The sequence below is a fragment of the Dermacentor variabilis genome, chromosome 4 (genome assembly GCF_050947875.1).
Source record: "Dermacentor variabilis isolate Ectoservices chromosome 4, ASM5094787v1, whole genome shotgun sequence".
NCBI classification, from domain to species: Eukaryota; Metazoa; Arthropoda; class Arachnida; order Ixodida; family Ixodidae; genus Dermacentor; species Dermacentor variabilis.
In genome coordinates this window covers 145,384,482-145,456,570 of record NC_134571.1, presented here as the reverse complement: position 1 = coordinate 145,456,570, position 72,089 = coordinate 145,384,482, and the positions used below count along the sequence as shown (strand labels likewise).

General features: G+C 47.7%; 1 protein-coding gene across 1 annotated transcript; it reads left to right on the top strand.

The window, feature by feature from the left end:
* The first annotated feature begins 25,112 nt into the window (after nt 1-25,112).
* LOC142579879 (uncharacterized) lies at nt 25,113-46,140 on the top strand. Its single transcript, XM_075690516.1, has 2 exons — nt 25,113-25,651; nt 44,409-46,140. The coding sequence occupies exons 1-2, from the start codon at nt 25,119-25,121 to the stop codon at nt 44,614-44,616; spliced, it is 741 nt and encodes a 246-aa protein (XP_075546631.1). The 5' UTR covers nt 25,113-25,118; the 3' UTR covers nt 44,617-46,140.
* Nucleotides 46,141-72,089: the final 25,949 nt, after the last annotated feature.

Below are 72,089 nucleotides of genomic sequence, written 5' to 3'. Positions count from 1 at the left end.
ACGGTTGTGCTAATCGATCGCAAATGATTGCGGAAACATAGTATACGAGTTTGGAGCAGGTTTGCTTTTGTGTAACTAGCTTGAAACCAGGCCATCAATATTGTTGCGTCATCTGGAATGAACTAATTAATATGTATCGTGATTAGCAAGACATATGTCTTGTACACTCGGCTGGAATGGCTCAGGGAGGCAGCGAGTGTCAACCTGTCGCCGGCTGGCGGCGGGACCACTTAGTGTGTCTGCTTGCGATTAGCGAAGTGTAAGCTGCATACTCAAAGATATGACTATTATGAATTGCTCGATTAAGACCGTCTACAAAATCGTTAAAGAAAAAACAGAACCCTGTGGTATTTTCGCACGACTGTCGGTTAAAGGTCTCTTTCGTTTCACGTCATTTATTCATACTGTCAGCCTTTTACTGGCTATTAGAGGACTGCATAGCGTCCGCAAACAAAAGAAGTGCATTTGCAACAAGATAAGAAGAAATTAAGTCGTTCCCTATACGTCGCAAGTGAGGGAATACGCGCAAAGCAACACGCGGAGGAACAAACGAAGGAAGAAAGCAAACAAGCAAGCAATCCACACTCAACATGATGACACTTTTATGATAGATCGCCGTAAGATGATTTAGTGTACACGCAGAATTTGATGTGACAACTGAGTCCGGCAAAAAAATTGCAATGTTTAGTGGCCCTACACTGTTGCAAAACCCAGTATCCAGTGTAAAGTGTCATGCCGGATTACGGGCCCACTGTCGCAGGCTTCATGCTGGAGCGCTGGACAGGAGCAGCATACCGGAAGGCACTGGTTACTGGTGCAAAAAGTAGCTCTAGAGCGAGGAATACGCGTTGCCAGGCTACTATACATACTTTTTTTAAATACAGAAAGCAACAGACAGTGTTCTAGAGCAACAAAAGAAAACGATAAAATAATAAAGATACCTCCACCAGGATTCGATCACCTGCCCTGCAGATCTGAAGCTGAGTACTTTACCACTACGGCACGCCGTTCATTTTTGCCTTTTTATGATTGCATGGGAACACACTATTCAACAAAAGAAAAACAAAGTGCTACAGAAATTTATGGCGGCTGAAAACGCATTCAAATGTAAGGCAAACACGTGCAAGTGTCCAATAAAGGCATCTAGTCCAGCGCTGTTTCTTGTGCAGCACAAACACTATGAACGTAGCCAACAGATTCCTGAATAGACGGCCGAGTGCTTCGCGGTGATTCAGCGTGTCTGTCACACATTCCACTACACCAGAGGCTAACTAGGCCAAGTACCGTGAATATGTCATAAAGGGATCTTTAAAAGGTCGGAAAAGAATTGTGCATGGTGGGAGAACTAAATCCTGTTTCAATGTTCTTTGATGAATGTCCTAGAGTAACGCAGCACCCCCTACAATCTACAACACATTGATCAAGCGTTTCAGCATGTGGACACGAGCGACAGTTAGCCGACCATGTCACGAAACAGCCCCTTTCAGAGCGCAGCACTTGGGGTCCCGTTTCCGCGTTTCGTGTCGCCGTCGGCCTCGCCGTAACCGAGGTCATCCGCGCGCTCCTGCTGCCATCTCTCGCTTACGGTGCGAGTCTTGCTCTCCCCTTATCCTCACGTGTTCTCACCTGTCTTCTCGCCCCCTTCCTCAGCGCAGCGCCGTTGCGGTGACTCTCTCCGCTACCGTCTACTCCGCCCTCACCGTCCCTTCTTCCGCTGTCGCGGCACCCCCGCGTTGCCGGCGGCGGGCACTCATTGCCGCCTCGCGCGTGATCCATGGCTCTCCACTCCTCCGTTTCCGCGTCGCGTGGCTGTACGGCTCTCAGCCGTGTCTCTCGCCTCCCCCTTTGCCGGCGCGTTCTTGAGTAGCATTTGTCGCCTCTAGCAGTGCTTGCGCCTGGCTGTCCTTCTCCCGCCTCCACTCTTGCCCTCTACATCCCCTTACCTGGCACAGTGCCGTTGCGGTGACTCGAAAGACAGTTATAGCGTTTCGTCCCCTTACTTCTACTTCCCACCTCAACCTTCTGCGGCCACATTAAGGCATGGCTGTGCGTGCATGAGTGTGGGACCTATACTTAATACCCCTCTTCTCCCCCCGTTTGCTCATCCCACCTCGGAAGAAACACTAAATAATAATTGCTAATCTCCAATCCCCCTTTCCGCTGCGGTGACCCACAATAATATGGCGCGATGGTGCGTCGCCAGAGCGCCGGCTCGACAGCGCCCCATCGTGGTGTGTGCTACCCAATTTAAAATACAGAACCGCCTCCGTTCGGCACTGTGTGTTCTGTATGCGGCTGTCTGTTGTTGAAATAAGGCGGCAGCTGCGCTCAGAGATCGCATCGCCAAGAAGCGCAATCGTCGGCCAATTTCTTTTTCTAACCAGGTTTTGCCAGGAAGGGTTTCCCAATGTCGGCACATGACCAGTTGTGAATAACTTGCCGTGCCAATACCCAGGCGCATCTTCAGTTTCCGGTATACATGTCTCGCGCAGGCATGGTAGAAGCGCTACCACTCCGAAACTATATACAAACTAGCGGGAAAACGCGCACGTCCCGCCGCCGACCACAAAACCCAGCTGCGACAGAGCGGCCACACCAACTGGCGGTGAGTCGCTGCGGCAGTCACGTGACAGGTCTAAACTCTCGCCTCCTCTCTTTTGCTCTTGCGTGTAGGTGCGAGATGTCACGTGCTTTCTTCCTTCGTCAGCTGTCAGATCGGCGCGTTGTTTACTTTCTTCGTCCATTGTTTTGAACGCGAGCTACGTATGTCTTATGAAGATGACGATGCCATTTCCAATGTTCATAATCATGCTGGTGTGCGCCCTTCTGTTGCGGCGTCGCCGCGTTCAAAAGTCAAGGAGAATGAAGTATTGAGTGCCGCCTTCTATTCAAGGCCAGTCTCGTCGTGCAGAATCGGATATCGCGCACTGTTTCCAAAAACATTTCTATCGGGACGTTTGACTCAGACTCATCGTTGTAAACCAAGTAGAGCCAAACCAAACCAAACCAAGTAGAGCAAAACAACCGCGATCGAGAGCTGACGCGAGCAGGGAGGGGATAGTACGAGACCAGCGGTCCGGCTGATACCACATACGAGTATGAATCGAGTGGTCGGGCAGGTCCACGTAGCACCAGTTTCCCCCGCACGCTTCACTGCAGGGGCCGCTCTCACTGGGCTCCGGGTCGCGGCTCGTTTGCTACGTGGAAAGCCGCGAAAAATCGGTCCAGGACCGATCCCCCTCGCGGCACGAAAAATATGCCGCGAGGCAGCTTTCGCGGCGTGCATTTTGCGGCCGGCGGCGCGCCGCGTGTTTTCCGCTAGTGTGGGCGCACCTTCAGAAAGAACATTGCCTGTGGTTTAGCTTTGGTTAACCCTAGTTAAATTGCGAAAGCAAGAGCTGCAAAAGCGGTCTCTTCCGCAGTTGAAGAGTCACTCCGGGACGTGGCACGACTTCTTCTAGCCGCATCTTCGTTACAACACTTCTCGAGTCGTGCGGCGCGTTCTTCTGGCGACTATTGAGCGCGTTGTCTCTTCCTCGCTTCGTTCTGTCGTTGTTGCGCCTCTTTCGCGCTCTACATAACGACTAAGTACACTGAGGCGAAGCGCATATATATATATATATATATATACCCCCGCGAGGCGACACCTCTTCTCCCTGTACCCCAGCGGAGCACATCTGGTGGAGCGAGCGGCGACGGCAGCGGCGCCATCTGTTGGAGCGTGGCTGCGGCGTTGCTAGGCAACGGCGGCTGAAGGTCGTTCGTCAGCCACGGCATATGGCATACGGCTGCCTGCATACGGCATACGGCGCGACGAGCCAAAATGACTCGCTGGCTGGCGTAGTAAAGCTCTCACTTTAAAAAAAAATATCCGTATTCTATAGTATGCCTGGAAGTGCCACAACACAGATTTTCCTTTCTGATCAGTATTTTAGCTTCGCAGAAAGTGTTAAATAAACCGCCGACTCTTGACATTGTTACCGCCGATTTTGATAACAGTTTCTTATTCTTCGCGCAAGGGAAATGCAACATTTTCTTAGTTCAGCAATGCGCTTCAATCGACGCTTCTGTGTAGTCACATGTCTCCGTCAGAGAAGCGTCGGTTAGTGTGGCTCGCAGCGTTCGGCGACAGCACGTATAATAACGCGTCCTAGCATGTCACTTCGGTGCCCATCGCTTCTTGTGCTGCCATTGTAGATACGGATTCATCTAAGAACACCTTTGCGAGAGCTGAAATAGAGATTTATCCCTTTTAGACTTGCTGATTTCAGAGTCCAGACGGGCCGATAGCGTGTAGACGGACTCGGCGGGCACATTAGGCCTTACCTTCGGTGGAACGGAACGATCTCAGTGCGGTTGCCAGGCGAATGCTAAAATCTACGCATTTGATCATCAGAACCTTTCAACCATTATTTTTTAAAGCGAAAGCTTTACTACGCCAGCCAGCGAGCCATTTCGGCTCGTCGCACCGTATGCGTATGCAGTATGCCATATGCCGTAGTCGACGAACGACCTTGAGCCGCCGTTGCCTAGGAACGCCACAGCCGCGCTCCAACGGATGGCGCCGCCGTCGACGCCGTCGACGCCGCGGCCGTCCACCAGATGTGCTCCGCTGGGGTAGAGGGAGAGGAGGTGTCGCCTCGTCGCGGGGGTCTGTATATATATATATATATATATATATATATATATATATATATATATATATATATGCGCTTCGCCTCAGTGTATTTAGTCATTATGGAGAGCGCGAAAGAGACGCAACAACGACAGAACGAAGCGAGGAAGGGACAACGCGCTCAAGACAGGCCAGAAGAACGCGCCGCACGACTTGAGAAGCGTCGTAACGAAGGTGCGGCTAGAAGTCGTGCCACGTCCCGGAGTGACTCTTCAACTGCGGAAGAGACCGCTTTTGTAGCTCTTGCTTTCGCAGTTCAACTAGGGTTCACCAGAGCTAAACCACAGGCAATTTTTTAGTACGCAAAGTAATATGGAGGCGCACGAATTGCCTCAGTTTTGTTATCGGTGCAGTAATATCTATCAGCGACAGGCTTCGTGGGGGTCGGTTCAAATGCGTCTCAACGACTCCTGGGTGATTTCGTGTCGACTCCCCAACACTGGGACAACGACGACAACTCGCCGTCATTGGTTGAGCACAAACTACTAAAAAATGAGGTATTATCTGCGTTTGCGTAATTTCGTTCACGAATACAACTATCCGCCCAGTCGAAAGGGAAATGCAAAGAACGAAAGTGATCTTCAATGTCGCATATGCATGCGTAAACGAAGCAGCTCACGCACCTTTATTCCATGCTGCGACACAAAATAGACGTTTATGATCCCAATATACGGCGTCATTTAGGACAGGAGACTAGTACCTGCCGATAAGATTGTATCAAGCATCTAATAATCAACAGCACCTACACTCCTTGCGTACTTGAACCAATGCGCCACAAACGCAACCAGTGCAGCTTCCAGTACGAGCAAGCGAACTCCAGCGAGAGCCAGCGTGTTTAAAGCGTGTTCCAGTGGGTCCTAGCGTCAAAGCAGTGAAACCGGCGTCTCGTCCAGTGTGACCCAGTTCTTTTCCAGCGATCTCGCCGGCATACCCAGTGATTATCGCCGAACGCCAGCGTCCCCACTGCGATCCAGTGTCAAAATACGATGAATTCACACTGTAAGGCACTGGAAGGCTATGGTTCTTGCAGTAAGGTGGGAAAAAAGTATCTTTAAAGCAGTGATTACGCGCTGTGGGAGGGGTAGGTGTGTAATGTGTCGGTGCCTGGACGTTTCATCAGTCTTTATCGGCAAATATTTATCATAGGTTATTTTTATTTGATTCAGGATCATTAAGAAGGGACAGTTTAGTCTCTCATATTCGGTTCGTTCATCTAGCTCTGGCTGCTGAGCGAGTTAACATAGTTCAGTCGATGAGTAACACTGACGATATTTATTAAATATAAAAGTGGAAGCAAGACGCTGCATTTTCTCAACATTTACAGGGTCTGACAATTGGCCGGAATGTATTGCGAGGTGCTGATGGAAATGAAATGACCATGATTTCTAGTACTAGAATCCAGCCCGCTGTTCAGGATTTACGCTGAAATTTTACATTGACGAGCAAAGTCTCAAAAACCAGTAAGTAGTGCGGCCTGGCGGTGAAATCCTGGTACTCCTGGCGTAGCATGCGACAATATTTTACGTAAGTCGGCTTTTATTAAGTACAGCGTATGACTGCTTAAGATTGCCGTTTGTGCATTATTAGAGAGACAGAGAGAGAGAGAGTAAACTTTATAGACGCTTGCGCTTTATGATATGCGTTTTTCGAAGTAAAGAAAGTCCACCCTAACGAAGGTCACACAACACAAAGTCGCCCACGTGCACCCACAGTGCGTGGCGGCGCACATGGTGTTGTACGGGCGCGAGTTAGGGCCTAAACATGGGCAATCCACCCGTCCGTTTCGCCCTTGTCCGCCCGTGTGAGCATGACTCTGTAGTGGAGAGGGACGAGTGGTCGCAACTTTCCCGACCGCACGCCTGCTCGTCTCATTGACTGGTCCGAGGCGGACCGTGTCGGGTGTCGTCACAGCAAACATGGCGCTTGCTCGAAGCGAAGCGAAGCGGGGACGCGAGGCCTAAACTACAGCCGCGTCAGAAACAGTCTATTTTTCTCCTACTAATAATTTTTACTAGAGTTATCTGGCACCCACGGATATAGTCACCGAAGGCAGCAAGCCGGTGCACCCTTCCAGGCCTCGTCAGTGCGTGCGATCGCCGAACGAAACAGACGGAGCGCAAGAAGTGTGTTGTGTTTACGAGAGCGTCGGAAGAAAGATTTGAACCCGTTGACTTCGTGTTTTTTTGTAACATGCTAAGCGTGCGCGTCGCAAACGAGAAGTCCGTCACATAAACGTGCATTCTGAGCAGGACACAAGTATACTGCCCGATTGTCGCAGCCAGCGAACACGATTGGTATCTGTTCTGTGTATGCGGTTCGCCCGCGAAGTGCTGAACGCCAGCCCTAAGCAACTTTCTGAAGTAATCATACGATGAATAGAGATAAGTTTTTATTGCCTCTTTATCGCTGCCATTCAGCGTGTGAGCCGTTTTGCAGGCTGCGATGCGCCTAGGTAACCGCGACGTTCGAGCTATGTTCTTGCTGTTACGAGATGTGTTCGCAAGCTACAAACAGTGATATATATGTGCGGTGTGTCGCAGGGTTGCTGGGTGCAGAAGTACTCGTTTTACGCGATGTGCGTGCGCTCAGAAGTGAACTGTCCATTCTGTGCAGAAGTGTTGCTGATCGTGTTTTCATATTTAGTACCCTTACATATAAGCCCTATCACACCGACTTTTTCTGCTTCGTGCATGTATCGTTTGTTTCAGAAGTTGTTACTGCACTTTTGAAGCTGGTTCTATTGTGGGGGAGTTTAGGGAACATCGTGATATTTACTTTGCGTCAAGGCACAGCCTTGTCCTGAAATGTGGACACGCCTGACAGCTGTAATGTCATGAATGAAAATTTCGGGCAGCCTTGCTTTTTATCATGTGGACATTAGTGTGAATAGCAAGAATTTCTACATTTCACGAAGTAAATTGCTTTATATTTTGTGATGCAAGCGGCTTACATATACCCAAAAATCCTAACTGCTTGTGTTTGGCCGGTGAAATAAGCACACAGTCTGTTTTGATGACACCATTGGCTTGGTAGATGAATACGTTATAGGTAAGAACTGGGTACTTCCTTCTTATTAAGTACAAATTTTACATTTGCTGACAAAAAGCAATATGAATGTAAAAATGAACACGTAAGACAAGTAATAACAAGTAACAAGTAAGTAAGTGTCACAGGTACAGTGATATATGATATTCAGCTAGCAGCCAGCAGAAGTGCGTGAATGAAATTTTGCTTAGAGTTCTTCCTCCACTGGCTAGCTATGGTCACATTAATAATGTAGTCAGAAGTGGTTAGGTGAAAGTTTGGCGTTACTTTGTATATCTACCATATTTGATTATCTGGTTCGTGTCACCTGTTTCTGCATGAGCCTTCAGTTTAAAGCAAACAGTAGCCCAAGTACCAGCATTATGAGCCTGATAACTGCTTTACTTTCTATCTTCGTGTTCATTCTGCTAACAGTCATTAGCAAATGTGCATTAAACTGACTTGAGCCTGCAAAGTATGCCCATTAAATGTTTTTCCGGTGCACTTTCATCTATCTGTAAGCCTACTGCTACCTATCATTCGTGGGTGGAGGATGTTGGATGCTACAAGTGGCTATCTCACTGATCTTTATTTTGCACAGGCCACGTTTCCACTCATTAAATGAACCATTTTCAGCTGCTCTGCCAGACTATGGAAAGAGGTGCCTCGCCTCTTGTCATTCTTTGGCATGTTCATGGCCACAGTGCATTGCCCCTGAGAAGTCAGCTGATATCACAATGGGAAACGTGCCTATTTGCTGTCATGAGTATATCCTGAACACAAATTTTCACAATTATGTCAACATTAGTTATGTGATCGCAGCCAGCCAAGGAGGATGATCTGCTGGGAAAATTTTCAAGCGACTCTTGGCAGAGTGTCTGCACCCTATATTATGTTAGCCGCACTGTTTTGTCAGTGTGCTGCATTTATATTTTTTGAGACACATTTAATACCTAGCCAGATAAGATATTGCCAAACCATCAATTTTAGGCCCATACACATGGTCACTTGCTTATTTTATCATATTCTGGAAATGACACCCATGTCTGGCTTAAGTTAGCGACATCAGCTTAACTTATGCACAGAGTTCAGTTGCTCCTTGTGAGAAAAAAAATCAGTGCGTAGCTAATAGGAACTACACTGGTACGAAAAAATTACTTGTGTTTGTCTTGTTGTATAAGTTGTGCTGTTAATTTAATGCAGCCAGTAACACATAAACACAAATGTATGTGTACCTTGCATTTACGTGCATGTGCCTGTAAATAAAACAGCACAACTTCTAATATCAAGGCACATTGCAGCAACTGTACCCCATGAAAGATGATGTATGTGGTATTCAGCTGATCTTATTTGAATTTTATCACATGGTACACTTACAACATTTCATACCTGTATGTAAACCAATTTATGGACTGTATTCGCTGCATCTGAGAGTGCATATTTTAGACCAATGCAGTACCTGAGGCAGCCGCTTTTTATTTACCTTTTGCCATCGCTTATTAGAGGGTCACATAGTCTTGTTGATTATGCCATCCAAACAAATCATATAGAGGTTTGTGTTTAGTATACCAGCAGTGAAATACTGATTAGAGGGTCACATAATCTTGTTGATTATGCCATCCAAACAAATCATATAGAGGTTTGTCTTTAGTATACCAGCAGTGAAATACTGAATGCAGCTGCATTTTTTTGTATACTAGTGAGATGCATTCCACTGCTCATCGTTCTGGCCCGTGTTGTTCTTCAGTCATACACGGTGACTGTATTTGCGTCATGAGTTCTAGGCTCATTTTCACTTGGACCTTTCGATGAAGTGAAATCTGCCTCTTCAACAGTCAGTTTAGTGGAAAGCTACCACTGAACCAATTACTCAAAGAACAATTTCTGCATGCTTTTCGCCAATCAGGTAGTGTGCGGAAACTATGTCTGATACATCGCTTCAGACACACCAATAATCATACAGCAGAACCTGCTACATGCAGTTAAGTCATTGATATAGGCAGAGGAAGATGGCTCAAGTGGGAACACTTGTGCTATCACAAGTGAAAACAAGTAGAATAATGCCACCATCTCAGCTGGTTTGTCGTGATTACCTTGCCTGCAAGTTGCTTGTTTATTTTGGATAAGCTTCCTACCGTATGAATTAACAGCTTTCACAACATTTACTGCGCCAATGAAGGTACAGCACAGATACCAGTACTGAAGGAAGTATATACAAGTAGGGCAGATAACTTATGGGTAAGTTCAAAAATATACAGGTAAAACTACGTCGAACCAACTATTTTCACATTAGAAGGTATACCACCGGCGTTGAATGCACATTCAGAACATGCAACAAGTGTCCTCTATGGAAGATTGAGACCTGTGATGCCAAAAACACGTTTGCCTTTTCAATATTGACATAAAGAAAAATTCCACTCTGTACTTCTGTGTTGGAGGGTAGAATATCAAAGGAGAGGTGCAAAACAGATTTTGTATGTAGTAGTCCACTATGAATGTGCTACACATGTTGTGCCAAACAGAGCTATCTTTGTGCAAACGTTAGACAAGGTACTATATGTATGTCTGACACATTAAAAATGTTTTCCATTGGACATTCTGAGCTCTAAATGTGAAAGGCATGCTGTTTTCAGCTAAATATAGTGCGTATACATGTTTGACCTGCACCACAAGAGCTGATCTTGCACAAAAATATGTATACCTTAGTATACATATTTCCATGGTGTCTTTCCATGGTGTCTCAGTTTACTTTAAGCAGTTTTGAATTTACAGATTGCTTCACATGTTTATAGCTAAAATCCACAGAGAACTACTTGCATTATGACTGCGAGGTCACAACACGAAGATTTGTGTGGTATCCTTCCTGTCCATCAATGTGTCCTTGCGCTATAGATGTAAAATGTCACACCTGCACAGCTGAGCATCCACCCTTACATTTCAAACGCGTTTTTGAATGCTCGGCAGTTATGCTTATAAGCACATTGTTACAGCAAATGTACACCAGCTTAATTTAAGTGCGATGTAAAGGGTTGTTTGTGCATAGCCACGCTGTTCTAGCGTGCCTGCAGGAATACAGCATTGTCCAGTGGCACCGTATTGTCCAGGCGTAACAGTGAAGAACTAGTAAACCAAGTGGCTGATAATACTAAGCTGACCCATATGTAGGAGCATTATGTTATCGAACCCAGACACAAAGTTGCTTTCTGTGTACTGAAAAACCACAGCTTTCATTTACCAAGTTATATTACTGCACACACACACAGCGCTGAAACAAAGTCTGTACAATGGGGAACAATGCGCCAAGGAATGAAAGATTACTTATTATGTGTGGGTTCGAATAGTAGATGCTAATGCATAATTAATTCACCAGTATGCGTGTTTTCTTCTGGAACAATGTTATATTTGGCACAGAGGCTTGACTGACTTTCTTGACTGCAAATTCTTCTTGACTTTCTTGACGTCCTGACTGCAAATTTCTGGGCTCTCACGGTGCTAATGGGAGTATCATTCATTTGGCTACCCGAATAGTGAATAGATAATGGAGCACAATAATCTTTCAGTTTTACGCAGAAAACCTTGTGCAATATTCACAAAACTTAATCTAAGCAACTATTTGCTGGTTTGTTATGCAAATAAAAAAAAATGGCAATGAGTGTTTCCTCACTTCTTGTGCGACCCTGTCTTCCGCCATATGAGCCTTCATTTCATGGTCATGTGCGTGTTAAAGCAGCTACTAAAAAAGAAATACAAACATGAAACCACTAACTACATCCACCTTTTCACACCACAAAAGGTCACTGAACTCACTACTAAGTCAAGTCATTTGATAATCTCGGTTTGCTTTGAAATAAAATACAGGTACTGGCCAGCTGTTTATGTTATAGTATGTATTTCTTGTTTTCCTAAAATATGGCACTGTGCATCAGCAAGCTAGGTTGTCACTGCATAAATACATAAACAACATGCAGCCCATGCCCAACTAACTCAAATAACCTAAGTAGAGCTTAAAATAGTTCATGTATCATGTGCATCTTGTGTGAGCTTATATTTTATATGTAGAGCAATCCAAATAGAACACGTATGCATGATGCTGACAGTGTCAAACAGTCTCAAGTCGATCATCCATGTTTGCGGCCAAGGGTGAGAAAGGGAGCATGTCCATCATGGTATCGCTTAATTTTGTGCACTTTGGTCATGTCTTGTACATTGTTGAAAGGTTAAATTTGGTATGTCTAAGTAGTAAGGTGGCAACAGATTGGCCACCCAGGCAGGCAAGAAAGAATGCAATTGTTTGATTCCACTCAAAATAAGTTGTCTTATCAGCAATATAAATTATTTACTTTCAAATAAGTACTCTCCTTGGAAACGTCTGATCAGTATATATCTGCATAAGGTCTCCGCATTACATACATACTGCTTTTATGCCAGTCATAATGAATTGTACACTCACTGCTTAACCTTCAATTCCTTGCTGAATGAAGTTAGCCGCTTAACACAACATTTTCGCACACAGTGAGAATTTCATTCATCGCTGAGCACATCATTTCAGGTCATATTTTGTTGGGAATGTTTACAAGCCGCAAGTATTAAATTTCAAATATGCATGTTTGATGCCTCGTCTTTGGTGGCTTTATATATGTAAAAAAGGAAAAGGCATTTCATGCATCCAAGTGCTTTAATCACTCTCTTAAAATTAGCAGAGTGAAAAAGAAAGCATGAGCAAGCAAATGCAAGCATATCAGCAAGCTGTACTCGGAGCCTCACACGCGTGCACAGTGGTAAAAAGGTGTGTGTTGGCGACCTACAGAGCTGTATTCCGCGACAGATATGCGTGTATTCCGTATTCTTGCAAGCTGCCACTAGCACTACATAAACCGCGCCACCGCGCCGAACACGGGTATTTCGGACGAATCGCTTTCGGTGACACTATCGCTTTCGCCTGACGTAGAACGCAACACGTTGGATAACTTGAGAGGTTTTCTTCAACCAGACAAGGCAGCGCGCACTGAAAGTAGTCGTCCGCGAATACGTCGCATGCTGCGACCTGATGCGATTGCAATGAATCTGTAAAAGGAGGCGCAGATAAGACGACTATGCAGTGTTTCGAAGAAGGATGTCGGTGGGGATGAAACACATGCGGCGACAAAAACAGAATGTGGCAGCCTAGAGTCGTATTTTCACCGGGACGCGCAAACTTGAAGTCACCTCTGCAAAAATATGCCAGTGTCGTCTGCTGCAGCGCCTCCTCTACGTAAAGGAGGCGATGTCTGCTGTCAAAAGTAGTTGCCAACCTTGAACACCTTTGCTCCGCCGAATGGTTGCCAACTTAATTTGGGCTCTCTAAAAAAATACTTTGTAACTCTTATTAGTATAGGCTCATTCCAAAAATAGACCACATTATTTATTTTGATTTTCTCAAAAATTTCACCTTTGCCCTCTTTTTTCTCTCTCAATACTAGACTCCCACAGGTGCTTGCGGGGCTCAACAATTCGTTTTGAATATGCTCATTGATTGTGATTTCTTTAGCGCGGAGCTTAAAGCAGTTTTTCAGGATTTTCATTTTATCTCGGAAATCTGCAACCCTGATGGGGTGATGTTTGCCCTCTTGCCGCTTTCATAAGCAACGGATCCGTTTCATTGAATCATTGTTCAGCTGCAGCAGAGCATTAAAATATCGTCGTTGACCTTCTTTCGCAGTACCTATTCTGTTTCGTGCGCGTCTTGCTTTATCCCTCTGGTAATGTCATTGTTGCATCGAGATCAGTTTTCTAGATCATCAGTTGATTGAGGAGAGAACTCCTTTCCAATTTTTACTGTCCAAGATTGTTTATTTGTCCTAAACCATTTGCGAATGATTATATCCATAGTTACGTAATTATAGTGATGTAACAGAATTAGACGCTTTTCATAGGTCTAAAAAAAGGGCAGGAGAAGGAGGAGGAGAAAAATTTATTTAGGTCCTGTACAAGGTGTTGCCACCTGCCTGGCTAGTCCCATGTCGCCACCGAGAGGTCAAGCCCCCTAGCCATACCACGGGCGTACTGGACCACGGAGTACTGGACCGCCAGGACTTGAGGGATATCATCGTGGGATTTAATAATTCCTGAATATCGGTTCCGGGAAACGCCAGGGCCGAGCGACCCACACTCCCAGAGCATAAGCTCAAGTTTGCACACCTCCTTTTTGCATGCTTTGCATATATAATATTCATGTCTGGAATGCCATACCATTCCTTCATTTGTGCAGGTGAATAATAGAACTGGGGTTGTAAGTGCCTAAGCATAACTACTTGTCCTCTGTTTAGCCTATAGTGAAGGGGTGCAAACTCCTTCTTTCCCATGTAGTAATGTTCTTTTTAAATTTCATTGTATGCCATGAGCGTATCTCTCTTTAGGTTCGCCAATCCAGCAGAATCAAAGCCACATGTAAAATCGGTCCGGTCTGTAAGTTCGCGGGTGGCGCTGTTGGCCAATTCATTCGGATTGATGGTAATGTCATCAAGTGAGCCAAGGTGCTCCTGGAACCAATAAATGTAATGTGTGACATTTGTTTGTCTTGTGTTAATTATCCTTGCAGCCTGTGGGGCAATCTCCCCCCTATTGAAAGCTCTAATAGCCGTTTCCGAGTCACTATATATTTCTGTGTATCTGTCCTCTATTAGTGCCAATGCAATGGCAACTTGTTCAGCTGCTTCAGGTTTGCTAGTGTAAACCTTGGCGCAGTTGGTGCTATACTCTGGTGATCCACTACCGCCACCATGAACTTAGTTTGATCCTTGTAAGCAGCCAAATCAACAAAGGAGGCTCCTCTGCTCCCTTTATCCATTTTATTTATTAAAACCCTGGCCCGTGCAACTCTCCTGTTGATGTTATAAGAGTTGGGTGCATAATCCTGGGGTAGCGGTGCGACAATTATGTTGTCTGCGAATTCTTGATGAACTTTGGTGTACTGTGCTGGATCCACAATTCGTAGGATTGATGTTCTCGTGCTGGTTGTAGATACTCTCGCTATTTCCAATATTTCTTGAGCCTCCGCGATCTCCATGGTCGTGTCGTGTATTCCTAACTTGAGCAATTTTTCAGTGCTGGTTCAAATTGGGAGCCCCAATGCACTTTTAACAATCTTCTTGATAGCTGCGTCAAGCTTCTTGAGTTGAACCTGCGTACAGTTGTACATGTCAGTGGTGTATGAAATATTACAGAACACGAAAGAGTTCATTAACCTGATGAGGTTATCTTCTTTCATGCCCTTGTGTCTTGCTGCCAGGCGTCTGATCACGTCTGCATGCGTACAGGATGCGTTTTAAGGGTGATTTTCTTGAGCTCCTTATGGTTTCCACCGTTTGCAGCACCGAAAAAGCCTAGTACGCTGATCACATTGACTCTGGGTATATTGACATCATTTTCTGTAAGTAGGTGCATATCGCTCTCCATAGAGGTTTCCACCCCTTAGATAGAGTCCTTAGGCCTGCCCCCTTTTTCACGTCTGTAAAGTAGCAACTCCGATTTATGTAGGGAGCACCTGATTCCAGTGGGTCTCAGGAATTTCTCCACCGTCCTGATCGCTTCAGTCAACGCGCCCTGTATGTGCCTTTCAGCGCCACCAGCACACCATATAGCGAGATCATCAGCATACATGATAAGGTCAATGTCATTAATGTCGCCCAGCTTTCTGGACAGATCAATCATGTACAGACTGAAAAGGACGGGAGAGATCACCGATCTTTCGGGGGTTCCTCGATCTCTGAGCTGAACCACTTCCGAGTTTGTGTCTCCGACCTCTGTCCTCGCATTGCGTCCATCGAGAAAGGATTTGATGTATAGTTAAACATCCTCAACCCAAGTCCTATGTCTTCTACCGTTTTGAGGATGTACTCATGCTTGATGTTGTCGAACGCTTTTTCCAAGTCTAATCCGAGTATGGCCATGATATCACTAGAATAGCCGTCGAGTATGTGGTGTTTGATTTGCTTCATTGCATCCAACGCGGAAAGTGCAGACCGAAAACCCAGCATGTTGTGAGTGTATATATTATTGCCCTCTAAGTGGTCTTTTAGCCTATAAAGGATTGCGTGTTCAGCGATCTTTCCCGCGCATGATGTAAGGGATATTGGCCGTAAGTAGTCCAAGCTTGGGGTTTTTCCCGGTTTCGGTATTAGTATAAGTCGTGAGATTTTCCATTCTTTTGGGACTTCGCCTGAGCTCCATGCTCCCTTGATGAAATAAGTTCAATTGACATTTCTTCAAGATTCCTGAGTGATCTGTTTGTTACTCCATCAGGATTTAGTTCACTTAACACCCTCTGGATTTCAGATGTGGTGAAGGCTTGGTAGACTTCAGGTTATGAAGGAAGTGGTTGGTCCTGGTCATGTCTAACTGGTAGGTGTTTGCCAATTAGTTGCTTGCTGACTGTTTCGATGAGCTAATCCTTAAGGGCTATGTGTATAGCTCGGTCAAGGTTGTGTCTCTGGTTGACTTTAGTGCCTTCTTCATCCTGCAGATGCTTGACGAGTTTCCACGCCATGCCGTTCCTTATTTGCCCATCGACTGACGCACAAAACTCATCCCACTGTTTCTTACACAGGGTGTTACAGTGTTGTTCGATTTGTTAAGTTCCGCGATTCTTTATTTCAGCCTACGATTTAGCCTTTGGGCCCACCACCTTCGGGTTAAGGCTTCCTTGGCCTCTATTAAGTGGGCAAGTGTCGTACCCATTGCCTCCGCATTAGTGTCTGTAACAATCGTTTCGGACGCTGTTTTGATGTCCCTTTTGATGCCCTCGCACCAGTCTATGAGGTTGAGTTCTGTGGTTTCTTTGGCGCGTTGGGTTCTTAACTTACGAAAAACGTCCCAATCTATGACCTCGAATTCTCGAGTTCGGTCTTCTCAACTTCCAGTTTGATTCTATTACGTAATGATCGCTGAAAAAATTCATGTTTGTTTTAGTCCATGAAACATGTTCTGTGCTCTTAATGAGCATAAGGTCAGGCGTGGTGTCTCTATAGACAGAATGGCTGACCCTCATAGGATGTGTCTTATCCGTGATTAAGACCAGGTCTAGCTCATCCGCCTAGTTCCACAGATTCCTGCCCTTGGCATTCGTGGTAACGTGCCCTCATACTCGTGGGCGGCATTGAAGTCTCCTAATATAATCAGAGGTCTAGTTCCAGCTGGATTAGTAGCCGTTTCGAATATTTTCTTGAATTGTTGTTTCCGGTGTTTCGGATTGCAGTAGATGTTGAGTATGAATAAGGTATTGTCCCTTTGAATTTTATGTGAAGTTGGTACTACAGCCTCAACCATGAGGTGCTCTAGGTTTTTGTCCATGATGCCTAAGTCATGTGGGATGTGCGTAAGCTGCTTATTTACAAGCATGTATAGGCCCCTACCGTACGTCTGACACTCTATGGCCCTGTGTCCAGTGAGTGTGACATATCCATATCCTGCCTCCTGAAGCGTGATAATATCCGATTTAGACTGGAGGAACCTAAGGTATGCGTGTAAGGTAACGTATGCTGGAGGATGGTGCGTTTGTTGTTGTATTCCCTGCTGTTCCACTGCTATATTCGGTAATTTCCTTTAGTTCTGCATTCTCATTCTTAAGTCTTTCTATTTCACTCTCTCTACTATGCTCTGGGAGTAGGTCACAAAGCATGGCACTTACCGGAACGGTACGCGCGTCGTCGGCCCAAGCAAGTCTTGCTTCATTGGTGTCCCTGTGAGGCGGCGTCTCGTCCGTTATTGCCGGTCCCTTGACTTGGTCGGCCCACGTGGAACCGTTGATTCCTTCCCCGGGTTTCGATACAGCCGGTTGACTGCAATCTCTTGATCCGGATCGCGCCCTGGATTGGGATCTGTATAAGGGTCGGGATCTGGACACGCTTCTTCCCCTGAAGCGTGAGCGACTGCGGGACCTGGACCTGCCGCGGGACCTTGATCTTGGCTGCGGGTCGTTCTAGTCCTTGTTATCGTTGGTTGCTATTGCTCTCTTGTTTCTCTGTTTTCGGACCACGTATGGAGTCGCATAGCGCTATTCACACATTTTGTCCGCCGTTGGGTGTGGGTGACCGCAATGTTCACACCTGTGTTGGCACTTACGTTCCTCACTCGGATTAAGTGCACCACAGCCTCTGCATATTGTCTCTTCAGGAGACGGGCACACGTCAGCTCTGTGACCGAGCCGACCGCAAGCGTAGCATACGTCGACTTGTTCCTTGTATAGCGAGCATCTTACAAGGTTCGGGCTGTATCTGACGAAATTCGGAACCTTGTGTCCATCAAAGGCGATGATCACCATGGATAATGGCATTCTTGATTCTTTTACCGGCGAGCGCCAAAGGGTTTCTCGGATTCACTATGTTCTTCTCCAGCTCCGCCGGACCATCTGCTACGTCAATGTTCCTTATCACTCTTTTGCACGTGTTGTGTGGTGCAGCCTCATATGCATTGATCTCGAAGCTGCATCCGTCCAGGTTAATTGACCTTATTCTTACATATTTCCCAGCATTCTCTCGTTCTGGCATACTCGCCACAATTATGTTTTGGTTGACGTTCGGTCATATGATGTCCGACGCAATGTGGTCCGAAATCAGGCAGGCTGCTTCAACGATGGCTTTACATACCTTGGTGGAGCCAATCTTGCTAATACTGAGTCCGCCACGTGGTCGGAGTATGATTTCAAAGTGATCTTTGGGCATGTAGGGCATGCAGAAGGGCCTCGCGGCCCTGTTCGTGACTAAACTGCCGTTCTCAAATGTTCTAGGCGACGTAACCATACGCGGCCTAGCTCCGGCTGAATTCGCGCCAACGCGAGATCTGATCGAAAGTCGCCTATAGAAACTGCTGCCTGCCATCCGTACTCTTCGGTGCCCTCGTCAGAAGGTAGTTCCTCTTTAATAATGACTTGCATGTCTGGCTCACCTCCAATCGCCAGACTCAAGCACCACCTGGCCTATCGCGTCGGTGGCGTGGTCAGCTCGAAAAAGTCTCTTAAAATGGTGAAAAGTCCACCTACCGTATAACCCTGGTGTCGCCGTGATACCCTCGATGTTATGTATCGATTGACGTTCTCCAATCAAGGGTACACTCCGATTAACTGGTCGAAACCGATGTGGAGAGCCAATGTCGAAAGCCGTGCCTCGGCCGAAACGTTAAAACATTAAAAATACAATTTTCGTAAGTGTGCGCCTTCGGTTCTTCATATACCTACGTACCGGACCTACAGAACTTTTCCTTGAATTATATATATATATATATATATATATATATATATATATATATATATATATATATATATATATATATATATATATATATATATATATATATATATATATATATGTAATTCAAGGAAACGTTCTGTATATATATATATATATATATATTTATATATATATATATGTCACTATTGTGTTTTGTGCTTCTTCCATAATACGATACCGTAAGCTTTAAAATGACGCGAAGCTGAAACTGGTGATGTTGCAGCTCCAGGTCAATTTACTATACGGGGCGGTCATTTTTAAGTTATAAGGAATTTTTTTTAAATATCATGTTTAAGATGTAATCGCGTTTTATGACGGAGCGACGGCGCATGCGCTCTCCCCTAGTGGATTAGTCGGGGAGCGTTTTGGAAGGCACGCGCGGCCTGACATCGAGAGAAAGCCCCTGAAAAAAAAAAAAAAACGCGCACGGACGCGCATCGCAGCAAACACTCGCGCCGTCTGCCCCGTTGGAACTCGCGGTGCGGTGCCCGATACGTGCGTAAACTCCACTTAAAAACTGAAAGCGGCCAGGCGTGCGTCCGGACTACACCGTGAACCACGTGGTTGCCGCCTTGCAATGATGGCTAGCAAATTTATCGACAAACCCCTGCGTTACACTTGGGCTAAACTTCAAGAAAATATCACGTTGCTGACGAAATCTTCTTGCAGCGTCGGCCCTCTCTTGCTGGTGGTGGCAGCGCGTGCCTGACTTTGCATACTCGTTTAATTCGCGGTAACCCTGCAGGGGCGGTACGAGACCCACAAGACGCTGACGCCAACTGTTCTGCACAGTGTGTCGCTGAGACCATTTTATCCTAATTAGGGCGACAACGGCGCAACTGATGGGTATGAGTTGTCGTAGCAAAACGGGATTTCTTGTCGACGACGGCGCCAACAAAATCAGCGTGCCGACAAAATCAGCGTGCCGACCATGATCGCTCGACCGAACTCCACGCGATCGGCCATCGAATAGACAACGCGATAGCCGTGGAGCCTTCGCTTGTATATATATTTAAGCGGGCTCAATATGAGTCGAAACTTGACTTCGAAGTTGAAATGCACAAGCTTCAGTTCTCTCAAGCCGTGCACCTGAAATTTGAGCCAATGTTGATCCTGTTTAGCGAAACTTGGGTTAGGCCTGGCCCCGTCGAGTTCGTGCACCCGCTACCGATGGACTTGAACTTAAAATCAAGCAGTTACGACGAAATAAACTGATCTTATAGTTCAGTTGTGGCAATATAGCGACTTGATTTCAACTACTGCTCACTTCGCACAGCGCGTACACAATAAGCGGCAAGCGGTGACACCGGCGACACAACGCTGTGCCAACATCCGTAAGTCACCGTTCCCAAAAGCCTGCCGGTCGCATTCGCTACGTAGATGGATTGGTATGTAGGTGTTACGCTGGCACATTTCTTAATTCCAGAGAAGCACTGTTTACCTCTGCGTATACATTCAGTACAGCAGCGTAAACAACCGGCTTGCTCGGTTACCAACGGTGTCAGCGATTTCATGCGCTTTTTCGCGAGAGAACAACACGTCGTATAAGTGAGCGCTCCCCATGCCAAGCACAGTTTTCTCCAATGATAATTTGTGGAACGCCCAAACTGTAAGTATGATGAAGTTAAAGAAAAGCGAGAATCGGTAATTACAGCCCGTAATATATGTGTTTGGATGACCGGTGCCGTTGACAGGTGTGGATGACAGGTGTGGATACAGTGGCTCGGCCGGTCATACTGAGTCCTATCGGGGAAGAACAACGCGGCTCAAATGCGCAGATATCTATGTTTTGCAACGTTTTGACATTATTTCATATCAGCGATGCGCCGTTTCCACAACAGCCGAAGCTACAACAACGATCTGTGGCTGCATAGATGTCGATGTAAACAAACGTGCTGCTTTGGCAAATACGACTCGCAAGGCTGCGTTCAAAGGCTTCTTGAATATGCGAAACGTCTAATGATCGTGCAAAAGGAATATAAAAAGCGACGTGCAGACGCAGACATCAGCGACAAGAAACTCCCAAGTCAGCCGCGTCGGCAGACGGAACTCAGCGCGATTTTATGTTTGGACAACTGCGCATTCAGCCCTGCTCACCCAGTAGTCAGTGAGTGCTACATGACTTCCAGGAACGGCATGGAGGTTCGGAGAAGCCATTAATGATTAATCGCGATCCACAAAACGAACAACCGACCCGCAATCAACATGGGCGCAGGTACACGAATCAACCGGCGAAAGCCCCGGCACCCTTCCAAAACGTTTTCAGCGGCGTGCGGCAGAGGGCAGCACAGGAACATGAAAAAAAAGGCGTATTGTAGATCTTGCGCTCGATTATTCAGACAGGCGGGCATTGCTTGCCAGGGAAATCAAAACATATATTCGAGTAATGAACACAACTTCACTAATCAGCTACCTAATTAATTCATTTAAGGGTACACATTGCAAAATACGAATTGTAGCCGGTGAGCTTTCAAGGCGCAACCACTTGGAATAAATTTCCAGAATTAAATCAGTTTGGAGGTATGTGCTATCAGATTCGCCCTGCAGAAGCACTGTTCTTTTTAATTTTGTTGCCGGAAAGGCTTTTATGTATTGAACCACAAAAGTAACTGGAACGCTCAGGTATTTCGTCCCATAGTTTGGAAATAAAATCTCGAAACTGGTTTCATCCTGTAAATTTATTTCCAGTGGAGACGTCTTGCAGATTCATCAGCTGCAATTGGTAACTTACAAGATCTGCCGTAAAGTAAATGATTAACCTAATTAGTAATTTCTTAATAATTTGTTGAATATGTGTATCCATTTCGTGTGCTAGTAATGTCCACCTCTTCGAATAAACCAGATTAAAGACAAGAACTGTCTGCCACAAGCGATATCTATAAATTCCGTTAAACTTTAAAAAATACGACCACCATTGCGTTCTGTGACGATGGAATGGCAGCGAAAGCTGACAAAACTCTCAAATGAAAAGGATAATGCTTTCGCTGCAATTACATCTTCACAGAGTTAAATGGTTGTCATTTGTTTGTTCAGCATCGCGGGAACTTTCTTCGATGGTGGTCGTTTCGCGCTGGTGCTGTTTACATTCTCGATGCAGTTCTCTCCGCTGCTTCTCGTACGCATGTTGTTCTTCGGGTGTACGAACTATACGTGTCCGCCCCATCCACAACACAGCTTTCTTTAGCGCCGATACCTCTCCTGCTTATATACTGCGGTAACCTTGACGTAACGCTATTTTTCACGGCGAGCGTTCTAATCTGTTCCGCATTTTGACATCAGCGCCTCCGCACTGCACCCATACGTGATCACACACAAAGGAAACAATTAAACCCATTGTGTATGGGTTTGTTAGAAATAGCTAAGTCCGTTTCTGTTGCCGGACGCCGAAAAAATTTACTTTTGCTGTAAATTGATCACCCGTGTATTTACTAATGTTATATGGCGACACATTCTGCATTGCATTCGGTGGTCTGGTTCCGTATGATACTTCTCGGGGCAACCCACGGAGGTAACTCAGTTCCGCATACGCTAAGCTCAAGTTCGCTGGTTGGATCCCCACCGTACAGGTGCACTTGAATGAGAGCGAAATGCAATAGTGCTCGTGTACTGAGATTTCGGTGCACGTTCAAGAATTACGTTTTCCGTTTTAAGTCCTCAAACAAAGAATTGAAGACCTTAAGCGAGAAAGTGTAAGGGTGGGGTTCAATATAAATGTGCAGAAGACAAATCTGATTTTCAATAGCTTGGCAAGAGAACAAGAATTCAGGATTGCAAGTCAGTCTCTAGGTGCTGTACATGAGTACGTTTATCTAGGCATATTACTGCACAGGGGACCTTGTTCACGAGAAGGAAATGTACAGGAGCATAACAATGGGTTCAAGTGCATATGGTAGGCATTGCCAAGTCCTGGCTGGGAACTTACATCTATCATTGAAAAGAAAAGTATACAATCATTGCGCTCAATCTGTGGTAACATATGGGCCGACACTTGGAGGTTCTAATTGACATTGAGGGAAAAAGAATTAAACTGGACAGGCTATGTAATGCGTAGCGTAGATAACCGATGGGCCATTAGTGTTACAGAAGGGGTGCCAAAGGAAAGGAGGCGCAGTCGAAGACTGCGGAAAACTAGGAGGGGTGAGAAAATGAGGAGACTTGCAGCCGCAAGTTCGAATCAGTGGGCACACGACAGTAACTGGAGATCGCAGGGAGATGCAAAGATAATGCAGTCCAACAGTGGACATAAAAATAGGCTGACGGTGGTGATGATGACAATGAAAGAATTCCAGCTGGTCAAAATTATTCCGGAGTCTCCCCGCTGCGACGCGTCTCATAATCAGATGATGGCCTGTGCGCGTAAAACCACATAATTTGTTACTTGGCATAGTTTTTGGAAGTTGATTGCTATGAGCTTTTGAGAGCCACTGCTTGTGGGGATAACCACGGGATGTTTACGCGCTCAATATCTATGCCGGTTGGAATACTAAACCGCAAAGCATTTCGTCGTAAACAACTTGTATCCCTGATTCTGTTTAGCTAGATACAGAGAAATCATCTTTATTATCCTAATCACTTCCTGTACGTGTTTCATTTTTTCGTTTTCGTCTTTACCATTCGAAAAGGTAGGACATGCAGGGGTGTACGATTGCTCAAATGTCTGATTAGGAATCGAATAGTGAACGTTTTTAGAATTAAACTCGAGATTCTAGTGTTGAATACTAGCTATTCTGTTTTTAAAAGTTCTCGTGCTCTAGATTAAGACGCGTCAATGTTCCATGCTGTTTCTGGCGCGATTTGGAGGATACTAACTACACTATTTACTGCAAAAGTCCTATTTGACGCATCTGGAGGCTTATTGAGTTCAAAACCATTCAGCCCTTTCGGAACATTTCAGTTCAACCTCATAAAAGCTTTTCAAGAAGATGCATAATTCGTCTCACGCAGTTCCGGCTACTAGCTTGTTTCTACATCCATGTTCTCAAGTTACGCGACATGTGCAATGATTTGTTTCGATTATCGATGCGTAGGATCGGCGTCCGATGAGAACTGAGAACGATGAGAACGATGAGATTTGTTGAGGCAGAATGTTGTCCGAGGAAACGGCGCACGGACTAAAGGATTGCCGCCGGGCAAGCTGCGCTCAATGACCGCTTCCGAGAGAGGCGCCGCCATATTGGCAGCGCGTGAATCAGTGAACAGCAGCGGCCAGGTTGCGCCTCCCGGCGAGCCGACCGGCCAGCCGCGCCGACCGGGCAAGATCCGGCGGAAGCCGTCGAGATGGAAAGCGACTTTCGCCGCGGCGTGCTTTTTCACAGCCCCTCAATCCCCCTATCGAGGGGGGGGGGGCAGACGCAAGAGGAGGGGGGAAGTAACAACGCAGCTACAGCTTGGGCTAAGCTGCAGCGTTGGGCAACTGGGTCAGGCGAGGGCTCCTCGCCACGGCTTTTCTGGAGCCAACCAGCGGACACCGCGCTTCCAGGAATTGGGACCGCTGTCGCGGCTGTGCGCTGCTGGCGCGTACGGCCAAAAATATTTTCACCGGCGCGAACCCCCCCTCACCTCGGGCTTCCCCCCTCGTGGCGGCTGACCCGTGTGCGCATGCGCCGAGGGGCCTAGGTGGGCGAGCGAGGGGGCCCAACCCCCTTCTCCGTGCGCAGGGGGCCCCTCGCCCGTGGCTGCCCTATCGGGATTAGAGCAGTGATCCCGATGTAGGTCAGCGCCGAGTGGCCGCGCGCGGAGGGGGGACTACTTAAGGCAAAGGCTCGGCCAGCGCACTCACGTCTTGGCTCGCCGACCGCGCACTACAGCAGCACGCGCGCGCCACACAAAAACAGTCAGTTTCGACAGCCGGCCACGCAGACGACGGTGAGTGGCCCCTTCCGCAGCAGCGACCGTCTCGGAATTCAGCGCCCCTCTGGATATACACGTCGGGACGACGACGCAGCGAAAGTGATTGCCAGCGGGAGGGGGTCGGGTGGGCGGGGGATCAGCCAGGGGTGCGAGCCCGTGGCTCGAACCTCGCGCGGGCCCCCACCACGGGTCCGCGCGGTGTCTCGGCCGCGGGGTTTTGGCGAGCAGGATATAGAGCTGATGGTGCCACGACGTTCTGTTGCTGAGCCGTGCTGGGTGCCGTGTCTCGTGCAGGAGGAGCTGAGAAGATGAGGAGCGCAGCCGCGTGTCTGGGCGTGCTGGCCTGCCTGCTGGGCGCGGCCACAGCCGGCTACCACCAGCCCTGGAAGCCGGACGAGATCGTGAAGCTGGTCCACAAGGTGGTCCCGTACCCGCACCCTGTACCGGTGCCCAAACCCTTTCCGGTGCCTAAGGTGATCCACGTGCCGCATGTGGTTCACGTGCCGCACCCGGTGCCCGTACCGGTCAAGGTGCCCGTCATCAAGAGGATCCCCAAGCTGGTCCCCGTGGCCAAGACCATCCCAATCCCGAAGCCCGTGCCCGTGCCGCACTACGTGAGCGTAGGCGTGCCAGTGCCGGTCATCAAGCACGTGCCGGTGCCCATCTACAAGCACGTGCCGGTACCGCGCGTCGTGCCGGTACCGGTGCCCGTCAAGGTGCCTAAGCTGGTGCCTGTCCCCGTGCACAAGATCATCCACATTCCCAGGCCTGTCGCTGTGCCTGTCAAGGTGCCCGTCTTCAAGGAGATCATCGTCAAGAAGCCCGTCGAAGTGCCCGTCCCGTGAGTAACCGCTCTACCTTTGACCCGCTGCGAGTATTTATGGGAGATCCTGGTGATCTTATCAACGACCGATCCGTTGTTTCAAGTACGGAAGTGACTACCCGGAAATTTAGCACCAAAATAATGGGCAATCCTATGGTCTTGAGCACTTCCTTGATAACTCGTATCTAATGCGCGCGTGTGAAAAGATTATCATTATAGCTTTCTGATCGAGCACTTGTTCCGTTTTATTAACTTGAGGTGGACTGTTTATTAACATGCCAATTGAGATTGCACTCGAAATTGGATAGAAGTCTAATGTTGAAGTGCCAGGTATACTTGTAGCCTGTAGCATTCTGTTTCCTTATTTGTCTAAAGGTTTCGAGCGTGATTGTACCTTGCGTGGGCGTTGCGTTGCTGTAGAACGGAGCAAGTTGTCACACACTCTCCGAGATGAACACGGATTGTAGCGGCTGTGTTAGCAGCTGAGGCATGGAGTAATACATCTGAATCGACTGCTGATAACATCTGCCCTGGCTTGTGCTCATTAAGCTTATTTTGGCCCTCATTTTGATCAATCGCACTCTCATTCAGGCTCTGGGCCGTTCATATAAACTCGCGCTTTTTTGTATCCTCATCGCGCCTAGATAGGTATGCAGGTAACATGCAAGCTGCAACGTATCGATAACTACGGCTACCAGTTACCAATTGACGGTTCCCATAATTTCGCTGCCGGGAATTTTCCTGTTGCTCAATTTGACTTTATTCAATTATTTTCTTAGAAACTCGAACACTGAAGCGACATAAACTATTATAAAGCCTGTTGTGCCTCATCTATCACGACCCTATGTTTATTTGTTTGTTCTTATAATATTGCTCGGTACCATTCACAATGCATTTGTGTAGTAAACAGTGCGAATTCGAGCCACTTCTAGAAGCTTTGCGCACCTCCACACTAATATAACCAGGCGATTATCATCTAGCTTTGTCAAGAAGTATGATGTGAAAATTCGTAGCCGTCCATAGCTATATTCGCGGATAACTTTCTGTGCCAACCGAGAGAAAGCTACGGAGCTAAAGCACGCGGAAATAGGAGCGCTCTTGAAAAGAAAATTCCCAAATTGTGATCGACTTTAGTCTGAAGTTGCCGAAATGAAAGCATTGCCGTCTTATTTAGAACAGCAAAAACAAGGTAAAGTGCGCTACTGAGTGTTTGATTTGACTTACTTTTCTGCTTCTTGCCCATGTTTTCACCAATTCTAAATTGTAGCACGTGGAAGCTGCGCTTGATTTGTTAGCTCCTCCAAGAAACCAAAAACGCTGTGAAGCTCTGCTGGACTAGTTGAGGCAGTAACGCTTGTGCAGAAGCTCCGCCCCTCTAGTTCTCCCTTCATTGCCACAAAAAGTTGGTCCGCGAGTGTAGAAATACTTCACCAATAAATCAAATGCCTTCAAAATGCCTTTAAATACTTTTAAATTCCTTTCATATTTTTTACCTCGCAGCGTTTGCTGGCACCTTTGTGGATAAGAAACTGACAGACAGCGTAGGTTGAATCTACGCACTGATCAGAAATATCCTCAGTGTTAGAATCGCTTAGGCTTGTGTGCCTTCTTTTTATTAAATAAAATTTCTTCACTCGCAAAGTGGGCCCTTATTTAAAAGAAAGAAGAAGCTGTTGCGTTGGACTTGTACGTAACAAAATATTTCAAGCAATCCTGATTAAAGACATATTATTAGCGGTGCAAGCCAGCCAATGCGAAAGAACGCTTACGAACAGAAATCTTTGTGAATTCGGCCCCTGATGAACCTGTAGTCAGTCCTATGCTCAGAAGAGGAACAAAAAAACGGATGTTTTTGTTGCTTGTTGACAACAGTGTTGCTGAAGACTCTGCCGCGAATAGCCGTCCGCGGAGTGATTGATATTTTCCTCGTACAAATGTTGAAGTCCTATAGTTGAACAATTTTTCGGTGTTAAGGATAGGGCACACGTTTTAGGGGTGATAGTATTATGACCGTTTTAATGTATTAACAATCTTAGGGTACCCCACGCAGTTTCCGCGGGCCAAGTACACATCTATGTATGTTTCTATTTATGTTTTGTTTGTATCTAATAATTTTCCTGCCTACCTGGGTCACTGCGTAGTTCGTGCTCAAATTGGTAGCGCATCGGGCTGCTGTGCTTAGAAAACAGGGTTCGAAACTGACCATCGGAACAACTTGTATCTCATAGTATGTGACAGTGTGTATTAGCTGCTCTTCAACGAGCCTCTTGCATGCCGACATAGGCCACAGTAGAGGCGGGACTGGGCATGTGCCGCTTTTCAATGAACGCCTTTCACGCCAGCGCTTTAACGAGCGGCGCCATGAATGCGCTGGGTATACCCTCTTCCATGAGCCTCTTGCCAACTTGGCTCACTGATTAAGTGCAACTGGATGCGAGACAAGTGAGGGAACAATTCGCAGCGTTCCCAGGCACGGCGCGCCGGGCTTCTCGTCTCGCAGAAACGCCACCAGATGGTACACCGTGTCCACAATGAAGCACGAGGGAGGAGCGCGGTTGCTGCATAACAACGCGTCCCTAAAATGCTCGCGCGCATCGGCGGGCCACGCATTTCGGAGGCCACGCGCGGGCTTCGTGGCGGCGGTGCTAGATGGCGCCTAGTGTCTTTAGCGAAGCGCGAAAGAAGAGTCCCGCTGCAGTAGACGCATAATACATAACGCGTTTCGACGGTGTCAGTAGGCTGCGTCGCTATATTGATTCAAACGTATTACCGTCGACTGTCATCGTGAGATGGGTTCTGCCGATTTTTTTTCGTTCATTTAATTTAAGAACCTCTAAAGTAACTTGTGGCGCACCCACACCTACAGACGAACGCTTGACCAGACCGCACTCACAATTTCTCGGACTCTGTGCGTAATTTTGCTGCAGAAATTAACCGTTATTTATGGTGCGCCAGCGCATCTCGAGATGTTCTCACCTGTCGCTTCAACGTCGCGAGTATAGCGTTTAAGCGTTCGATAAAGAAAGGCTAGGATCACAGTTAGACGAGACATGTGGTCACGTCGAAAAGCACGAGAGGTCCTTGACGCGCTGTTCACCCCAATTGCAAATACGGCTCGTGACCACTGGCGCGTGACTTAGCCGTCCGATTCGTTTCTTCTGCCTGGACGACAGCAACACGTGCGCCGCGATACGCGAAGTGCGGCTTTTTCTATTCTTTTTTTCTTCTTTATTTGGTCCTACACGCCGGTTCTCCCTCCTCCCGACTGGGCAGCATCTCTGAGGCAACAGAAAGAGAGATCGCTGCCCGAGCGGCACTTCTGGCCTTTCTGGCGGCTCTCAATGATTGCCTGACCCCGTGACTCCCCTTCTGTGACGCGGCCGGCCGCGCTCGCATTTATGACGGCCTGCCGCTGCTCTCGAGAAAGCAACAACGGAGGATTCCTCCGCAAGGCAACAAACAGAAAACGTGCAAAGCGCGATCAGGGCTCTTCTCCCGTCCTGCGGCTGGAATCTTCCTTCTTGGTGGCCTTTAATGACGGTCATTGAAAGGAGCAAACGACCGCCCTTCAGGGGAGCCGCCGGCGAGGGTACAGCAGACAGCCGTCGCTCCACCGAGCTTGTATCGGGTGCTGCGGTCCTTTCTTTCTGTCATCCTCACTCCTTTCCTTTCGTTATTTCTTTCTTTTTCCTTTTTGTCCTTTGATTAGTAGTGTTGAGAACGCGAGGCCATTACCCACGATCACTTCAGTCTGGTGGCAATGACGAGGAAACCGCGAACGCTTTCACTGACTGTCGCTTCGGGGCTCTTCCCTTCGCTCTGTATTGGGACTTAGCTTTGGAGCCGATGTGTTTGATTCCCGTACCCATGACTCGAGCCCAAGAACTATCCCCATTCTCGGTCGGTAGGGAGGATAATGCCTGTACATAACGGTATTTTAGCAAGCCCTCGTCCTGGTCCTCAGAGGTAGGCAGACTACCGTGTTTAAACAGAGACGTCACTGTTACCTACGCTGCTGAACGGTGATGACCGGTGCACTTTTCTATGATTATGAAGAAGTTGAGCGTTTGACGGAACAATATTTTGTCAGGTGACGAGCAAAATTGATGTAACCACTGACCAACTGAAAAGAAGAACTTCCTGGAAGCAGGCGTCATTGTTTCGGTTTCCGTATGACGCTCGAAAGGTCAAGACGCATTTTTGTTTTGACTTGGTCAGTGACCCTACTTATTATCTTTTTTTATTTTGATGTATAGATGTCTCTTATGAAGTGACAGACTGCCAATAGGCGAAAGTGCGACGGTGCATTAAAATAGTGGAAAGACACCGAAAAGCGAAAGACTTCGTTACAACTGCCGAATTGACATATAGTTTTACTCATCCACAGTGGCGCGGCAATCGTATTGGAGGGAAAACAGCGCTCAAGCTATAACCGTACCAGGGAGCTTGCTTGATGGCTCTCTGATATCCTTCTGTAAACGATCGCATATGGCAATATTCATTAAGCACCACATCCGCATCGATGGCTTGCGTATACGGGTCCCTGTCCTTGATGGAGATTACGGAAAGTTTGTGACCATGCGCTGTGGTTCGTGACGTGTCGTACGCGTCGCATTACTGCTGTTTCGTATTGACCACAGGTACGTAGTTCAAGTTTAATGCAATTCTAAAGCATAAATGGGGAGAAAACGCTTATGTTAGGTGTTTGCGTACGCTTGCAAAATGTATCACCAGGAGAGCAACGAAAAAACAACAACAGAAGCGCACAGTGACGACATACGTAATGCCTACAAAGCTGTCTAGTGAAATGACTTCCACCTTCACCCACATACGCGGCACTCTACCGTCTAGGTCATGTTTTGCTCCGGCTTGCGCGCACTCGCGCAAACCTCGTATGAGGGGTAAAAATATAAACTAAAGCAGGAAGCGAGCAACAGATAGGGGCGTTGTGCTGTTCGACTTAGCAGTGAAAACGAAAGAACCCGTTCCTAGGGGCGGCCGTGCCCCGCATGAGCTTGGCCGCTCCCCCCCTTCCATCTTACGCAGCAGCCACCACTACGGCGACGCAAACACCGGCCTTTTCAGTGGCGCTTTGCTTCCGCGTCCTGTATATATATACGCGTGACGTCGGAGAGCGACAACACGAAAGGGGGGTGGGGGGAAGCAAGCAGGCCTAGAAAGTCATGCGGACGCGCTTGGAATGATCACTGCGAATAGATCGGCTAAGAACCAGTTTATCTGTTTTTCCTACAACGGGAGAAAAAAAAAGAAAGAAAGCATGTCTGCGATCTCTTCTGAAAAGCAGATCTGTAATGGCTGCAGCACATGTTCGATCCTGTCACCTCCTACGTCACTCACATGTCTCCGTCACATACAGCAAATGGGCGCCTGGATGAAATGAGTTTGCGGCTTCTACACTGCGCTCAGCCGGGGATGAAGAAGAACTTCACGCCAGCGATTGTGACCTGTCATGCAGTTCGGTTCTGTAACGTCTCTCCTTTCGCTTCACATGTCCCCCTGCCTCGTCAATGTTATTCTTTCTTTTTGTCGAGGAAGTCCCATTGCACTGCCGAACTTGAAGCACCGCTTCTTCGCACACCGCCCTTTCCGTGAGGACTTGGCATGCGCACCCTTCGGCGTCGCCTTTCTATGGGTCAATGACTGCAGAAGCTCGTTGACTCAAGCGCCACCTCTGGAGTGGCACCACGTGGCAGCAATAATGCGTGACGTGCCCGTTCCTTTTTACTCAGGACACACGCACTCTCTTTCTGACTTCTTTTTTTTCCCTTAGAATGCTTTTCTCCTCTAAGCTGAGAGTTAAAAGAAGCCAGTATACCACCTCAGGAGGTAGAGTCGAAAGGCGAAACACGGACAGATATATGAAACGCGACGCGAAATGAATTTTTATGTGTCCTCCTAGGTCTTCCCTTTCAGGTCAGTGCTTCGTAGTGCTTCTGCTTGCGGTTTCGCGCACGTTCTCGGTCGATGTACCGGTGCAAACGGTTTCACTCGTTCGCTGTTTCTTTATTGTTTCTTTTTCTCTCACATTGCACCGTATTTAAGGCATGCACGTACGCCTAAAAATAGATAGAAAGACGGTTGTCAAAGATAGAAAGACTGAGCCATCACGTGCGCTGTGCTGCCTCTTGATCTAAAGCCGTGACGACAAGATATGTTCAAGTTGGTGTAATTCGGGTCGTTCGACAATCTTTTCGCAATCTTTAGTTGCTCAGCAGGCGAACGCCATATTCTAGGCTTTGGTACTATTGTAGTCACCGCCAGAACCTTTAGCGAATTCTTGCTATATCCAACACTTGTTTTTAAAACGACCAGACCTTTACAACACTCAACGGACGCACTATGTAACCCTCTTCACCTTCCCTTCTAACTTTGCTTTCTGTGATTTCTGCACCGTGTTGTAAGACAAATATAACTACGTGTCTGACTTCTGTTAAGACATTTGAAGACTTTTGTAAGATCCCGCCAGAGTTTCGGAATGCATGACCACAGTGTTGGCTAACCGAACGTTTCTTTTCAGCGGGCACTGTGAAAGCTCATTCACATCCTCACACTCCGCGCGGTGGAGAATCTCTGACTGTAACACAGCCCTTGTCAAAGACTTCGATATTGCCTTTTAAAATCTCAGAAACTTTCTCTGTCATTTTTCATTTATTTGGCATATACAGTGGTCTAGACGCTTGGTGAGGTACACCTCACCATGCAAGTGAGGTATGAAACATGAAATCTTGGTAACAGTGTTGAATCTTCTTAGTTCAAAACCGGAACTTCTCTTTCACAGGACTACATAGGCAAATTTCGCGGCGATTTATATTCGCCGTATTTAAGTTCACTCACAATGAAACATCATCTTGCGCGGCCCAATGGAAGTGACTGATACCGTTCGCTTTTTCCTCCTTTTCTTATTAGCTTGCGTCTAACAAGTAAAGGAAAAAAATGTCTTAGCGACGCCGCCTGTTCACACATCACACCTCGGACGCCGTTCACTGTAGTAACACTCGATATTAGGCGGGGCGTCACCACTGCCTGTATCTCTGCCGCCGTCCTGCAAACAAGTGGCTCTTCGGGTCGTCATTCCCGCCACGCGAACCCCAGCCTGTCAACGTCGCAACGTTTCGGCAGCGAAAGAAGCCGCCTCTCGAGAGACTTGCACGCTGTCCCCACTACACGGTTCTCTCGATCCGCTTTTCAAACAAGCGGCAAGCCTCGACCGCCCCGTCGTTCAGTGAGTGCCTCTCGTCGTCTTGTTCGGCGCTCTCGTGCGTCCCCATTTGGGAAAGTTCGCTGCCGTGAGGTCCGCCTCTGCCCCCGACGTCTCTTCTAGAAGAGCGACGCGCTGCTCTACCTCTCTCCATCCGCGTCCTCTCCCAAACTTCTCTTTCCCGCCACCCTAAACACGCACAGTAAGAAGTCTCCAGTTAGTGTCAGAGAAGGCAATAAGAGCCCGTTGTAGGTCAGCCGGAGCAACGGGCGGCTTCAAAGAGGGAGGCGAAGTCGTGTCTTTTCCATTTCGACCGGCGCGAACTTGAGTGTTCTGAGCCGTACGCTTCCAGGACCCTGATCAAAAGCGAAACACAAGCGCGCGCTTGCCGGCTCTCGAGGCACGCGGATGTGCGCGAGGTAACGCCGGCAGCGGCGGCGCGAAGCGTGTACAACGGCTATGGAATCCAGAAGCAGAAAGCGACGCCGCCGCCTGGGGCGCCTAGAGTGGACCTCCCGGTCACTCGCTGCAGCGACCAGAAAGGGTCAGTCAGCCCTTGACCGACAAACGCGACTTCTCTCGCGGCTGATCCCTCCGCTTTCGAAGTCGTTCAACAGCAGAAGACGACGTCGCTGTAAGTGGGTGTGTGGCTGGCGGGCGAGCGAGAGAGCGAGCAAGTAGGAAAGAGAGTGGAAGGAGCAGCGGGGGATACGCGGCGAACATTCGTATTAGCCAAGTCGGGTGGGTGGACACGACAGAGAGTCGGCATCGCGTAGCTCTCCGAACGAAAAGAGAAGGGGGCGGCCGTTCCGCCATCTTGGCGTGTGTCGATCCGTGTCTCGCAGCAGTGGAGCGTGCATGGCCTGCGTGTTGGCGGGAGAATCGGCGACCTCGTTTCGCAGAGAGCAAAGCGGCCTGCCGGCTGGCCCCCGGCGGGCCCTCCGTAGCCGGAGGAGAAGAGACAGGCTGTCCCCTTCGAACAGAGTCTGTCGCTCACCGCGTGGCCCTCTCCATCTCTGGCGATATATCTCGCCAGAGTCTGGCGGCCGACGACGACGCTGTCTGTCCGTCAACGGCGAACTCTCGCAAAGGCGATCGGCCTCGTCCTTGAACTTGACTGCGTCGAGCTGAAGTCGCTGCGCTGGCTGGTTCCCCAGGCCCGCTCGTTCGTTGTCGAGAGAGTGAGGCCCGCACGTAATGTGCCTCGGCGGCGAAGTGACCTCGAAAGACAAAAAATGAAAAAGAACGCGCGCAGCGCCAGACAATCTGCACGCGTTTAACAGGGTTATGGAACAGAAGCGTCGCACTGCGGGGAGGCGTTGTTTTCTGTCACAGAGCCACGCTCTTAGGCTGAAGACGACGATGACAGTAAATGCGAGTTTTGTACGCTGCTGAGTGCCGCGTTGTCCTCACGGCGGCCTACATTTCGTTTTGAGGAGATCGAAAGATTCGGCTCGAGCGATTTCACTGCGACGCCTGAGAAGCATCAAAGAAAATTTTTCACGAGAGTGGACGCGTCACAGGTTGACAGACGCTGGCTGTGTGCCGTCTGTATATGGTGCACGCCATGTTTTGCTTCAACCAGTTAGACCGCTTTATTCGGCGTTTTGCATGAGACGGGTGGAACAGCGCTATGAGCAGCAGACCGAGGAAACGAGGAAAGGAATAGTTGGGGGTCAGACGAGGAAAAAGTGAAAGACCCATAGAACTCAAGCCACCGCCTCGAGGTTGTTAAAAGAAAATGCGACCACGAAATTATTAACCACCACTGTTTTCCCTGAATCGGCAGTCGCGCTTGAGTGTCGCCTGATTAGAACCTTAAAGGCTAATCGTTTCATGCGTCAGGTGAACGAGTCCTCCATATTTTATCAACAAAGTGAATTCATCTGTATTATAAACATCCAAAGCCTGGCGGTGAAACGAACACCGTTAACTACTTCCACGTATTGCACAGGTGCACTGATATTACCGAAAGAAAAATACACTTCTAATCAATACATGCGTTTTCTCACAGTGTTTGTTTGTGGCGCGAAATCCGGGAAGTGGAGGACAATGTGTACTTTGTTTTCTTTCAACGTCTAAAGAAGAAAAAAAAAACTTGACAAAACGGGGTGGGCTAGGGGAAGTAAAATAAAGGAGCGAGCAAGGCAGCATAAGTTACTAGACCAAGCCTGCGTTGATTACTAGCGGATAGCGACATGAACTTGTGTTTTCCGTATTAAACGAGCAGGATCTCCACTCATGGCAGGCTTGCTTAGACAGCTCTGGAAGAACACCTATGCGTTTTGTGCCACGATTAATTCAGCAGATGATAATAATGATGACCGCAATATGAGCTTCTCTCATAATGTTAAATTGCAAAGGAAAATGGCATCATCGTTTTTTGCAATTGTATATTCCCGCACAACGTTGAGCGCGAATTTTCCAGGACAGCGGGATCACAGGCAGTTTTCTTCCAAAACAGAGAAGCAGTGTTCATCTAGACAGGACTCGAACTTTTCAACATATCATCGTCAATAACACCACAGCGCACCGCCAGATCAGGACGCACCTTTATGTGTTTATTTCCCTGCTGCCCTGCCATTTCCGCATTCTCTATTGCGGTTTTGATTTGTTTGCTCAGTTCTCCCGTTCTTATGGACAGGTCTGCGAGTTGGACACACTGAGTTCCTCGTACACATGATAATTCCTAAATATCTGAAAATGTAGTTATTGGAAGATTAATTTGGCATTTGGCAGCCGCGAGATTAAACCTCTTCCATTTATCTCATAGGTTTACGTGTCGCGATTGGCAGCTAACCTGAGATCCCGGCTGAAGCTGCAATAGTGCGAGGTATTCAACATATCTCACTGCACAAATGAACGGCTTCTGCAATTAGGACTTCCATAGCTTGCCGACAGCGAAGAGCCGGTACGGCTCTTCGCTGTCGGCTCTTCGCTGTCGGCTCTTTACGTGTGCGCATGATTTTCGACGAAGACAGGCAGAGACAATGGCTGTATGCGTTCGATCAGAAGGGCTATCACAGCCTAACAACACTGCTTTTAATGTTTATGTAATTCCTGCTTTCTGTCCACTTCGATTCCGCATCCGTTCCTGCGTTAAGAAATTGCTGTATACGACTCACCGAGAAAAGCTTTTGTTGTTTTATTTTATTCGTTACTTTGCCTAATTCAAACTGCGCTGCCTAGAATGTTTGAGCTTGAAATCCTCCGGTTAGCCGTCCCGGACATTTGCACGCTCTATCAAATGCGTTGTTGTGCGACTATATTTGCGCGGCTACTAATGTATTTTGCACCTTCAATGCTAAAACTAAAAGTGCTCTAGAACTACACCTTTTAAATTTAGCAATACAGTTGCAACAAATCGGAGCACCCACTGTTGCATGTTCAATACTGGCCGCAACAGCTTGAGCTTTCTTAGGTCGCTAGCTCTGGGCCACTTACAATAAGTACGATCGCGCCATGGATATAAACGTTCACTTTTCCGTGTACGATGAACAGTTTCTCGGAATGCGACCCCGCTCCCCTGCCGTACGGCCGTTTAAAGCGCTTGCTCATCTCGACGAATTGTTTACCCACCGTTTCGCGTCTGCACTTATGTGGGGCCGATGTAGATGTTTCAGTAGAAGTCAACAGAGCGTGAACAGGCGGTCTTTGTTTCCGCTTTTGTTGCTTTGATTCCTTCTTTGCTGCGTTACCGACTAAAGGTGGATGCAGAGCGCATATCTATGGAGATTTCGTAGAGTACAGCTTCTCTTCTGGCGAGAAGAGCGTCGCATCGCCGTCACGTGGCCGGGTGTGTTGGAGCGACGACGTCACGAAAGAAGCTTCCACGTTCCAGACTCGGCGGAGTAGAGCAACAAAGGGGACAGAAAATCACGTCCGCAGCATACACGTACACAAGGAACACCGTCACCCCTTGTCTCTCTCTCTTCCCCACTTCGTCCTTTTGTGTGCGCGTCTAGTACGCCCGTTGTTCGCGCTTCGGACACGACGAAGGCGCCAAAAGAATGACTGCGCCGGCTTGTAGTACGCGAACCGACGCTTCGTAGGGGTGGCAGTAGCGGGGGCTGTTTCTCGCCTTGCCGCCAGACGGCCCACCCTCGCCGACCACGCGCCGCTGGCCAAGCCGAGCCGTTCCAGAACGCGAGTAAGCTATCGCCGTCGTTCCTGCACGGAGAAGCCACTTTTCTTTCTTGCTATTTCTTCATCCCTTCTTGCTTGGCAAGTGGATCGCCAAATCCAAAAATGCGCCGAATAGGACAAGAACAAAAGACGAAAGGAGGAAAAATGAAAGGGCTGTTGCGAGGAATGGCCTTAGAAGGAAGAGTGCCGGTTATGACTATGCGAGTGCCGCACTAAAGAAAGAAAAGAGACAGAAAGAGGGAAATGGAAGGGATGAGCGTAAGAAGGTAAGAACGGTCTATAAAGCCTCCTTTCGCTCACTCTAGGTTCGTTAGCTTGCACGACCTTGTTTTTCCCGTCGTCCCTCTTTCTTTCCTTTTTTTTTCTCTTTTCCAGCTTCCGAAGTGTTCTCGTACCCCCACCACTGCCCCATAGCGCTCCCCTCGCTCTTGCTGTCTGCCCCGCCAATAGTGCCAGACGAAAGCTCAAGGCGTAGTATAGCCTTTTTCTTTTTTGCTTTCTGCGACGTGCAAGCACTTTTGCGCGGATTCAATGGTCGACATAATGGTTGACTGCGCGTCTTCGAGACGGCTTGTTTCCTCGTAAAATAAGAGAAACTGAAGGTGCTCCTCAGAGCAGCTCGGGTCCCCTACTTGTCGTTTCTTTCTTTTCTTTTTCTCCCAACATTCATATTCCAGCGGAGTCAAAAAAGGAAAAGTCGTAAGCGATTCACGAAAGAAAGGGAGGAAAATATGTCTCGAAGACGTTAATAGCAGCGAGTCTGCTCGTCTTCTCGAGCACGCATTTCTATTCTTGCTCTGTGTCTTACGGTGTGGGCTCAAAGGAGGCTGGCGATTCTGAATCGCCCGATGCCCGAAGGTGTGCGCAGGAAAGAAAAAGAGCAGCGCGAAAAGCGAGCCGCTAAGAGAAAGAAACGGCGCGGACCCCCCAAAGTTGGTGTCCCCGTTTCTGTTACTCTTTCTCCTATGACGAGGGACCGTCGCGTTCCTTTCTCGAAGGGGCGGCTTTCCGCGCATTGCGCTCACACACTTTTCGATCATCTACTCGCCTCGCGGGGTTCTTTGCGTAATATAGTTGCGCCCCGCATCGGACGGAAAGGGAAAAGAAAGAAAGCAGGACCTTCGTCGCGTCTTTATATACGGCATATGCCGAAGCACCACGTTGCTTCTAACCATCGTTCGTATACGCTTTTTCTTTTTGTCATCTTGATCATCGCTCACGAGAGGCGCGCTTTTTCTCCACCCTGCGCCAGCGTGCATGTCGCCTTTGTCGAACGATTTTGCCGCTGCGAGGATTATTTCGGGACCCGTGCCTCGGGGCATCGTCGGTGCCAGTGGGACGTTGCTTGAAAAGACGCCGCGAAATTGATCCGCGACCGTCGCGTTTTATTCTGTAAGCGCGTACCCGAGGGTGATCTGTTTTCCGCGGCGCATCAGCTTGTGGCCACACTTATGTTATCTATAGCGCGCAGATTGCCTCATTTTGTCTTCGCCGCGCTTTTAGCGATTAACGGCGCACGCGAAAGATCTTGCCGTCCTATATCGTCCGCCCTGTACGCTACAGAAACCATGTTCGCGCTCTAACCGGCCTCCACATCCAATTTACAGAGGGAATGCGCCGACGAGGTGCATTAACGTATAGAGTGACGAATGACGCGTTTGTTTGCGCAGCTAAGTAATCTCGGGGCTTTACCACCAGTTCGCAATTACACCGGCGATTCAGAACGAGACGGTATGAAGCACTCCAGAATTAAGTTCAGCTTCAGGCGGTTTGCGGGACCGGGTCATAGGCTCGCATCGGGTGTCGAGTAACGACAGCTCTTGAAGATTGCGCATCTCTTCAAACTTATATTGCGCAGACGTCCACACTTCCGTCTAGAGCGCGTGAGCGCTATGTGCCGCAGAGCAAAGTGTAATAACACACCAGCTGTGAGGTTGAAGGCACAGGGCTCAGCAGCGGCGTGGCCCACGTGTTTTTGTCATTTTCGATGCACACAAGTCTTGGCTCTTAAACCGGTCAGCAACGCCCAAACGTCAGTTTCTTTGCATCGCGCCATTTCATTTATGCAGAAAAAGGTGTGGATTGAAGTCTGTAGGTTACGCGGTACTGTTTATGATGCAAGGAGAATGAAATTGCGCGTGCTTTATTCCGGCAGTGGTACTGTTTCAACCCTGCCTGCCATCTACATATGAGAATTTTATCCTGTTCAATAAGTGCCTTCACACTGCAAGCTACAAATAGGCTAGTCCATTTTGTACAAGGCTGTTGCTCGATTCGCATTGTATATTTAAATCAGTGGCACATTCTAGCGAGCTCATGCGGTTTCTTCATTGCACACTACGGGAAAGAAGAGGCCTAAACGGAAGTGAATTTCATTTTTGCTTAGCGCCAACAGTGACCGCTGACATCCCCCGACGTAGAAGTCAAGTTTCTGCATGAGTAGCTTTGAGCACGGACACGCTGAATGCGACAGATTCGCTTAGCCTGCGGAAGGATACGTGTGGAGCGGTGTTCTTGACGTTACTTCACCTCGCATACCTTTTGTCCCTCCACTCAATGTACTCCCATCTACTTTGCATCGATAAGATTTCCAATTTAACAGCCCCCACTCGGTTGTCGTGTGCAAGTTGTACTTTATTAGCTATTTTTCATTATCTCTTCAAATCGATACTATTTCTACTTCACACCGTTTTCTCCCAGCGCCAAAAGAAAAACCAAGGCATACATAAAAAAATGAAGCAGGGGAAAACAAGTGAAGTATTTGCGGGCCTCGCAATTGCGCCTCTATCCTGGTGCGAGTAGCGACCGCAAATACTCGCTAGAAAGCGTGCGCCTACCATAACGGGCATACAAACTACGCAGGCACGCATCTCCCTTGGCGCGTGACGACATCAATGCGCGCAAAAATAATGCGCAGTAACGTGCTAGAACTGGATGGAAGGTGGTGGTGAGGGGTGGCGAAGAGGGGGAGAGCTCCTCTTCGCCCTCGGCCCCCTTTGGCCGGCAGGCTCTTGTCCGCATTCCTAAAGACTCGCCGCTGCATCGTGGCCTGCCTTGTTTAGAACGCGCTTGTTTAGCTATCATCGCATGAGCTGCCGCAACATGCTTTGGTAATGCGGCGATCTCTAAGGGCACCGTGCAAAATGTCCAACAACGTCACTTCCTTCAACCAACCACGCGATGGAGAAGCCGGGGAGTCGGTCGTACTTCCGGACTGGCCGCGGGAACCAACTCCGGAAGCATCCCGGAACTGAGGGGGCATTTGCATTCAGGAACTACTGGCATGTGCGCCCGAAGGAAAAAGCGACCGCGGTGTCCAGAGAAATGGGGCGCGCATTCTGTTACGGGAATTTCTCCTAACGACCTCCTTTCCGATTCTTATCGTTCGCGAAACCCGAGGCCAGCTGTCCGGACGCTCCGTCAGTCGACATCGGTGCGCAAATATAGGTTCGCTATATAGAGACCGACGCTGTAGGCGCGAGAGAGCGCGGGACTCGTAAGTGGAAGCGAAACATCCAGCACGTTAAATAGCTCGCGGAAAACATCGCCGACTTCCCTTCCTCGAGTGCCTGCTCTAGCTGCCGTTTCCTCTTGGTTATTTCGATGACCAAGAGGACTGGCCAGTTCTGGTTTGTATCAGAGAAGACACTAACCCGTCGAGTTCACTTCCTGGCTGATTAACGGCATCGCGTTTGTTTAGATCTCTTGCGCCTATTCCGTTCTTCTCTCTTTTTTCTTCCGGCATGTTCTTTTTTTTTTATCTCGCTGGTGTCGGAGTTAACCTACCTTCACGCTAACGTCGCTCTTAATCGTGAACTGGTCTCTCTCTCAATCACTGACCTGTCTTTATAGCGCTCTTTGCATCAATACGGTTTAAACTTGCTTAGTTTGTTTTCACTGGAGCCTCTGAGAGCTCTGCGCTCTTGCACAAAAGCCTCTCCTCGCACCAACTTAGCAACTCCGCCAGGCGCCAGCGTTTAAAAAGATGAGTCTGGCTTGGGGTACAAGAAAAGGCGTGGCTCTCCTAGCTAACATTGGTTCTCTCAGTTCAGCGTGTGCAAAGACAATCAGCAGCGATGCCAACGCCTATGGATGTGTGCAAGGGGGGGAGGGGGGGGGGGGTTCGTACGAAGTTTCACAAGAACACTGCCTCACGGATGTGCAATTAGCCGAAGGGCACGATTAGGTCGTTGGTCTCTTTTACTTTTCTTTTCCTTCGTGCAGCGAACCGTGTGAAATTTTAAACAGCACGTTGTGATGATCACGAGCGTCAGGCCGGGGCTGGCAACATGCTTTAATGAAAAAAAAAGAAACCTTTATACATGGTTGGGCGCACCACAGTCATACGTAATGTTGCGTCACCACATTATTTCCATGCACACGTCATCCTTGGTTGCGCAGTGCCTTAGCATATTGATGGCTGCTTGCCTTAGGATGTCGACTGCAGCGTCTCATTTTCATTTGCGGCTTGTGATAGTGCTAATTGCTAGGCTTAATTAGGTGTTCGTGTGCATTCATCACACTTGCATTCTTGGGCTATAGGAGACGAAACGACAAGTAACGCTTTGTGTTTCGTAAAAGGCCTTTTCGCTCGCACAGCGGAATCGCGCCTGTGTAGCTTATTTTCTTCTTCTAGTCTGGTGTGTGTTATGCGAGTTAAGGCGCTGCGACGGGAAATGTGCCGTTCAAATCGTCTGGTCTGGCGGCGGTGACATTAAGCGACGTTCTTAAATAACCCATTTTGTGGCAGATACAAATTGGCACTTCAATCTGAAATACGCTGCGTTTTTATCACGGCCTGTAGCGGGTATTGCTCAGCGTGAATTTGAAGGCGAGCTCACGCCAGTACCTGTAACACGCATTTTACCTAAAGTATTCTTATTGTTTACACGTTATATTCATGTTTTCCTGTTTATGGAAAGATGACTTCTCCATTACCGATTATTTTTATCTCATTTACGATCAGTTTCTTTTTTTTTTTTTCATGTCTTCGTTCACACATTCTTTCTCTCTCTCTCTCTCTCTTTTTTTGTACCATCATGAAACCCGGTTCGTGGCCTATACCCCACTGTGGGCTCGCGTCATTGTTAAATGAGTCGTCATCCTCAACACCCAAACGACCCCCAAGAGGCGTGTCTATCCAGCTACCAAAGTTCCTGCAATTATATTTTCTCTTTCAGGGCATATCGTGGCCAAAATGTCGCCACACTCCCTTCAACGCACAAATTTCGGTTTAGTAAGAAGGAAGAACCTTCTTTCAAAAGAGGAAAAAACGAAGCAAGGTTATGCAGCTACACGAGTGGCTCAACAACGTCGAAAGGGTTTCATAATTACGTATTTGCCGTAAACAACAACGCTTCATTGAAACATTAAGGATTGTCGCATCTGAATGCCAACAAAGCTTTAGGCCCAGTTTTGCCCCCTCGAAGTTTCACAAGGTCGAGACATTATACAGCAGCATAAGTTGTTCCCGCGGGTGCCCCCACCTTCTGCAACTTCCGAAAACAAACCAACGTACACGCAAGGACTAAAAAGCAGCAAGAAAGTGTTTGTTGCGATAATTCTGTCCCAGTTCTGTTGGTCGTCGTACAGTTCAGTCTGCGCCGAACGTCTTCCTCGTCACGGAAAATAATGAATGCTCTGGTAGACGTAGCGAGCGCGCACACGCACACACACACGTATATATATATATATATATATATATATATATATATATATATATATATATATATATATATATATATATTCAAAGTTTACGCGCTGCAGGGCTCTCTCTTGGCTCGCCGAGCACCACGACAACTTCCTCAACTCTTTCGTTCCATTTTGCGCACCGCAGCGGCCGGCGTTTCGCGGAAATGCCCTACTGCATTGCAAGGCAGCTAGCTAGCTAGCTGTCCCGGCAACCACAGGCACCTCCACTTGGCTCCAGACTCGTATTTCCTCCGCCACGCGGCGTGACGGCGTGCGTTCCGCCATCACGAGCGCGTCACACTAAGGGAATGGTTGCGTGTTTTGGCCGGAAACACAGCGAAAGAACAGAACGAAGAAGCCGAGCGGGGAAAAAAAAGAAGCAAGCAAGTTAAAGAAAAATAATACTGACGGAGGATGGGGCGAGTGCGCGACAACTGAGAACGGAGAAAGCTAATTTGTCACAGTGTTCTTTTTATATTATCAGTTCTTCTGCCCAACTTTCTCGGCTTCCCTCGCTGTGCGACTCTCGAACGACGCACGCCACGTGCTCCTTCCTTGCGGAAGCGTACGTATCGCGTCCGTGATGCTGTCGCGCAGAGAACCCCCTTTAATCGCGCGTTCTTCCTTTTTTTTCCTCCATAGGTACACCCGGCCACAATATATTACGGACCATGAAATCTTAAAAAAGAAAAGAAAGCAAGCTGAATATCTCAGTAACCTCACAACGCAGCCTGGTATCTTGCATTTTGGGCCTCGACTAGAATTATGCTAATAACATTGTCGTATACAGTTTCACTGGCTACTGCTACAGGCTGTTCGGAAATTGAGCGTTTTCTGAGAGCCCGTGCACCGCAAACTTTCGTGGCCGGGTGCATACATTAGAGTGCGTGTTGGTCACTTTGGCATGTGTTACATTTACGCTTGCCTCTACTGGCTTCTTCGGGCCGGTACACTGCGCGTCGGTCTCATTTGCGCCTCGTTTCATTCTTGGCGGATTCATCATAACGGCAACAAAAAAAAAAAAAAAAAAAAATGTTCGTGGGGCCGAAGCGGGTGCGGGCGAAATCCTGAAACAACCAATCGAGAGAGCTTGCAGAAGGCTGCGTTCCCGAGTGCTGGCTGTAGAGGCTATCGGGGCCGTAGCGTCTGTCTGTTGTGCTATACGCGCCATATTCACATCTGCGCTGGAAGAAATGACGTTGTGGGCGCGTTTCTTCAAGCACACTGCGAAAGCTGCGCAATAGGTACTTCGTGAAAGAAAAGCTTGTCGTGCACCTGAGATGTATTTTTTTTCTCCTTTCACGAACCTTCTTCCACCTTGCGAGATTCCGCAGAACCGATTTGCCGAAAATACAACCAAGTCGTAAAGAAGGCAAGCAAACCGGGACGTGCTTCACTAAAGCCAAGTCGCATCATTTACCATGGAAGGGATAACTGTTCTGATCGTCATTTCTTTGTACCACTGAAAGCTAACATCCCCATGTATGAAAACTTCTCGTTTTATAATTAAAGGGCCTTAATGGCAATTCGACTAAAAGGGCGGAAGTGTGTGCTCACACTATGGAATAATTTTCTGTTTCTTGCAGTCTACATTTGCCCTCGTTATGATTTCCATAATATTGTCTCCGTGCTGTATACTTTATTACCAGCCTTTCTAACGAGAGGGTTTTCATTTTTCCTCTCCCATTCTCTCTCTCTCTCTCTCATTTGTCCTTGCAGAGTCTACATTAAGAAGCACACGCACTACGGCGGCGGAGGCTACGGTGGTGGCGGCTTCGGAGGAGGCGGATTCGGAGGCGGCGGCTTCGGCGGCGGAGGCTACGGCGGTGGCGGCTTCGGCGGCGGCGGCTACGGCGGTGGCGGCTACGGTGGCGGCGGCGGCGGCTATGGAGGCGGCGGCTACGGAGGCGGCCACGGCTGGCACTAAAGAGCTGCGACAGTCCAGAAAGTGCCACGACCGCCCTAGATGCGTTCGGATCAACCCCAGCAGGGAACTTAGGGACAAGAAAGAAAGCGAACACTGTGACAGACTCCCAACTTTCCACTCGCCATCGCTTTCTCTTTGCGCCATGCCGGAGTCATCGCGTGATGACTTCAAGAAGTGTTGGTCGCGGCGACGAGTGGAGAGTTGGGAAGCGTGAGGAGAGAAAGAGATTACTCAATAGTACTCCTTTCTCGGAAGGGAGCGCTCTCAAATTTGTTAAAGTTTTTCTTTATTTTATTTTCTTTTTTTGCGACCGTAGAAAGCAATCGCAACTACATACGTAGTTTCTCCATTATTGTTCCTTTAATTACGGATGTACACTCATTTGTGTTATTTAGAGCCGGGAACCATGGAGGGTGTAATTGAGAAGTGCCATTGGCAGTTTGTTGCTTGATTTTCGAGCTATCCGCGTCGACGTCACTCGTAAGACTTTGTTTTCAAAGCTCTTGATCGAGAACGCACTCGCGGACGGCAGACAGACCGTCATTCACGAGGTGTGAAAGGAAAACGATAACGATTGAGAAGTCGAGGACGTGTTCTTGTAAAACGGAATCACGAAGGAAAAAAAAGAAAGACTTATGAAACCGGGTCAGAAGCCCAACAGTTTGGTTAAACATATTGCTTGTTGCTAGCACAGTCAAAGTTATCTTTGTTAATTTTTTTTCTTTCGCGTTCCAAGAATAAACTGAAAGTGTAAAGCTCGCTCTTGACTTCCAGTAGGAAGGAACTCGAGAATAGGGGGATGTCGTCTTGTATACTAGTACGCGTCTTTAGGCCTCGCTTCCTCAGACGACCAGTCTTCTTTCGAGCCTCCTTCAGTGTCTGCCCTCCCCTGCACCGCTCCCTTTGCCCCCCGCCCCCTTTCCCCACTTTCTTTTCTTGTCACAACGAGCACTCTAGGTCAGTCAGAAAGTGACTGCGGAGTCCTGTTCCTGTCGTTAGCATTCATCTATTCTGTTGTTTCTTCGCCGGCACTTGCAGCGTTCATGCTTCTGTAAAAAGAACCTTTCGGCTGTATTTTCTTACTTGCCTTTTCTTTTTCACGTTGTTTACCTTTCGCGTTTTGTTCTTTAGTTCTTTGTCATAGGAGCACGTGCAATTTCAAATGGTTCACGCGCCGTAGGGCTCACCGCGTTAGGTAGCTCATGGTTGTCGTTGAGCATTCCTAATGAAATGATGTACATGTATACCAAACATTTCTCTGCTTGCTGTCGCAGAAACCGGAAACCCTGTTTGTATGATACCGCGAAAAAAAATCGGTACGCAAAAAAAAAAAAAGTTGCATGCGCATGTGTTTTTGCGATATGTGTGAAGCCTTATTAGAGAATTGCAATACTCGATTAAGCCGAGACGAGTGTACTTGCGTGCATTGCTCCTGTCATTCCTCTGAGTTGTGTATATATGTAATTCATTTTTACTCCTGTTTTTTTTTTATTACCAATTATGTCAAATAAAGAAAACGTTGTTGTATTTAAAAAAATGAGTTGTCACGTGGCTTCTTTTATGGAAGCGAGGAAACAGCACGAAATATTATGAAAGGAGTTAAGGTGTTTATATTTCTCCCTTCAAACGCCTGAACGTCTCGGCGAGTAAATCCAGAGATGCTGATTCACTGGATTAGAGTTGGAAAATTTAATTATTACACCGAAAGGGCAGGCGCAACTGTTGTGCTCGCGCTTTCGATATATGATGGCGCGTTCGCCTGTTAGTTCAGAGCAACAAACAAATGCGCCCGAACTGAGCAGCTAAACTGTCGTCCTTGTTGCGCCTGCTTGCGGCTCCCAGGATCACTGCAGCATCCCATTGTTTGCAGCGTCCCATTGCGCTTTTGTACAGCTGCCAGCCTATCGCAGCTATATTAACGAAAAGCCGAATAGCACGGATAACTAATCAGCTCAACAGAAATCCGCACGGCACAGGGACAGCAGCAAACTGATAAGAAAACCGATAGAGCGGTGCGGTGCAGGTACACGTTCGAGTTTGGCAAAGTTCGGGATCGCCGCGAGCTCTGGCGCCGTCCTGGGATGAATGAGCTAATGGCACGAAGACATAAAACTCAACCGTCGCAGGCCTCCAGTTTCATTGGCTAATTTCGATTTACTCTTGGCTTATCGTCATTTGGGAGGTGCATTACAGGCGCCGAAAAAGAACACGTGGTAAAACCATCGGTGCCTTGTTTCGCTTGTTTGTCATTCCACACAGTGCATGACCTGAGAAAGTAAGTATATTCTAAATAAAGGAAAAGGAGAATGCACCTTGTCTGCACTGTTCGCGTTCGACGGTGGAGAGACAATGTCCCAAAGAGGAGACCCGCCCGCGACGCGCCCCAGAAAGGCGTGGCAAGCGACTGGCGCCGAGTGCGTAGGTATAGATAGTGGGACGGTCACGGTATTGTGATATTGCGATATTGAGTTGACAACGATAGGCCGCGCTGGCGTGTTACCGTGCCCAGTTTTCTGTGCTTGAAACGAGGAAGCGGCGTGAGGAGGGTGCACCCTTGTTTACATACGGTGCTATACCTGGACCTTGGCTTATAGCGCGAAGTGAACACGGACACAGAAAGGAGCACACAGGACGAGCGCTCCTTTCTGTGTCCGTGTTCACTGCGCGCTATAAGCCAAAATCATGTTACCGTATACCAGCTCGCCCAACTGTATATCCTTTTGCTATATCTCGACATTTTATTGCCTGCCATTCTTTCGCGCGTTCCGCGCTATCTTTGTTCACCGATTGTTATCGAGTAAACTGGTGAGCAAGAAAATCGGGACATCCTGCATACCACCCCAGGTTTCTGAGAAAGAAACCTTTGTAATTGGCGAAAAATCCCAGTATCGAGCCCGGGACCAGCGTCGTTACGTTCGACATCTAGCTCGACCACTCTAGATGTTTATTTAAGTTATTGCTCGACCATTCTTGATAGCTTCGCCCTACGTAGGACTGGATGGCAAACTATTTGTTTACATATTGCTTTAATTGATTTTATTGTGATTGCCAGTACAAACGTTGCCCTCACTTTCGAAGGAAACGACACTGCGGTGTCACACAAACAGTGGACACGTGGCAGATTTTCGAAAGCTCATGCACTTTCCGACTGCGCTCTGTTCAGGTGGCCAAAAGTAGCGTTAGATTCGCACTTACAACCGTCAAGTTATTTTAGCTACACGTTAAATCAGTTGTTGACTACTGGTGACTTTTCAATGCACCTACACACATGTATTGGCTGCATTTCTTGGAGTTGGAGTATGGACGCAAAATGCAAGGCAACGCGTGAAATTATGTTAGTCGGTGCCAAAATGAACGGCGTGGAAAGTATGAAGCTAACGAGAAAATAGACAATCAAAAAGAAACAAACAACCACCTTGTTCACTCTCTATTTTTCTTATATGTTTTTCAGTAACGAAACGCTGCAAGGATTGGTAAGCATGATTTCCATTGTTTGCTCGGATTAAACTCTCTAGCTTATCAGGCGTCTCTCTTTCTATGCCCTTACTTACTTTTTTGAAGCTTCTACGCTGAAGTGTCAGCATTAGGTTCTTAAAACTCATGAAGTGTAGGCAGCCTTCTTTCGTTATTGAATTACTGGTTTAAATCAATTGGATGCTTCAAAATAAAGTGTGTAGTGTAGTTTTTGTAAAGCAAGAAGAAAGTGACCGCTCTAATGCAACATTGCCGCGCAAGGGACACCGAAGTGGGAGGTCAAAGCCATTTTGCCTCAAATATGGTATATAAGGGATATTTAAATGACAACGTTGCTTTCTGTTGCCTGATGCCTCGCCTAATTTAATGATAACGGAAAATAGAGTATTAGGACCAAAACGACACAGTGAAAATTTAAAAACGTGTTGTTTGCACAGCAATCTGATTCACAATAGGTGAATTACTCCTTCAATAACAAACTGCAACCCTGGCGAGCTGCCAGAAATCAGCATGGAATGACACTGAGTGCGGCGATGCGTCAGATATTGGCAAGTGCATAATTAAAAAAAATCATTTGAGCCTAGCCAGCCAGTTTCGTTTCACGCACAGGATTCTTATCACGTCTGCACTCTCATCAAAGTTAAGGGCGTCAGTGCGTTTGTTTATCCATAAGTCGAGAAGTTTTACATGTGCCTTGAGGTAAATATGAATGACTTGGCGTGGACAGGATGCATATTGCCAGAGTTATATGATTGGTGAAGCTTAAGGTTCTAGTGCAAAACACGGCGCCATGAAACACGAGGGTTGGGGCGCTCTCAAATATTAGAGGTTAGACGCTCACCTGTGGTTTTTTAATGTGCAGCATAGGTTCTACTAAAAACCAAATATGAGCCAGATGGTAGGTTCCACGGTAAGCTCATAGCTGAATCACCAAGCAGGATAGAAACAAGAAAGGAGGAGACATATGAGTGGCCGCCATATTTATTTTGTTCACGATGAAACGCGTGTGTTAATTTTTAAAAAGCAAGAGGAAAGGTGCGAGAGGGGTTCTGATACCGATGGTTGGCGCCGCGTAAGGTACACGAGGAGGCTGAAGTGAACGCAGACAAATAGCCAGTGTTTAAAGACGTAGATTGTTTATATACAGGAGAACAATAGCGCGATCAGCGTGCATTTTCTTGGTAAACGACATGCGGAAGTGAACAATACTGGACTAAAATCGAAACTGATATTCCCGCATATAACCCCCCCCCCCCCACCTCGCCCTCTAAGGAAACTTAGTTAGCCAGTAAGTGTCGGCATGTTAATACTGTCTTAAAAGACAAAAGACTCAGTTACAGCGGGGCACTCGCCACACACAAACAGTGAAAAGTTACACGTAGATAAATATAAAACGCTTTAATATACGTATGCTACTTTGCGCCGTGAGAGATAGACGGCACACGTTTTCTAGAAAGGTGCTTGGGTATTTCAACTCAAGAACAGACGCTTACAAGTTTTGCGAACGTTTAGCGCATAGGATTAGGAGCTTTTCTGCTTTTTGGTGGCTGCATCCGTCTTGTCCCTGCGACTGGCTGGAGAGCGACAGGTTGCTCCTGCGCAGCAGGTGCCGGACGGCAGAGCCCGAAGTGCTCTGCTATGCGGCTGTGACTGAGTGATGTCGGTAGCTGAGGAGTCCAGAAGTCCAAGTCCCTCCAGGTTTGAGAGAGATAGATAGATAGGGAGAGAGTGAGAGAGAGAAGGAGAAATAGAGTAATGGTTTGAGAGGGCTCTGAGGAACGTTACACAGTTCGAATGCGTTCCACGTTCCTCCCTCATAGAGACGTAGCGAAGACAACCGTTTGATGGCTTATCACCTTCCGGGGACCGCCGAATAACGGACCACATTTGTAAGTGACCGCAGGATCCTTCACGCGAACGGAATCGCAGCTCTGTGATCATCCGTGGAGGTCTTGCTACATTCTTGACTGTTCTTGATACGCTAACGGAGGTCCTGAAGCTCAGTATCAGGGTCGCTGAACGACGTTGGCGCTGGTGGCCCTCCAACATCAAGACGTGTTCGGGCCATTCTTCCGTGTAGCGGCACGGCTGGGGCAGTCCCTGCGGTAGCGTGAGGCGGGCAGCGATGTATACCGATATATTCCGCTACAAGTTGGCGTAGAGAATGACGCTCTAGTTCGACAACTTGCAAGAAACTGTGAAACCTAAACTGGCAATACAACAGGGGCGACCATCAGTTTAGCATGGACGGCGCAGTCCAACGGCAGTTTACATATGCAGGAAGGTCATTTCATTGCTGGGATGCTACAATGACCTCTAGATTACTGGATATAGCGATAAGACCCACAAAAACAAAACAGAAATTGCGAGAACTGATTCATTTCTTGAGCCATCGATAGCTGCGTATTAATGAAGGCGTAGTGCCTTCCTTGCTGCTTTAGGGGGTGTAAACTTAAGCCACTTAAGAAAACGGTGATTGTAAACTGTGTTTTCTTTCATATGCTAAGATAATTACGTTGCAGGTGTAATCATTAACGAAATTAATCACACGTAAAACGTGATGCGTACGCCTTATATATGATGCAGCTGTGATCAGACAGGTATAGGGAAAAAATCGATTAATAAGTACTGATCTGTGTCAGAATAAAGACGCAGAAAGGCGTGTGACAGAAGTATTTAATTTGCTTACTCTGTCGTGGTATTTTCTGCGTCTAGCGATGCTGACGGTGAAAGACGCACGCTAAAGGAAAATGTTCAGAAGATGGAATAAATTTGTGAATGTAAAGATCAGTCGGGTTTGTATCTTTTTTTATTTACAGGATACTGCAGGCCCGAAAGAGGACCCAAGCAGGAGAGCCAAAAGTACATAAAAATATATCCAAGCAACGCGTACAAATATTACTACATAACAAGATCATATATCTAGCAAAAGAGAGGAGTAATAATCGTAAAAGCAGAAAAATGAAAAAGGAAATAAGGCACGAACCGTACAAATATTAGCAAATAGCACCATCAAGTGCAGGGCAATGAAGCGTAGCAAAACAAAGTTATATAATGTTGTTTACGCACTTGAAACACAAACAAATTATCAAAAGCAAGGATGGCGATGGGCAGCCATCCTAAATATAATATCACAACCAAATTGCTCGCTGCAATCATACTTCAGCAACATTTAGCTAGTGTGGAGTTTTCGACCTATTGGACGGCCGTGCGGGCACCCTCCATGGAATTTCCTGTTCTTGAACGAACGTATTGACAAAAAGGTGTCAGGCGGGAACCACCATATATAAAGCCAAGTTATAATTCTCGATATAATTCTCGATTCTCAGATTGCGCCTGAAGTGTATCCTTTTATATATGTCCTTCAGCGTATGAGATATTTCAGGAATGTATTTGAAGAAGCAGTAAATGGAGAAGACGGACACTTCGTACATCAGAAGACAGCCTAATTACCAAGCTCGCTTTAGCAGCAGTTTCCCCCGGTTCGACGCGACTCTATGCGGATAATGCGACTCTGAGGAGAAACGCCGTTGCAAGCATGTTTAAGATGTAGGCGGCGCATTCATAGAGCGGTGCCTGGGATCCTCCGTTCTTCCCTCTACAGGAATGCGCGGACAACTTCAGCTTCAGAAACACTGATCCCGCGCTCACAAAGCTCTTCGTTCGTAAGCGCTTTTTGCCGGTGACCAATAACGTTGCATCGCTGATACGCCTAGTATCGGGATTGGCTGAAATTTTCTCTTACGAACAATTTTATAGCGTAAGAGCTTTTTGCGAATACGGTTCCTGCTTTACAACACCTTACGGAACATAATTGTACCCAAGCTGTCACTGTTCCGCCACCTTGTTTGCCGAACCACGGCGGCGCCTGGCACTCGACCGCTAGATCGGTTACTAGCGTTCGAGCGCGGCTGTTGCTGCACACGCCGGAAGTTCGGGAGGCAAGGCCCGTTCCGCGTTCGTCATCATCTCGGCGCTGCGTCGCGATCGCTTCGCCGGTCCCAGCTGGGGGGACGCCACTTCGTTGTCACCCGGCTGCGCCCACCCTTTCACCCCCCTTCGCTTTCTCGATTGCCCCCGTTCGTTTCTCCGCACGCGCGGCCGACGCAGCGGACAAAGCGGCCACGAAAAGCAAAGGTTCGCCTTGCGAGCGCCGCCGCGCAGTGTACGCTGCCCGAGCCGCAGGGCACGGGGGTCCCAGGAGAGCGGGCGCTCCCTCCTCCCCAGATCGCGTGTGCTCCCCCGGGGGAGCCCCACTGAGTGCATCGGGCCGATCAGCCGGCCCCATTGTTGCGCTTTCCAGTGCGACGACGCCGCTGGCGGGCTGGCAAGGGTTGCAACGGGAGTGGCGGCCGTCGTTCGCTTCCACGCGCGTAATGACGGGACGAAAACGGTCTTCTCACTCTCGTCTGGGCCGCGTATGTAAATCCGCGTCGCTTTCGCCGCTGCACGCTTTGCATAGCGATGGTGGCCCGCGAGGCTGTTTGTGTTCTCGAGCAGCCGTCGGCTTTCGTGAGTACGCGCACGTGGCCAGCTGACCGCCCTCGCTCCATGAATGGAGAGTACTGCGCGTCTTCGAAGGACCGCGGGGTCGCGATGGGCAAACTGGAGACGTTTTCGACGTATGAGGCTGGATACGACTGAATATGTCTCTCCTGGCTGGCGCGCATGGTGAATAAGAGCTTCGTACGTTATTAGAAAGTATATGGTTTGGGGTTGATTTGGGTATGCACCGATGCGAACTTTCCTAATGGGAACCTCCGCTACGGCAGGTGTCACCACGCGAACGCAAGACACCGCTCATATTTATTTCCCCCGTGTATCATTTTTCGTGGTAGTGTAGAGAACAGCAAGACATGACAATATCACGATCTGCCGTTTTCGGTGTGGAGCAGCTTAAATGGTTGTCATTAAAGAAAGGAGCATCCTCAGGTTTCTCGTGTCAGAAACCGCGGCTGCTTAAATGTTATGGATATCAGATATCGTTATAGTTACAGAAACAAAGGAACGCTTTAAAAAAGATGGGCAACTTTTTATGAGAAGCGAGGGTGAACTAACTTCGCAAAATATAATTCGGCCTGCCTCCTGAGGCGGCACGGCCGCAAATACGGTGAAGCAGTTGTTGGAAACATTACGATATTCAACATTCATACCAATTTGACTTCTGTGTCAGCTTCACAAAATAATTTACTTCACTTCAACCTCAGCAGAACGGGACACGACCGGATGTACCTAGGGGTACCACACCATAAAAGGTGTTTCTGCAGGGGTTACATGTGGGACAAGGCTTGGCCCTGATTTGTATTTACTATTCATTCACGGAAAATGAAACTGCATACTGCACGATGTGTTCATTTCACTGAGAAGAGAACACTTGTTGCTTTTAAACAGCTACACGTTTAGTTCTTGAAAGCATTTGGTTCACATTTCGAAAGGTACCGAGCATAACAGCAGAAGTGTTGATTTGTCCACAAGCGCAAATAGAAGATGTTGAGAAAGGAAATAAAGCAAGATAAGGCATCCGTGCAAATGTAAAATATATATTCTGTGCTTTCCATGACCAACAGTATGCGGGGATTACAATTCTGATTAGCTGCATTGCCAGGCCATGCCCAGACGCCTCACCAATGTATGTTCATAGCTCGCTTCGCTAAAGACCAGCTATAATCAAATAGGAATTTAAAAGAATACAAATAAATATAAATGAAATAAAGGACATACAGGCACACGTATGCGCTACGAATACATAAATATGAACAACTTACTACACTCGCGACCGACCTGCCTTAGGCGCCGGCTTCGAAACGAATTTTAAGCCGCGGGAGAAATCTGCGACGACAAGGTAAGACCTTCTGTACAGCTTTACACGCGTCCCCTGCGGCGGACACACTACAGTATACGTTCCCACGCGGTCCATCGTTTCCCGCCAAATGCCTCAGATGTTTCTTTCGATGGCTGCGGAAAGAAAGCGCGCCCGCTGCTATTTCTCTGCCGCCGCCCCGAGTTCCACAGACCCGCTATGAGGTAACGGACTCCCTGTCGAGTCTGCTACGAATCAACTCCTATCTGCACTTCACGGAAGAAGTGAAGATTCGGCGTTCGCTTCGGAGTAGAGCGACGCGAGCAGCGAGTCGCCAAGTGCGCCCTCTTTGAGACCGACCTCGACGGCACTGTCTTCATCGTCGCCACTTGGGCTCGAGCGCGGGCCACGGCGTCGACGTCGGCGGCCGGGCCGAAGAACAATGGCCGTCGTCGTCGTCGTCGTTGTCCGAATTAGAGAGCGGCGGCGGCGGCAGCAGCTCGGCCCCTTGGGCGTCGCGGCCGAGTTTCCTGCTGCATGCTCAGGAGGAACGACCCGCCATTTCCCCGCTCATCTGGGTCAGCGGCCGCACAGCCGACTCCAGGAAGGAGCCGCTGAAGCCGACGATATGCTGCGCCGAAGGCGGCGGTGGTGGCGGCAATGCGGCAGCGGCCGGCTGACCATCCGCCTCCTGTCCACTCCGTTTACTTTGCCTGTTCATTCACTTTTCTTTTTTTGTTTTGCTTATGTACGCGCTGCGTCGCGTAGGTGATCAGCTGGGAGAAGTGGGGGAGGGGAAGGTGGAGGGGTAAAAGAGGAAACGGATAACGTGTGCGAAGAGAGAAACGTGAAATCGAAGAGGCGGCGACGAAGTTTAATGCCCAGCACGGGTGTGTCATAAACACGGTGAAGTAGCAGTTGCATCGAGGTCGATGTATTACGGCAGTAAAATGTTGAAATGCGTTGGTGCAGATGGGGACCGATGAATGACGGAGCGCAGAAACGATAGGAAATGTGGTATTTGAGCGGTTCATTAACTTCTAATCATCTTAAGGAAAGCATAAAAGAAGATGGAGAGAACGGGGTGGGCTGGCGTCATTGTGGAAGCATTTCAACTTAACCAACACTCCCCCTCCCCCTCCAGAAAAAAAAGATACTCTAGGGCTCTACACGAGCTTACTAATTGGACGAGGACGCAAGCGAAAGAAACACTGAGTGTGACGTCATCAGCCACTACGTGTTATACAGCCGTATGTACCACTGGTTATGTCATGTGATGTGTACATTAAAACGACGATGGCGTTTCTTCGTCTGGCATCAGATCGCGGTACAACCGCTGGTGTCAGCTGCCTTAGTTTTCTATTAGTGAACCAGGCTTGTACTACAAGTGCTCAAAAATGCAAAGCTAGAACACTGGAGCTTCTCGGTAAGTGAAGCCGCGTGATTGAGTGAGTGAGCGAGTAAGTGAGTCAGTCGGTCGGTTGGTGGGTCAGTCAGTCATGGGAAAGAAAACCTACAACAAGATAAACTGATTAGCGTTAAGCAACTAGAAACAAGAACTACGTTTGGCAAACTGTTTGAAGTTAGAAGCTTATTCACGGTCTTATAAAGTTTACAGTATTTGATCATGATCAAACCCACGGCCGTAAAGGCTAGTGCGGGTACACGGACATAAACAAAACAATATAAGCATATGATAACAGTACATTACAATCTCAACAGGAAAACAACACAGCAAAAGAACGTTAAAATCGCAAACACTCATGAGAGTAGAGTACATGTGATACTGTTTCACAAACTCGACCATTCGAGAGCATTTAACAGAATATTAAATAACAAAAACTGGAATTGCTTTGAGTTTTTAGAGTAGTCGGCACACAACTTCAGATAAGCGCTTCTGCAAATTTCCACTATATTGTGCCCTATGTATTTCTGGCATGACACAGATTCAAACGCACATTACCTGCAGCTCTTGCTCTACGCGGTTGCAGTAATGGTTTGCGGTTCGTTACTCATCATTATACCATGTATGAGCTGAGCTGTCCTTGAGGTGCAATAAAAGGCGGCTGTCATCAATACCCTTAAAAAAAATAAGAATTCTTAGCGCCCATTGGTGAAAACGTCGTCTGTGTCTCCCCAAGACTATAGATGCAGTAATTCAGTTGACATTGTATAAATATGAAGTAAAGATTGCGTAAAATGGGTGAATCAAAGTACTTTACGCAATTTCAGTATTGTGTGACAACAGTATTATGCTAATTCGGAAGGCAATCTCTTCATATGTACTTTCTGTTGGGCTGGAGGTGGAGGTTCAACAATAATGAATTTAGCGCCAAAAACACGATCACAGAGAGTGGAGGTTATAAAGACTGGACGAGCGCTTTACTGTCTTTATGTCATCCCCCCTCCGTGACCGTGTTTTTGGGTCTGAATTCATTATTGTTTAACTGTTCATATGTATTCACCAATGCATTTCTTAGCCCAATGTTATCTCCAAATATTTAACCGAAACTGTGGGATGCAGTGCGTATTTTGTAGACAAATGCATAAGTTGACATAATTTACCCAATTTCTTTTGGAGCGAAAAGCAACAATAATGAAGCAATAATTCTTTTTGTTTATACAGCTAAAACCCGTAAAATTCGGTAGAGAATGTCAAGTTACACAAGGTGCCCAGAGGAATCAGGAAATTTTCTGTGACCTGGCAGACAGCATTCATATGAATGCAGAAAGCATCCCGCCGTGACGGAGGTCAGATTCGGAATGCTTTCCCTAGAAAGAAATGTTTTTCACCAACACCTTCGGTACCCCACCTTTCACTAGCACGTTTGGCGAGCACCTGTTCCTACCACCTTCTTTTCAGCATGAGAAGGTTTCTGAATACTAGGAACACCGGAAATGCTGTCCTCATGCACATGGCAAGAGATCACCGTTCCGAGGGAGATGTTACCATCGACCAACACATGATCTAACTGTAGACGTCAAAAAAGCACTATCCAGCACTATCTATTGTACTAGTATTCTTATTGCGGAACACATCTCGCCCGTCTCTGTGTTTTTCTGGACTTCTTACTGCACCTGTGGGGTCTACCGCCCCCTCCATCGCGGTGATGGATGTACAACACCCCGAGGATCCTCCCGGTTCCCGTTCACCCGCGGACATCGGTTCGAGGAAGCGAGGAAATACGTCGAGTGGTAGCGAGGACACAGAGCTGTACTGCGCATCAGGTGACGAGTCCTCGGAAGACAGCTTTCGACTTGTCCAGTACCGCAAGGCCAAACGAAGAATTATCAACTCATCTTCGGCGTCCAGCTCGAACACTGTGAAAACAGCTCCTCAGCGATGGCCTCACTCCATCCTGTTTGTGCCACAGAACGCTACCGACAACCTGCGCGTCCTCAACAGGCAAGCACTCTCCGTGTATCTAGAAAACACCGTGCCAAATGAGATCAAGGATGTTAGGATAAATACTCGGCGAAACATCCTGGCAATCGATGTGATGAACCCGAGTGCACTGTCCATACTACAACATGTAACGCAGCTGGGAAACATCAAGGTCCGATCCATCGTGCCAACGAATGGTGCCACAATAACAGGAGTCGTCTATGACATTGACAATGAAATATCCAATGCAGACCTCCCAATTCTCATAAAACCAGCAAGCGAACACAACGTGATTGTGCATGTTGGTCGCCTCGGCAACACACGTTGTGTGAGGATAACCTTCAAAGGCGACTGCCTTCCACCCTACGTGAAGGTCGGCCACTTTCGCCACCAGGTTCGACCATTTATTCCAAGACCATTGCAATGCTTCAATTGTCAGAAGATTGGACATGTGAAGGGTGTTTGCAGAAATTCCGCCGTGTGCCCTCGATGTGCCGAACCTCACTCAGAAGACAACTGCAGCGCAACCACGTTCAAGTGTCCTAACTGTCAAGGTGATCACTGCGCCTCTTCCAAAGAGTGTCCCCAGATCAAGAAAGAGATCACCATTCTTAAACAAATGGTGAGAGACAACTCTACCCACAAAGAGGCCGCTGTGAAAGTACGGCGAAGACGACGTCACCGACGACGGTCTTCACGGCGGAAAACGTCAAGCTTTCAGGAAAAGTCCCCTCGTCAAGCATCATCATCAGCGGACGTTTCCAGCACTCCGAACACCAATGTTGGAAGGGAGCAAACTGCCAGATCTCTCTCCAGAAAGGAATGGCCGCCACTTCCGCGTACACGACCGCCAGAAGAGCCGCAGAAGAAGCCGCCCCCAGTACAACAAGGTGCTGTATCCGAGGAGTCGCGGAAAACAGATGAGCAAGTGATAGCACTTATTAGGCCTTTAATGAATGCCATTCGCGTGCTGCTAAGCAACATGCACACACCGTCTGCCAGAAGTGCGCTTCAAGTACTGGACGCTCTGAGTCCGGTGCTTGCCACCCTTGAGTAGATCATGGCCCCACAGCCACGGTCTTTTAGGGAAGAGGTCCGACAAGCAGCTATTTTTCAGTGGAATGCCCGCGGACTCAGAGCGCGCCTTTCGGATTTCCGTCGCTTCGTGTTCGCCAATATGTTTCCCATTATCGTCATTTGCGAGCCGAACTTATCGAACAAAATCAGGCTTTCTGGATATGAATCATTTATGTCGTCAGCTGTTTATGAAAACAGTAAGGTTTTGGTGTTTATTCGCCGTGACCTCACCTACACTCATCAGCCTGTACCACCTAATGACAGTAATCAATATATATGCCTAAACGTAAGGAAAAAGAATCTGGCCTTCACTTTTGTAGGCGCCTACCTATCTCCGTCAAGTCGATTTGATTGCAAAAGACTACGAGACATTCTTTCCTCAACTTCCGATCCCTGGGTCATCACTGGAGATTTCAACGCCCATCATACACTTTGGGGAAGTCCGATCATCAACGCAAGAGGCAGAGCTCTGGTATCTTTCACCTCCAGTAATGAACTTTGGCTGCTGAATGATGGAAGTCCTACGTTCTTACGTGGCTCCACGTACAGCAGCTGTCTTGACTTGGCTTTCGTCTCACGAAGCCTAGTCAGACGTGCAGGGTGGTTTGCGGACATAGAGACGCACGGAAGCGACCATATCCCCACGTACATCAAGATCAGAGGATTGACCGCTTCCAAAATACGGGATACGATCCAAAGAGTGGACTGGCCTAAATTTCAGTCTATTATGGAAGAACGCTGCGACGCCACTCCATCTTTCGACTTGGAAGAGGCAATCAAGAGCGTGGTGCAAGACACTATGCGTACTCTAACATGCTCCTCGAAACTTAATGATTTTGATGTAGAACTAGAACGACTTCGAGCAATCCGACGACGTGCTGAACGAAGATACCGACGTACGAAAACAATGGACGATCTACGGACCGCCAGGCGCACGCAAAAGAAGATACAGCGCCGGTTAGACAAGCTCGAATCGCAACGTTGGGCTGCCTTCTGTGAGTCGCTAGATCCACGCAAGCCTTTATCGCAACTATGGAGAACGGTGCGCGGACTGCGGACACTTCCCGTACAGCGATTCCCATTCAAGGCACTTGCCCTCTCTCAAAAGAGATCGGAGCTTGACGTGGCAGAGGATTTCTGCGCCAGATTATCCGGCCAACTCACAGCTACCAACATTCCATCGCCTTCGAGCAGCTGTCCGCCACCACGTGATCATCGGTTGGATCTACCATTCTCGATCCACGAACTTAAGGCAGCATTAGCTTCGTGTAGCCGCACATCAGCGCCAGGACCTGACGGAATTTCCTACCGAGCTCTGTGTCACCTGGGGGAGCGAGCGAGAGGGGTTCTTCTTGAGGTGTACAATGAATCTTGGAGAAATGGCACGCTACCAACAACCTGGAAGACAAGTCGCCTTGTTCCACTGCTGAAGCCTGGCAAGTCGCCGTTGGAGCTCTCATCATATCGCCCGATCGCTTTGGCGAGCTGTGTGGGCAAAGTAATGGAGAGGATGGTCCTAGGACGCCTGGAGTGGTACTTGGAGTACCACAACACCTACCCAGATGCCATGGCGGGCTTCCGACGCGGTCGATCATCGATCGATAACGTCGTCGACCTGGTGACCTACATTCAACATGAGAAACACCGTAAGCGTCTCTGCGCATCCTTATTCCTCGACGTTAAAGGGGCGTATGACAACGTTACGCATGAAGCCATCCTCTCTGCTCTCGCAGAGGTAGGAGTGGGTGGTCGGATGTTTCAATGGATACGGAGCTATCTATCCATGCGATCCTTCTTTGTAAGCACCGAGGAAGGCCATACTTGCCTACAATATAGCTACCGCGGCGTCCCCCAGGGTGGTGTTCTTAGCCCCGTGTTATTTAATCTAACACTAATTGCTCTACTTGAGCACGTGCCAACCACAGTCAGGCTATCAATGTACGCGGATGACATCTGCATATGGACATCTGCAGTAACACGCCTACAGCTGCGAGCGAGAATTCAGAAAGCCGTGACACAAACTGCTATCTACCTCCGTAATCGAGGCCTGGAAATTTCCTCCGAGAAATGCGCACTAGTGCCATTTACGCGCAAACCCATGGCAAACTACAGTGTAACGATAAATGGCCAAATAATACGACGGGTCCGATCGTACAAGTTTCTAGGTGTCATAATCGACAGGGACTTGTCATGGAGCCCACACATATCTTACGTGAAAAAACGGTTGACAGGCATCTGCCACCTGTTCAAGTTTTTCGCTGGCAAGACCTGGGGAATGTCGCCTAGTGCCATGTTACAACTGTACAGGGTGCTTTTTCTGGGATTTCTGCGATACAGCTTGCCAGCAATAAACAACACAGGCAAAACGAATCGACGCACAATACAAAGTCTTCAGGGTCAAGTGCTCCGGATCTGTCTAGGCCTGCCTCAGAGTGCTTCAACAGTGGCTACGATAGCAATCGCTAGAGACCACCTTGTCAAGACCCACATTGAAATTGAAGTACTCAGGACCCATATAAGGCACCTAGCCAGGACTCCTCGTCACCATTTAGCCTCTCTACCAGCGGACAGGCCACACACATCTTTCAGCCAAACGATAACTGCATATGATGAATCATTGCCAGCTTGTTTCACTCCGGCTGCGAGACCTTCGATCCCTCCATGGTGCCTCGCTCAGCCAAAAATCAACCTCGCAATACCTGGCATCTCGAAAAAAGCTGATCTGTCATCACCAGCCCTTAGACAGCTCACGTTACTATATTTGTACGAGAACTACCGTGACTCTACGCATATTTACACTGATGGATCTGTCCTTCCAAGCAGCTCCGCGGCGGCAATCGTCATACCAGCGAAAGCTACAACAATCAAGTTTAAGACGACCCACGCGACAACATCGACGGCAGCAGAGCTCGCAGCGCTCTTTACTGCTCTTCATCACATTGGTGATGAACCGCCACACAAATGGACAATATTCTGCGATTCGAAGGCGGCACTGCAGTCTCTACTGTCACCTTTACGACGCGGACCGCACGAACAACTAATATTCCATATTACAGAGACATTACACCATATAAGTGATGCAGGCCACGAAATAACCTTTCAGTGGCTTCCAAGTCACTGCGGCATTATCGGCAATGAACGGGCGGATCACGCTGCCCGCTCAGCCCATACTGAGGAGCACCACGTCCCAATTCCTCTTTCTAGAACTGACGCGGCACGGAAGCTCCGCCTACTTGCTCGGCAGTGCACCGCGTCGCAATGGAATGAGCCACATTTAAGAAATGCGCGACTGTACTCACTTGATCCAACCTTAAGTCTTCGAGCGCCATCACAGCTTCGCCGTAGAGACGCCACACTTTTATATCGACTTTGGTTGGGCGTTGCCTTTACTAAAGCCTATGCCTTCCGCATAGGGATGACCGACACCCCAACCTGTGACCACTGCGGCCATGAAGAATCAATTGGCCATATTTTGTGCGCCTGCCCGCAGTACAGTCCACAGAGGGCATGCCTTAGCCACGAACTTGACCAACTGGACGACCAACCGCTATCCGAAAAAAGAATTCTGCAACATCGAAAGGACCTACCGTCACAGAAGAAGGCCGTGCAAGCGCTTTTGCGCTTCTTGCGATCTACCGGCCTGTGTGAACGACTTTAACTGGAACGCCTTTTGTGCGTGTGTCTCCATGTGTGCGCGTGCGTTTTTTTTTTTTTGCGTTTTCCTCTCTGTCATCTTTCTAACCCCTATCCCCCATCCCCAGTGTAGGGTAGCAAACCGGAGACTCGTATCTGGTTAACCTCCCTGCCTTTCCTCTTCATTCTCTCTCTCTCTCTCTTATTGCTTTTTAGCCATTCGCAAGATAAATGGCTGAAAATTGAAATGCAGATCAATGACGAAGCCAGTGCATCTTCGAGATTTGGAGCGGCCATCGGATATTAAAATTTTTTATGGGAGGGACGCAACAGGTTGAACGGGTCAATGAAATGCGTATGGATGCACATTAGGCTTGGTATGAAGTGGCAAAAGGTAAAAGAGACGTGTAAGGAGCACTTATGGATTAGCTGCACATGGGAAGGAAGAAACACGTGGCTGAGAGCAGCTTGCTTATGGATAGATAGTGAGAGCAGATATGGAGTGTTGATTGTCTGTATTATAAACGATATTAATGAGCTCAGAAAATCAAACCATGCTATATTATTAGGTGTTATTATTATTATTATTATTATTATTATTATTATTATTATTATTATTATTATTATTGTTGTTGTTGTTGTTGTTGTTATTGTTGTTGTTTTTGTAGGGTTATTAGTTGGAATTTGTTGAGAAACGTTGTAATCAGAGGTTCTCAAATACTGGATCTGTGCGAGTGTCAGCGCCTTATAGTAGTTCGCAGGGAGAGTAAATGTCATGGACAGGTAACGTGGCAATCTGGGAATACGCAGTAATGTATCGACTACACCTTAGCCTCAGAAAAGATTTATGAACGGTTTGATGAAATAACGATAGCTGAACGAGGAACAGATAAGCCTGGCCGGGTAGCGATCATAAGCGCATAACCTTAGCTTTTTGGAGAGATACCGACGCAGGAGAGGAAGCGGTAGCAGAAGATTTAAGAGGAAGTTTTGTAGCTCTAGTCCAACTCCGACGCGGCCTATTCAAATAGATTTAAAATGCAGAAACACTTTTATGGGATAACCCATGCACCTATTTTAATGAAATTTGTTGCAGTTGAGAGAGAAAGTTAAATTCTAGTGACTGTTAGAAGCGGAATTTCGATTTAGGGCCTGAATTCTGTTAAAATAATTTTCAAAAATTCGAATGTTCGATAAAAAATAGAAGCGCGAAGTTTACAAATTAATAGCTCTGCATGAAAAACAGATGTCGCGATTGTGTAAACGGTATCCATTACATCAGTGAAAGCTTATAAATTTGATATGTCAAATGAATTCGTTACGTTGTGTACAATGGCTGTGCAAAAACTGTATTCTCATAATAAAATTTTTTTTTCATCTGTAAAATATCAATTCTGTCCGCTTTATACAATTCACAGATACAATTCACAGAATTGCGGTATCATTTTTCGTTGCTGAGCTACAGAGTTGTAAACTTGTTAGTTTCGCTTTCTGAAAATTTGCGTTTTTTGCCACTTTGTATAAACAATTGACAATATAAATAATATTTAGAAACCAATAGACTCCAGATTTTAAGCTGTTCTTTTAAATTCAAGAAACCTCGTCAAATTTGGTGCAGTGGTTGCCGAGAAAAACGATTTCTCCTTTTACATGTATTTAGATAGGAGCACCCTAGCTAAAGCTTCCTTTTAAAACTAAATTAAAACGAAAAATTCGCAGTGCCGCACGAAGGGGAAAAACCACTATTGCAATAGCAAATTAGTAGATAGCTGTACAAAATAAGGATAGTAGTTTTATCGGTCGTGTAAACTTGTAAACATTCGCTTACTAACTAAATTAATTATGATAGAATATGTAAGCGTGACTCAACGAGGACGTAGAAAGAAACAGACTCACGGACACAGCGCTGTCTTTGTGTGTCGGCTTTTTTCTACGTCCTTGTTCTGTCGCGCTTACGCATTCTGTCATGGATCCAAACCAACTAGCCCGTCGACGTGTTTTAACTGAACTAACTAGCATGGTGTCACGCGCGCACAGCTAAACATGGACACAACTCGCTCGATGAGCGCGGAAACTCGCTGTGAAAATTCTGGAGTGCATCACAAGGCTTTCACTACAAGATGCGCTTGTCAGCTTTTTTAGAGCTGCATGGGCACAATAGCCGACAACGTAGGTTAGTGCCGGTAGCCTTGAAGTTTTTTTCTCAATGTCAGGGTCGGTCACAGTGACGTGAAACTGGCCGTTTCCTGAATTTACACTTGTCTCCAACGTGCTCGCGCTCGGTGGTAGTAGAATGTCCAAACCTGGCAGGTCCAGAACCTTCTGCAAACGCAATTTGTTTTCAGATTCATATATCTGCCTTATAGACACGTGGTAATTGGCACCAGACAATTGCCGGTACTTTCCAAAGCGATCCTCCGAGCCATCAGTTTGGAATTTGCCCCAAAGAACGAACTCGAAATGAAGCTCTTCGAGACAGTATATGGCAAGTTGGTGCAAGGCGTGGGTAGTGTGGCTGAAAGTTGTGTGCGTTTTACGTGTCAGGCGGCCATTGTAATGTTTCAGGCTTCCCCAGTGATCAAGTCATAGAACTATTCTCTCTAAGAATTCTAGTTGCGGACATGACGATGGAACTATTGGGCCTTGCAACTGGTCTCGCAACCACCGTCCTTTTCTTGGCGTCTTGACGTTAACAATGTTCCACCAAGTCAAAATGGTGTCGACATATTGAGGTGTTTCCTTTGAATGCTGGAACGTTGCAACACTGAGAGCAGCAACAGCAGATGAGTTAAAAATCTTCAAGGCCAGTTTAACGTTCTGCCGTTCCATGTTCGAGGGGTTCAGCGCCTTCAATGTGAGCGTTGGCGCTAGCTTCAAGAGCTCATGCTTTTCAGCTTCGTGCAACTGGCATAATACCTTGAAAGATGCTGTAAGTATCTTTGGTTCAGCCTCATCACTCTTCGGTTCAGGAAAGTACATGCATTTGCCAATGTTTTTTTTTTTATTCAGCCGGTTATTTCTTATACACTTTAGTATGTCAACTGGGTCCACCACGAAAAACAGGGGTCATGATGGGGCAGCAGGATGCTGGTAAACAATGCTGACACTTGCCGTCTTAGCGAAGTAGGACAAGGCTTTTCTGTTTATGGAGTTATTGTCCGAGATCACTGCGATTATTCTAAAACCAGATGCCTCTAGATCAAGAACAATCTTCCGAAGGAATCGTGCAGCGCCTTAGCATCGATTTGTGCCACAGGAAGAATGTGCACAACATCCTTGTTTGAAGAAAGCAGGTTCTGTATCATAAATACGTGGGTAGTTTTTGCTGCAGTCGATGAATTTACCGCAGCACCAGTAACAAAGCCAGCCTTGTAATAAAAAAATGATTGAAGGTGAATCTCATCAATCATTAACGTTACAGTCTTTCCATGCTCTTTATATGTGCTTACAATCCGCTTTGCATAGGAAAGAAAGCTACATTCTTGCTGCTCCGTTTCAGGGCGTACATCGTACGATGAACACAGTCTTCTGATCGTATCAGGATGCGGCATCTTAAGCTTCATCGAACTTCTCAGGAATCTGTATACATGAGGTGAAATTGTGAACAAAAGGCTAGCAAAAACCAATAAATAGGGGGGATATCGGCCAGCATTATTCAAAACAAGATCAATTTGACTCTTCAAGAATTTAAGCACTTCCAAATGCCATTCTTGCAACTCACATGCGAAATGTTTTCCACTTACTTCCTCTAGAAATGTCGAAACCAATGTCAGTAGATGATGGGCCTTTTCAGAACGCTCAGTGCTGATATCCTTATGTGTCTGTTCGATCATGTATAACACACTTTTCAAATCTCTCAAGTCGCACAGCTTTTCAGGAACTAATACATCACCACACTTCCTCACAGCCGTTTCACCAAAAAATACTTCGACGCGCAGGTCTGTGGATACGATCGCCGAAGTACTGACTGCAGGAGCAGATTGAAGTGACAAGTTCAAAAAGTAAACCTTGGAGCCCTTGTTCAAAACTGTCCAGAAGTCCGAACTCTGCAAGCTTGGCAAGACCTTCAGCAAGTACGCAAAGCTACCAAGCACATTTTTGGCGTCCTCTTCTGCTTGGGTTTTCTGAGAAAGCATTATTGCTTTTTGCAAATATGTGGCTTCCAAGCGCGCTCTTTTCGCACCCGGCACTTCTCGAACGCACCCTTGCGGACGCGATAAATAGGCAGGGCAATTGGGAAACGAGCTTGGAACTGCAGTTTTCTTCGGACGAATGTTTTTCACTGCAACTTCGACCACTTTTCCTGTCTTGACATCCGTGTAAGATGTCGTCTTCAAGTAATCCGATGGCGAGAAGTGCTTTTAACACAGCTGAAATGAAAAAAAAAAACAAGCCGTTACAGGTATGAAACTCGACGAAAATGTTGAATTTACAAGTGCGTCGACAGGTACAGAGACCCATCTATTGTGCACGCGTGCACGAATGCATTGCACACTATGCTGATGAAACCTAGTCGTCTGGAAATCCAGAATAACAACAGAGAAAAGAAATACTTACCACTGTGTACTTCGTTGGCGAGAAGTCCTTTCGAAGAACTGCTCTCGTCCATGCTTCCCGAGTGGCTCGGTCAGGTGGGAACTTGTGCACTTGGACACGTGGTCCTCCGTCATAATTGGACTTGCAGTTTGGTGCGCAACAACAACCACGCATCATTGCGCTTCCGTGTACGACAAACCACGCACAATCGAAGAAAAGCAATCGCGTTTACGGTGCAGCATGCCCCACCACAGCCACCAAGAAAAAGCTCCACGCGTTGCCGCTCTAGCGTTGCAGCCACGGAGAAAATTTGTTTTTCAGAAGGCACGCCGCGTTGTAAAAACGCAGCGCTTCCCAATCCACCGCTACCATCCGACTCTCGTGACGTATTGACAAGGAGAGGAGGTGACGCGGTGGCCTTACATTTTTTTCTAGGCGGCTTTGCCTTCACACGCTTTCACTCATACGGAACCTCACGGCGACGGTGACGGCGACAAGAGAAATGCGCCTGGAGTGTCCATATAATTGCTGTCGCAATAAATAGCACGGACAGCAAAATGCATTAAGGTGGAAATTAAGGCCTTTTCTACAGCCGTATTTGATTGCAAGAACCTCGTGGATGTCACCCAGCAGGAGATGAGACAAACACGTTAAAAAAAAATGCTAGAGTGGATAAATAAAACCACGCAACGAGGAAATAAAAGAAGTTATAGAAGAACGCAGTCAGATGTCTAGAGATCATAGAGACGCGATAAAGTTGGGATTATACAAAAAAGAGGTACTTCTTAAATGGAATAACTGGAAAATGAAAGGAGTAGCGAACGAACTAGCGCAGACGGCAATATTCAACGTACAATTGATATTTGGGTACATAGAATTCGCAGTAGAGTGTTAAGTTTAAAGCAGCTAACATTCCAACTATTACGAACATAAATTGTTCGCTATAAAGGTGGAAAAATTATCTATGACACGCCCTTGGCAGCCAGTCGGGTAGCTCGCCCTAATGACGTCATATGGGTGATTTATGTCATATTGGTAGGGGCGGCTGAAAATTCCACCGAGGAGTGTGCTGCGATCGGCAGCGATGTACATTTTTAAAACATTGCACTAAATTACACGCTTTACGCGAAGCACTTAGATGCGTCAATTAATGATCAGAAGGGTCTACTCTAACGACTCACCAGGTTTGTACAAAATCGTCAAAATCGTTTCAGGGTCCCTTTAAGGTAGCTTACAACAACGTAGACAAGGAATTGCTATGAACAGTCTCAAGCACGATGGCGTAGACGACGACTTGAAGCAGCTGTTGAGGGATGTACTGACCCTTTTCGCGGCGATTCCGTGGACACTGCAATGTTTGATCACGTGGTGTCGCGTCCATTCCTTGCCTCATTTGCCTCTGTTGCCCCCGTGTTTACAATGGATGCCTATGACGCCTGCGAACGCTTAGCAAACGTCTGTTTCGGGAGATATCGTAGACGGTGACTGGGTGGCCGAAACGAAGCTTTAGCCACAGCTTCAGAAAACATGAAAAAGCACTTTTGGAGGTGATTAAGCAATGCCCAAAATGCGCGAGCAGCGTATACCGTACTTGTTCTAAGAGCGGGGCCAAATGCGTATTCCAAGCTATTCAAACTTTCAGCTTATGAACTGAATCAGGATTAGTGTGTTTTGCCCTTCCTTCTTTATGTGGAAAATATTTTGAAGCAGCGGCTTGTCACATTTTTGACTTCCTCAGTGCGGTCACTATCTGATTAAACGCTGCCTGATCGCTCGCGAGTGTGCTCACTTCTAATAGATTTGTTCTTGCTGCGCGGAAGGCATGAAACGTAGCTGTTTTATACCTTGCAGCAAAGATGCATTATCGCTAGTAACTCGTTTACTCTTGTGGGCCGTCACGAAACATTCAGCTTCACCAATTCGCGCACTATCGGCGTAGACAATCATATATATTGCGTATATGATGCGCATATATGCAAGTGAGCGCCCATTCACTCATTGACACGTCGGCGATAGAATGGGCGTAAGTTTCCGTGCCAGTTGGGGTAGATGTATGTTTGTATACTGTGATCGAAGCTGACTATGACGGGAAGCGGCGCTACTCCCTTTGTCATTGTTTAACGAGCGGTAATCACTCCTGCCGACGATCCGGGGCTGAAGCGCTTTTTTTTTAAAGGAGCACTGACACAAAAATTTGAAGTCGAGATAACTTGTGAGATCGATTTAGTTGGTCACACACACATCGTCTATAAAATATCAGCGGCGAATATCGCTTAGAACATATTTAAAATCAACTTTAAAGTACGTGCGCCCAGCCAACCGCAAAACAGAGCACCTCGCGACATTGACATCAACCGGGATTGTAAATAGCCAAGAAAACGCTACGTCATTGGCTACGTCACGAATTTTAGTTGGCTGCCATGCGGCTTACATGCGCTCTTCTCCTTTGTTGCTTCTTCTAGCTGTTGCACTCGTAGTGGGACGCTCTCCGTGTCGCTGCAACTGCAGTTTTTGTCGTGTCCATCGGGATATTTCCCACACTATCAGCTTGACTGCGCTGCCACAACGTTCAACGCCGATTTGTTGTGTCTTACCATTGATTGTGGCCGATGCGAGGGTTTTGCTGAGGTTCGTCCTCGCCATCGCCGGCCGCAATATCTGAGTCGCTAAGTGATTGGCCCCGTCTAAAGCGCGAGACACATGGCGCGATTTTCCGTGCGATCTGTAGTACGCCGCGTCATGTGCGACTTGCCGCATGCGGCGATTCGGGACACATGGTACAATTGAGCGAGCGGCGGCCCAGAACCGGCGCCCCTGCGTGGAAGTTCGGAATCCTGCGTAACTTCGAACAGAAAGTGAAAGCAACCGTATTTGCACAGCTATCTTGTTTGAAACAAGCGATGACAATATAAACACGTCTATGCGAGCACTGTATACGTGTTTCCGCAAGGCCACGTTAGCAGTATCGGATCCGTTGACAGCCGCCGATGGCCTAGAGCCGGCAGGTATAGCTCGCTGGGCCACGGAATCCGACACCGGTTGCGCTTGTGACACGATCGTTCGCAGCTCGTATAACGAAGCGCCTATGTTAGTCGGCACAACGTGTACACAGTTATGTCACGCTTAAATTGCAGCACATTTGATTTCTTTGGCGCCAACAGAAGCGAACGAGCATGCCAAGCGAGCTTGCGATCGCTGGGAGACGATGTTGGCCTAGCTCGCCGGCCGTCTACCGGGGCCGAGGGTCCTTGCGATGCGTCCGCAGCTCGTAATAAAGTGCCTAAATTCGTCAGCACAATCAATGCCTGAACATTTGTTTCTTTTAAGTGAAAATACGGTTAGTTTTCCCGGAGCCGTTAGTAGCGATGAGTAAACAGGCCAGTCAGGCGAGCCGCTTCGTATACAGACGATTGCTGGCGCGTCTGCACTTACCGCGTCCGAGTAGAAATCACGCCAACGATTTACGATTTCGCATAACGTTTTTTTAACTTGCACTCTTTCGAGGTCACTTTATTCTAGGAGTTATTTCGTGTCAGAAACAAATTGTAGCCCATTTATGCGCCGTCGTCAGCGGCGAAAGAGGCCCGCGTTTCAACCAGAAAAAAAAAAAAAAAGACACAGACATGATCGGAGCGGCGAGGCGCCCGCTTGCCGGCCCCGCCCCGCCGGGTCTACCACGTGGCCATGACGTTTACGCTACTGGCGCTGTCATTGGCTGCGGTCGTCCGACCGATGCGGCAGTCGCACGACAATACGTCATGGCTTTTTGCGAACACGCGACCACTTTGTTTACGCTCCCGTTTGCCCCATCTCGTTGCTCTCTGGAACTGAAACTTCGACTGGTCGCTACAAAAAAGACTGCAAATAATTATCTGTCGCGCTCTGAAGTAAATGAGGTTTCGTGCCGTGATTACTGGGTCATTAACTTCTTAATAAAGCAGAAAAAACCACGTGGATTTTTTTGTGTCAGTACTCCTTTAAGGTTAGCGATACAACGCTGGCGGATGAGCAAATTTGTGTGTCCTCCAGGAAAGCTGTACATTTCGAAGTGCCGGTAACACGTACGGACATTTTCAGCAGCGGTCGGCGAACTTGGCCACACAGATTCATTCCATTCCTTTATACGCCAGCCACTACATTTGCAGCCAAGCATACTTACTGCACACGTCTTCAATCCACATGGTTCAATCCAGCATGATTGGAGCACAGTGCGTTAGCGAAAACTCAGTTGCATTTCCGACAGCTGATCGCGTAGAATCAAGGTGTAAGCGGTAGTGGTTTCGTATTCGCGCGATGTCACTGAGGCCACGTGCGGCGCGCCGCCGAAAGCGCCATCTCGTTTCTCTAGAACAAACTGCTCCGCCCAAAGGGTCGATATATGGCCAACTTAGTAAAAATTGTATGGGAAGGCCGGAAATGCATAAAACTAGTGCAAGTTCACTGATGACTAAATAAAACAAGCACGCTTTCTGTCTCAATTTCTCATGCTTTGCGTTAAACGCATAGAAAGACGACTGGAAAACAGTGAATTAGGCTTTGATTTAGCTTACATCCGTAATTGGTAAAGGGTGCAAGAGAAAGGCCCTGGGCTGATGTATGCGGGCGACTTAGTTCTATATACTAGTGGACAATGCAAGGGATTTACAGAGACTTGCGAAGATAAGTGGCAGTGCAGCGCCGAATTTAGGCCTATAGTTTAGCACAACGAAATCGGGAATTGCGACTGTTACGTTTCGCCTACGACGCGCGGTTTAGCCGGCGCGGCTGCAACAAAGCGGCAGACATTTTGGCCCGTTCGGCGCCGCCGCTACGCCTCCCCGCCAAGCGCGTCCAGGCATGTTCCGATGCCACGTGTCTTCATGTGCGTGTGTGAGTGTATGTGCATATTGGTGCCCACGCTTGTCGAAGCGCGGCAGCCGGGGAGAGGAGCTCCCAACAACTGTGAAGCGAGGGGGTCTGACAGGCGCCGACACGACAGTATGAGCCACCTTCTCCTCCCCATTGTGCCCGACCGGCGCCGACACGACAGTGTGAGCCACCTTCTCCTCCCCATTGTGCCCGACCGGCGCCGACACGACAGTATGAGCCACCTTCTCCTCCCCATTGTGCCCGAACGGCGCCGGCACGACGGCTGCGTCACCTTATCCCATTGTGCCCGAGCGGCACAGTCACGTGCTCGTCTATAGAGGGGTTCCTTCTTGCCCTCAACTGCGAGAGTATAAAAGCAGCTGCCCCCGGACGCCAAAAGGAGGGCTCCGATTTCTTCTGTTGAGTAAAGTGCACTCCCGTCTCTCTACTTCGGTCGACCTGACCGCCAACTCTTTGCGATGTTAGAATAAACAAGTTGTTTTGTTGTTACCAGTCGACTCATGCTTTGCCGGGACCTTCGGATGCTTCCAGTTGTACCCCAGGCCGCCAGGCCAACGCTACCCTTGGGGCTTGCGACCCAGGTGCAACAACGGGCGTCAGCGCCGAGTTCCCAACAACTCGTGCCAACGGTGCGATTACAACACGACCTGTAATGAAAAGGCAAGCAATGGCGTGCTATGAATTCAACAGCACGTGATA

Coding starts and splice junctions, on each gene's coding strand:
- LOC142579879 (XM_075690516.1), top strand. CDS start 25,119: ATGAGGAGCGCAGCCGCGTGTCTGGGCGTGCTGGCCTGCCTGCTGGGC. Junction 25,652..44,408: donor CCCGTCGAAGTGCCCGTCCC/GTGAGTAACCGC, acceptor TTGTCCTTGCAG/AGTCTACATTAAGAAGCACA.